This window comes from Haliotis rubra, unplaced genomic scaffold, assembly GCF_003918875.1.
Source record: "Haliotis rubra isolate DU_JTF1 unplaced genomic scaffold, ASM391887v1 Scf1254, whole genome shotgun sequence".
NCBI classification, from domain to species: domain Eukaryota; kingdom Metazoa; phylum Mollusca; class Gastropoda; order Lepetellida; family Haliotidae; genus Haliotis; species Haliotis rubra.
In genome coordinates this window covers 1,971-74,059 of record NW_025765175.1, presented here as the reverse complement: position 1 = coordinate 74,059, position 72,089 = coordinate 1,971, and the positions used below count along the sequence as shown (strand labels likewise).

At 39.9% G+C, this 72,089-nt stretch overlaps 1 protein-coding gene and 2 long non-coding RNA genes across 4 annotated transcripts in view; 1 reads left to right on the top strand and 2 right to left on the bottom strand.

Moving 5' to 3' along the window:
• The window catches only part of LOC124266403 (tenecin-1-like), a 6,897-nt gene extending 3,140 nt beyond the window's left edge, over positions 1-3,757 (bottom strand). The window contains exon 1 of the mRNA XM_046701213.1: positions 3,651-3,757. Within this exon, the coding sequence (XP_046557169.1) occupies positions 3,651-3,740 (90 nt within the window). The 5' untranslated portion in view covers positions 3,741-3,757. The remainder of the gene's footprint in view (positions 1-3,650) is intronic.
• A 42,682-nt stretch (positions 3,758-46,439) lies between these two features.
• Positions 46,440-70,367, bottom strand: LOC124266407. Of its 2 annotated transcripts, none has more exons than XR_006895760.1 (6): positions 70,300-70,367; positions 62,431-62,722; positions 55,054-55,255; positions 52,569-52,669; positions 49,004-49,166; positions 46,440-46,713 (listed from the first exon to the last, which is right to left on the bottom strand). It is a non-coding gene; the product is annotated as an uncharacterized LOC124266407 (long non-coding RNA). The 2 variants fall into 2 exon arrangements; XR_006895761.1 differs by lacking the exon at positions 70,300-70,367 and adding an exon at positions 66,274-66,340.
• LOC124266408 lies at positions 53,147-65,417 on the top strand. Its single transcript, XR_006895762.1, has 3 exons — positions 53,147-53,158; positions 54,824-54,833; positions 65,340-65,417. It is a non-coding gene; the product is annotated as an uncharacterized LOC124266408 (long non-coding RNA).
• Positions 70,368-72,089: the final 1,722 nt, after the last annotated feature.

Sequence of the window (72,089 nt, the reverse complement as noted above, 5' to 3'; positions counted from 1 at the left end):
TAAAATGTAGTATCAATCATAGTTTCACATGATATTAGGGATGATTTAATAAATTGTGCGTATTACATGTATGCCAAATTGATACGTCTCACTTCAGAACAATTTGAATTTCACATATACAGTATCAATTTATGCAATAAAATAAAATCTTTCACACCTGGTTACAACTTTAAACATTTTCATATATTTTCATATGTTAATTGTTATTAATAATATGATAAGTATTTTCTCTCCCAAATGGCCATGGTAAAGACACTAAGGATCTATCAATGCATTAGCAAAGTGTAAATAACCATTTTCAGTTATTGTCTTTCAGTGATGTGAAAAACTAACAATTTTACATAATTATTCAATACAACTATACCATAAAATATACAGATAGATGTTTCATATTATTTTGTTTCTGTACACTATCTTGCTAAAATATACCTCAAATACAGATGGGTGATGAACTATTTTTGTTTTCAACAGTAACTCTTTGTTTTGTGTATTATTTTCAATCACAAATAACTAGCGTCATTTATGCACAGTATATTTATCAGAAAATGTTATCATTTTATGAAAACAGAGATGATATACATGTAATAAATTATATGGTCTCTGATGAAAGTCAACAGGCCTCATATTCTGTTAGAAGTAAAGTAAATAGAAATTATTTTACCTTAGCATCTTTTCCTGGGTTTTGGAGCAATGAAATAATATAAAATTAGTCCTACTAAACTTTCAAGGATTGTTGCTGTTTGCTGAAGTGTCTGGTAGTGATATACATGTACACCTATTACCTACAGTATGTAAAATTGCATCTGCCATCATAAAACAAGAAATGTCAAGAACAGTCTTCTTTGATTAAAAAATGCCGAAGACATTTGATATTGTTGTTGCCACATATATATGACAATAAAAAATCCAAATTGAAATCTCAAAGAATTAGCTCCAAACAGGACAACAAAATATCATTTTTTGCAGAGCACGATTTAGGGAAAGGAAACCTATTTGCCCCTGGTGCCATCTTACATGCCACATTGACACAAGTCATCGGCTCCTGCTGCTGATCACTGGATTGTCTGGTCCACACTCGATTATTTACAGACAGCCGCCATATAGCTGGAATATTGCTGAGTGCGGCGTTAAACTAAACTCACTCACTCACTGATTCACAGCATCATTACAACAAAATTACTCTGGGTCTGGTATGATAATTATATATGACTTCATAAAATGTCATGACATGAAAAAAGGATCACACTTTCAATCACTGTCAGTGTGATCATTGCTCCAAGCCCGTTTGGGTCATCAGTCTGTTTCCCACATGAAGTCTGTTTTTGACAGCAAAATATATGAACATGCACAGTTTGCAAGTAGGTATAAATATGAGGTTACATTTTGCAGTTTTAGGTTGCACAAGTGCAATTTCTAAATGCTAAATCGAGCCATGTATTGGGTCACTTGACCAGTATCTTTTTTGTGAAAAATGGACACATTAGGTCGGTAGAAATAAGACTTTGAAAGCTCTGCTTTTTGAGGCCACAGAATTATTTCAATTTTGCTCCTACTTGGAGAACAAAAGATGTGCTATTTAGCTGTTTTTATGTCGAAAATAGATACCTTTTTTGAATGAAATGCATTCAGGCAGAGGATGACTATTTTGTTTATTCCGTCATTCCAATTTTTAAGGAAATTTACTTTACGTACATTCTTACACTAAATCTGCTTTCATCCGTTTCTGTGAAAGGAAACAGATTTCATGCATGACTTCTTCAATCATCAGAATTGTCCTTCTTCTGACGATGGACACATAACAATACTATGTTATTGTTATGACATACTGACATTTTATAATATACTTCCCGTGTCAAAACATTATTCGAAAATCATCGACCGCAAAATCCATTTCTGAAAATAAAGATCTACTGTATGCACGGGCGACAATATTTAGGGGGAAAATGTATAGCACTTGTAAGCAAAAAATTTTTCTGTTGAAAACAGCTAACAATAACTAATTGAAGGTGATAAAAAAGTTAATTCTACTATATATTTTGGATTTTACGGAAATTTGAATCAATTTAGAAAATGCATCAATGGTCGTTTTCCAACTCGTGCATATTTTACCTCGAGATCCATGTGTGCTATGCCGTACGTGCTTCCGGTTTCATCAAGGGAGGGCACAATTACAAATATTGTGATTATTTTTCATGATCTGCATTATTTAGGTATTGAATCGTTTTCTTCAATTCAGATTCTGCTTATGAACGCTTATTTTCAAACATCCTTCGTGTCTTGTCACCTAAAAATCTGAGAGTTTGGCCACGCCCTTACGCGTCACCTACGGCTGTCAACAATGTCAATGTCGGAAGGTTTATGAAACAAAATCATTATAAACTCGATAAATGTGATATATTTTTACAATAATATTTACCTATCAGACCATGTAATTAATTCCAGTTGGATACGTCATGAGTGGTCAGTTAGCCCTGAGCGAGGATTGTTAATTTAGGTCACCGACACCGTCGTTTTTCTGCCTTAGATTTATCATCGATAAGTATCAAATGTTGTATCGTAGAAAAGAAATACAGTTCGCTATCCCCCTATGTATAGTGTAATAAAGTACACATTTGCCCTGAACTATTATAGTCTGAGTGCTTAAACGTTATAATAGTTGAGGGCAAAGTGTACTTTATTACACTATGCATGGGGGCAGAGCGAACTGTATTTTTCAATATTCAACTCCATTGTTGATGAAACATATCTACGTGCTTTTGTCGAAAAATAGCAAAAGAAATATTTTCATTCCAAAATTCGTTATTCAAACATACATAGCCAAACCTCAAGAAAAAGTATTCTTCATATCGTGGTCCAAGTTGTACAGTCAATGTTTTCTGATTGGACAGCATATTGTTTGACCTCTTGGTAAAATACATTCACCCATTCCATACAACCGACACCAGTTCCTTATATAGCGAACATCTAATTGTATTTGAATGGGAATCCTTACAAATGTTATTGGCAGGTTAATGTATTTGTTCAGTGACCTCAAACCTCTGAAATATTCATACTTCGAGACAATACAAGTTCATTCGCTAAATGTGTAAGTCGAAACGTTTTAAAACAGCTTAGGTAGCACCGGTTCCAGTTAAATAATCCAGGTAGTGCTAAATATCGCTAAAAAGCGGCGTAAAACTATACTCACTCACTCACTCTGCGAACAAAAGCATCAATACTTCTGGTATATCACTATGCTCGTAATATCAGCGTATTTCCTGCATATTAGTAAAAGAGGAAGACAACAATGGGTTGTAAATACAACCTTGCTTTACACCTACAGGGAATTAAAAAATATACCTTTTATGTTCATTATATTAGTAGTTCTTGTATGCTTTAAACCTACCATAAATAATTTGCAAAATTCAGAGCAAGTTCTTGTTTTACTCGACATATGCGAGACATTCGAGACAACGACGCATCGACATCGAGACTGATCAAGGAACTGTATCATACTTCAATCATAGATATCTATTCGTCAATAAAGATTACAATTACAACTGGATTGAAAGGCATCTACAAAATCAGTTACACAACTGGTTCAAATTGTACTGTACTTTTACAATTGGTTCAGTGAGCTGGGAAAGGTTATAGCGATATATGATACTTACGTTTGTGTCGTACAGCGGCAACGATGCTTCGTGATACTCAGTGATTGTGCAGTACTCGCTTTTATACAGACAAAGTGATGAGTACATCATAGATGGTGACACAAGATATTGACACAATAACAGGAACTCTCATGATAAACGCATGCATAACCGGATGTTAACAACATAGGCATCAATCACGTCTTCAGGACGCAATGATGTTTGGAACGATGCAATGGTCCCAGAGGCGGAGAACATGATTTATCTGTGATCACCATCATATCGGCTACGCAGTCATTTTACACATCACCCAGTGAAGGGAAATATTGATAAATCAGCAAAAATAAATGCAATATTCTCACAACTCTTCACATAATTATCCATTGCATTTTAGATTTAAATTAAACAAATTCTGAGGGTTTTTTCGTGCCACACACATAGTTTATGGGGATGCGTGAATCCCCCTTTAATTTGCCCATCAAACAGCATAATTATTAAAGTTTAGGAACCAAATATAATTAAATAAATCTTTATATATTTTGTGTGAGGAAGATTTCAGGGTATGCTAGTATGTAGATTTCGGTATGCTAAGTTAAATCTAAAAACTTTAAATGCTTTCATACATTGTATACATTTTCTTAGTTCATTACACGTGTGACGGGAAGTTTTAATCAAGTTGTGGTAGAGCCTAAAATACAGTATCTTCTAATTTCAACACTGTAGCTTGTAATTTCAAGAAAAATATGTACAGAAGAACAAAATACACGTACAGGATTTCGTACTACATGTAAAAGGCTTACGTGCATAGAGGCAGTTGCCAAATAGTTTTCTTGGTAAAACCTGTTTTCCAGACCAGTTTTTAATAGGAACATCTTTTCTTAAATATACCAGCCATACCACTCTAACCGTCGACACCTCCCACTGAATATTTAGAGAATAACCAACGAGGTACGAGTGATTACGGGAAATATGTTAATTTCACTCTTGACATATTTCCCGTAATCACTCGTACCTCGATTAGCAATTTGATGCATGATTTCACTTGAACATTAATTTCACTCGGGACATAATTTCCGTAATCACTCGTACCTCGTGGGTCATTCTGTTTATTTCCCATTCTGTAACTAAACCGAGAAACCAGTACTTATGAACGCAAAGCCGCATCTTCTTATGTGTTTACAACTAAATCAGCTGATCTGTATTAATGCGCAGATGAAGCCAAACTGCTGAAGCTTAATGGAATCGCATTCGAACTATAATATAATAGAAAACGGTATGGAAAACAACACAATTCAACAGTCTCCAAATTCGTTTGATGACGACTTTATTAACCACACCACCTTGTAATGTTTAAGTTTATTTTCTACGAGTACAATCACATATTCAATATTTAGTCGCAGATCGCAAATGTGTCAATCTAGCCTACTTGTGTCAGAAGGTGGGACTTACGATCACCTTAGCTCAACGGCAACCTGTAATCCCAGCAGTTATTACAAAGCTGTATGTTTCGGCTAACATCAGTGGTGCGCACGCACAGTACGCTGGCAAAGCTGCATGTTCTCCTGGACTGCAAGAAAACAGAAACAGGACAGTTTCCTTCAATGTTTTAATAATTGATATGGCAAATCATCTGTTTTGGCTAAACATGATACCTGTTACAATTAGGAGCTTGAGTGAGGATCAGACAGCATGGCGTTAAATGTGATGAGACAAAAAATGGTTATTATGTGGAATAACTGTCTGTACCCAAAGTAGCATACCCTTTGTCAGTCGCCGTATCCGTTGCAGAGGAAACAGTCGCCGTTCTTGGCGCAAAGCTGTTTCCAACTCCCGCAGATTTTAAACAAATGGTATACATGCCTGTGTCCGTCGCATTAAGTCCCAAACGTGCTCCAGGGGTCAGGTCTGGACCCATGGTGAGTCACTGCATTATTCCTTATGAAAGTTGTCAGCCTGGGTGCCGTTGTACAAAACAACCTTAGCGTTTAGACTACCTTAAGCCTATGTTAAGGTATGGGAGTTACTGTCACCTTAGCCCTAAGATTGCTTTGTACAACGGCACCCTGGAGTTGTCATCCATGAATACAGATCTTATAGCAAGAGGATGAGTATCAAATGAGGGACAACCACTTAATCCAGCACTTCCTGGATATACTGATCACCCGTCAAAATCCCACGTATTGTCACCAAGTAAAGTTTGCAGTCATGAGAGACACATCCCCGCACCATTACGGAATCTCCACCAAAGGCAACAGTTGGTTGAATAGGTTTTTGTGCTGTAGCTGCTGTAGTTCGCTGCCTCCGTGCATCAGTCACATGAAGAAGGAATCTACCTTCATCAGACCAATGTATTCCTCAGATTCCAGCGTCAAAAGTGCTTTTTGTTGATGATCGCTCAGTAGAGGATTTTTGGTTATCCTTCTAGAGTTGTATCCTGCTCTTCAGACTTTTCTCGTAGAAGCAGTGGTGCTTCAGAACAGTGCTTGCGGCGAACGGTTGTCGTCGAGTGAGCCTCTATACTGCCTTGTCTAACGATCTGACCCAGAACGTAGGGGAATCCTTCACCTCATTGATTTCCCTGTACATTCTGACTAAACGACTGACATTCATTCCCCGAGCAATTGCTTTGAAGGATATTGGACATACTGGAGTTATGCATACACATAATCTACCATATCTGGCCATCTGATAACCTTTTCGTACCATAGTGGAAGAAAACTTATCGAACAGAGTGTGTTTAGGGGACACTTTACTCCAAGTACACTTGCAAGAATTTCGTAAATACACAGTATTATCATACACAAGCTGAATTTAAATATAGTTCTGTCAGAGGTCAACATATACTTCGTTTCAAAAGTGTAGACTCACTTAAAACAATTTACACTAGTGAGCCTAAACTTTTGAAACGAAGTATATTTAGGGGTGCTTAAAGGTCACATGCAACCAAAAAATCAAACATAATTAAAACACAATTATCACTTATTCATGACATATAATATACATTGCTGGTTATGAAAAAACATATAAACAAAATGATAAGCGCACAATCGCAAATCAAAGTGCAATATTGTGTACTTGAGTTTACTTCCCAAGAAACGAAGCAGCCGGGATACCGAACCCAGTCAGAGCGGGTGGGTGTGCACTCAAGTGTAACGGCTGGTTCATTTGCAGATGCCCTCACGGCTCATTGTGTGTGTATATATAGAGACGTTGGGTTTTGTAAATACATGCTCATTTTTTGTGTAGAACATTTTACAATCAACAGACATCATAACATGTCATGTGTACAAGTATCACACCTCTGCCTGTCTGTGTAATTACATAATGTGACAGAGACCGAACTCGGGCCATAAATCAATGCATTTTGTTTATGGTGTATAGCCTGATTGGTGTTAAGTTCAAATTGCATGTGGTCAGTGATAGCAGCTGTGTATTGAATATTGTCATTAGCAGACAGGCAGGCAGACACACAGGTGTCAATAAAACAAGACATTGAGTTTTGTCTGTGACAACGACATATCTATATCACAGTTAGAAATTCTGTCAACGCTTAATAATGACATTGCTTTCAAGTATCGAACTGAGAAAGTGACTCGGTAAGAAGAACGTGTGGTGAAATAGACAAATGAAATTATATAAACAGTTAATCTACTGTCATAACATATAAAAAGCTCGCGCCTGTGAGATATCAACAAAACATTAGAAAAATAGCTCACACCAAAGCCTTCACCGGGTATTCACCGGACAACCCGCTTCCAAGCTGCGCGAACCTATTTCACTGCGCACGTGCTATGAGTGCAGCCCAGCTGTTGAAACCAGTTAGTGAAAGGTTTGAACTCCGATTTCGCGCGGTTTTTTTCATCGCGTTATTTTTCAACTTTATAAGTTGAATTTGCATTTTTGACGATTTGTTTCGGTAAGTCCATACCGAAAGGTATCAGAATCTGCAAAGTTGTGTTTTAGGTTGTATGTGACCTTGCATGTGATTTTTCAAGGTGTATAGTTCGATGCAGCTAGTTTTTTTACTTGTGTTGAGTTTAGAACTGACACCACCGCAAATTATTTACTTCCCATGTTATAAGAACATCAGAAGAAGCGGTCATCGATCAAAAATCGATGCTCCATTTTGCTCCTTTGGTCAGTCTTTGAGTCAATGTCCATATATTAATGTCACCTCTCTGTATGTCCAAATAATTACGATATTTCAACGCGTTTCAACTTGAAGCCCTTGGTGATGCGGACAGTGTAAGTTGATCACTTAGGTGTAACGCATGTAGTATGAGGTGCTGACAATGCAAGGGTCATAGTAAATCTGGGATTCGAACACACGCGCATAACTCAGGGAGGCAACTGTTTATAACCAACCAATTACCAAAACACGGCCGACCAGTAAACAGTCAGGTCCTGGTTCCCGAGGATGTTTGAGGACTAAACTACTACTATTAACTATATATTAATAATAATATTGCATATTTATAATGCACATATCCACGCTCGTAAGCATGCTCTTGGCGCTATATTGCATTACTAAACCGGATAACCCAAGGTGTCTGTGAGGTGCTTGATGGTTATTAGTCACTTATCCCACCGGGTATATTTGAACTTATCATAGATATTATCAAACAATTCGATAGTGATGAGATTTGTTTATCTGGCGATTGGAACTTAGTTCTAAATCAAAGACAAGCCACATATAACTATAAAAACATCGGAAATTATTGAAATGTTTGATCTCAAAGACCCATGGCGGGAGATGAATTATGAAACAAAAAGATATACATGGCGCCAGCCGACTCCTTTAAAACAAGCACGACTAGATTGTTTTCTTATTTCCCGTAATCTGATGCCCTCAGTTGATACTGGCGAAATTCATCCAAGCATCAACTCTGACCACTCGCTTATTGAATTAACGCTCAGGCTTTCGACCATCGCACATGGAAAAGGTTTTTGGAAATTTAATAACTCTCTCCTAACTGATAGAAAATACATAGAACTTATAAAAGACACCATCAAATCCACCCTTGATCAATATAAGACTAGATTGTCAGGACGGCATCAGTACATATTCGATTGATGATCAGTTACTGTGGGAAAAATTATTATTAATGACGAGAGGCAAACTATTTATTACTCATCCACTAAAAAGAAAATATACAAAAAGAAGGAACAATAATAAGTTGGATGAATTTATGATCAAAAAGTTAAGGGAATTATGATTAGATCTCGTGCAAAGTGGATTGAAGAAGGTGAGAAACCTACCAAATATTTTCTAAAGTTAGAATCTAGAAATTTCCTAAATAAAGCCTTTATTGAGTTAGAAAAAAATGATGGAACAATCGTTAATGAAGCTGAGGAAATCCTAAATGAGACAAAAGCCTTTTACTTTACGTACAACAAGACCTTATTCTTATTGAATATTTTAAGGATGTCAAAATATCTAAATTATCTGATAAGGAATGTTCTATGCTAGAAGGCGATTTAACTGAGACTGAAATCTCATTAGCACTTAAAAATATGAAAAATGATAAAAGTCTAGGACCAGATGGTTGCACAACAGAATTTTTAAATTCTTCTGGAAAGACTTGGGTGATTTTTTGCTAAAATCTCTAAACCTTGGTTATAAGAATGAAAAACTATCTCTCACGCAGGGATTGATAACTTGTATTCCAAAAGGCAATAAACCTAAAAAATATCTTAAAAACTGGCGACCTATTTCCCTTTTAAATACTTCATACAAAATAGGGGCTTCAGCCATTGCATATAGAATCTAAAGAGTTCTACCAAATATTATCAGTGAGGATCAAAAAGGCTTCATTTCAGGTAGATATATTTGGAGAGGTTACAAGATTGATTTATGACTTGATGGAATATACGGAAACATTTCAAATTCCCGGCTTATTATTGCTAATTGATTTTGAAAAGGCCTTCGACTCAGTAGACAGATCATATCTCAACTTTGGCCCAAGCATTATACAATGGATTAAAACTCTGTATAATGGTATAGAACCACGTGTACTTGTGAACGGTTTCGCCTCAGATACTTTCAAATTTGGACGCGGCTGTCGCCAAGGTGACCCAATAGCCCCATACTTATTCATACTTTGTGTAGAAATAACAATACAGACATTAAGGAATAAATTTAGGAAACATGGAGTACCTACTTGCACAGTTTGCTGATGATACTACTGAAAAATGCCTTTATGCAACGCTAAATACTGTCCACATTTTCCAGCATTTTTCTGGTTTAAAGGTAAATGTAGAAAAGACCAAATTGATTTGGATCGAATCTAAGAAACGATCTATATATACTAGGCACATAAAGAAACTGTGCATACAAAAATTTAAAATCTAAATTTATCAAACCTGTGTAGACACATAAGGATTTAAACTCAGAGATTAGTGACATGTATCCAACATGCATGCACGTGCCACGTTCCGTGACGTCAGTGGGTGCGTCCTTGAGACGTGCAATACGTTGTTGCACATGCATTCCGGGAAAGAGAAACAGAGCAAATGAATGCCACACAATACTGTCACTTTGGAAAGCTCAACCCCTGCCCTTGCGATCGTTCAAAAAATTAAACGGCTATTGAAACGCAAGGCATGCCAAGGCTCACGTCTGCACAACGTCATGAGGCCATTGGGATGGTCCGTGGGGGAATGTCACAACGACAAGTGGCTGCACATTGCCACTGCCACCGGAACACCATTTCTGCACTGGTGAGACGCTACCAGAACACAAATGACGTCATCGATCGGCCACGTTCTGGACGTCCACGTGTAACAACGCCAAGACAGGACAGATGGATAAGGGTGACCCATCTTCGCCACAGGTTTCAGACTGCAGTGATGACTGCCCGAACCATCCCAGGACTTCGCCATATCCACCCCAACACAGTTCGACAACGTTTACGTCATCACGGGATCAGACCACGACGCCCCGCCATACGGCCTATCCTGACACAACGTCATCAATAAGCTCGCCGAATGTGGTGCCGAAATCATGTCCGCAGACCCTTGTTTTGGTGGAGAAATGTAGTTTTTACAGATGAGTCCAGGTTTAACATTTCCCATAGTGATGGACGTCAACGTGCCTATAGACGCGTGGGAGAACGTTATGCACAGGCCTGTGTCTTGGAGAGGAATCGCTTTGGTGGTGGTTCCGTGATGATTTGGGGTGGAATAACAGCACGCTAAAGAACTCCTTTGGTGATTGTTCAGGGCAACTTAACTAATGTGGGCTACAGAGATCAGATTCTTCGACCTGTGGCAATTCCTTTTCTGCAACGTCATGGCCCTGATTTAACATTCCAACAGGACAATGCCCGCCCTCATACGGCAAGGGTTGCTATGGATTTCTTGCAACACCGAAAGGTTGACTTACTGCCTTAGCCTGCAAATTCACCGGATCTCTCCCCGATAGAACATGTTTGGGACGAGATGGATCGACGTCTACGCCGTCTTCCTCATCCGCCAGATAACGTCCTTGACCTTGCGACAGAACTTGAGAGAATCTGGCGTGACATCCCACAAGCCTTTCTTGCACGTTTGATAGGCTCTATGCGTCGTCGATGCACTGCTGTTCTCAATGCCGATGGTGGACATACCCGTTATTGAGCTTGTGACACGGTCGTTTGACCCCTGTCCCGCTTGTGGACTCGTGACGTCATTGTGATTGACTTTTCAATTGAAATTCTCCCGACTTCTTATGGTCTCATGATCCCTCCATTAAAGTGTATATGTACCTTTGACATTGTTATCGTACTTATCAACTGGGATAATATTTTGACAATGCACAGTTTCTTTAAACTACGGTGGATAGCTGGACTACAAAATGGAGAAAAGAAATGGAGTACTATTATAAAAAAAACCCAGATTGAATGATATAAATATACTTTGGCTTTCAGATAGTAACTATATTAGAATCAAGTAATTCTAGATATGACTAACTCTTTTTGGAAGGATGTGCTTCTGTCGTACTCAGTCTTTCTTAATAAGTGTAAAACGCTCGAGATTTCAGAAGGTGAACTTCTTAGTCAAAGTTTGTGGAATAATGATGAAATAAGAATAGATAAAAAACCTATTATGTACAGATCATGGTACAAGAAAGGTGTTATATTTATCAATGATTTAATGCACCACGAAGGCAGACTGTTAAATATCGATGAATTCAAAAGAAAACATAATATCCAAACGATTTTTTTACTTATGAAGGTACAAAACGGGCTGTTTGGTTGTATATTTCTACGTTGGATGTAAAGAGAATACAAAGTGTTGTTCCAAATCCAATCTATCCTTTTAACTTATTTCACATCACTGCACTATCAGGAAGTAAATATATATATACGACATTATTGGATTCTAAATATGTACAATTACCATGTTATAATAAATGGGCCAGAATCTTAGATTGCGAATTTTCAGAAAAGGAATGGAGAGTATTTAACATGATAGCTCATAAATGCACTCGTAGTCCTGACTTAAAATGGCTGCAATATAGGATTATTCATAATATTCTTCCAACGAACTGCTTCTTATTCAGGATAAAGATATCGGAAACACTTCTTTGCCGTTTTTTGTAATAAAGAATCAGAAACTTTAGAACACCTGTTTTGGTATTGTGATCCGGTATTCAAAATTTGGAAAAGTTTAGAAAAATGGTTAGAAACAGCTCCAATTTACATTAATTTCACAATTTCAGAGATAATGCTCGGAATCAAAGGAAGACATAACAATCCTATTAACGCCGTTATCTTACTTGTTAAAGACATTATATTCAAAAACAGTCAAAAAATGAACATTCCGAATTTCGGGTATATAGTAAGTCATATTAAGCAGTACTACGACATTACAAAATATAAGCATTTAGTTTCTGGTGAAAATGATATTTTTGTTAAATTCTAGTCATCATTACATACTATGTTGAAAAGTTGATTTATGTTAAATTCTGGTCATCATTACATACTATGTTGAAAAGTTGATTTATGTAAATTTACCTCATTGACTGTACATTGTAAAGGTCACTGTATTCATATGCACATCTATATGTCAAATTGTGTGTATATACTGTTGTAAATGTTAACTGAACTGAAAAATCGTAAACATGAAAAGTATGAAATAAAAACAACAACTTATTTCACCGGGTACCCATTTTAGCTGGGTGAACAGAGACAACTTTTTATAAACTCACTTGCCCGAGGTGTGTATCACATGTGCTTCGTTGTGGGGCAGGACTGAAGCCCTAGAAACTCTCGGTAGTCAAGCTGCCAAACACGGTCACCCATCCAAGGACTCTCCGTGCCCAACGTTGCTTATCTTCAACTGAATAGCGACCTGACCTCTATGCACTTCAACTGAATAGCGACCTGACCTCTATGCACAGGACCACACACCACCATGTATTAATAAGAAATACATTTCAGATTACAGAAACAGAAAGGAAGATAAAATACTTTTACGCCCCTGAAAACAATAATATACTAGTGTGATGCAGTAACTGTGCATTATTTGATGTTATGCTATTTTCAAATGCAAAACGATAATGACATCCTTTATGGTGTCTCCCTTAATCTCTATGATCTGACACGGGGCATCGTGACACGCCCTTGAAGAGATGTGGTGTTAAAAGTCAGTTCACAGTTTCGTATGTGTCCATCACTGGAGTTGATGCAGGCTTGACAACGACGACGCATAGACGACACTAAGCGATTGAAGAAAGTTTGGGGAATGTTGTTCCATGTCTGAATCAACGCTTGTCCCAATTCAGGTAACGTCTATGGCTGATTCTGAGTTTGACGTAAACGTCTCTCCATTTCATCCCATGCGTGCTCGATAGGGGGCAGGTCCGGAGAAACAACTGGCCTGGGGAGTACTGGAATGTTTAACAACGCACACGTCAGCATACCGTTCACCTCGACGTCTGTCCAGATGAAATCTCGACTCGTCGGTGAACAAGACACCATCCCCACCTTATCTCCTGTACCGTTGTTGCTGTCTGCAAAAGGCAAGATGCTCCTGTCGGTGACGTTAGAACAAAAGTGGACGAATTGCAGGCCGTCGGTGTCGGATGTTGTGCTCCCTAAGTTTTTCCAACTGATTGAACGTAAGCCAGGAATGGTCCGAGCAGTCAAACTGGCAGTCTGGAATCGATTCCTTAGACGGGTCAGCCGATTGTGGTTGTCTTACTGACGTGACGTCTGGCGTTGACGGCCGGTCCAAGGCAAATCTCTCGTGTTCCCATTATGTTGAAAACGTATCCATAGAGATGAGATCGTGTTTCGATGGACACCAAAGTGTCTGGCCCCTTCATTTTGAGCCATTCCAGTCTCAAGCATACCCACGGCGCGGAGATGCTGTTTTTCTGAAAGCCGTGGCATAGTGTACGCGCAACTTAGGTTGAAATTAACGTGTTTTCCACAACATTCAGAGGTAAGAGAATAATCAACCATTCTTCAATGTTCAGTATCAGGTGTGTGAACTTCAGGTGTTAAAAAGCATGCAAAAAAGTGTGTAAGTTCATTATGCGCAAATTGCACGTGTCACGCGCAATACATGACATCAACTTGTATGCAAAGTGCTTTGCTATTTTAACATGTTTATTTAGGGTTATTTTATAACTTTTCAAATAACTTTTATTTTATGCAATTTTGCGTTATGCACAGTTACTGTTTTCCGTTAGTTTATAAATATCAACAATCGTAATTTAATATGAATCCTAAAAGAAAACTTCAGTAAACTGACAATATAAATGTATCCCAACAAAATTTATGCTTATGTCAAACGAGCAATTTGTTTCGCTCTGACAAGTCAATGTATGGGGAAAATGGAAAGATCCCTGTCAGATACAATGTGTGTACGTTGTAACTGTTGTTGCTGTCGCTCGTGTTAATTGTGTTGATCGATTCTGACTAGGTACTTGCCCCCAGCTGCTACAAGGACAACACCTTTTTTATGAACATGACAGATGACATTTTGTCTGATCATTAGGACATGATGTGTGTTCGTGGCAGATATCACGTGCAAGTATCAAATTCTATTCTGAAAGCACACATTAACATACATATACTGAGTCAAAAAAGAAACTTCACAAAAGGTAATTTGAAAAATAATGAATAATTTTTCTCTGATGATACATCTATGTATCCGAAATGGGATCCCTATCTTTCGACTCTAGAAAAACGTTAGCAAAACCCACTCAAACCCATCCATTCGTCGTGCAAATGACGTTAGTACCAAATCAGGTTTTGCAAGTGCAGTCGATCACGTGATCTTCGCATCGAAGTTTTCTTCATATGCACGTATTTGCATTGGCCTCAAGAATTGAAAAAAACACTTTTAAACCTCAGTTCTAACGGTACTTGAAATGCCACGATTGTCAAATGTGCAACGTGAACGTGCCGTTGGCATGTTGCAAGCGGGAAGATCAGTTATTGACGTCGCAAGAGCAATGGGATGCAGCCGTCGTACTGTGTATGACTTGCGAGGTCGTCTACAACAAACTGGTAACCACTTCTGATCGCCCGAGGTCGGGTCGTCCACGTGTGACGTCACGAGTAGAAGACCGTCAAATCGTCCTACGTCACCTACGTGACAGATTTCTGCCGGCTACACGAACCAGGGCTGAGATGTTCAGAGGTCGACTGTCCTCACAGATCATTCGAAATCGGTTGCGGGCTGCCAATTTCCATTCTCGATGTCCATATCGTGGGCCAATATTGACGCCGTTTCATCAACGTCAACGTCTGCTGTGGGCCCAACGTCACCTCCGATGGACCCAGAGAGACTGGAATGGAGTCGTCTTTAGCGATGAATCCAGGTTTACCCTCAGATTCGCGGACGGCAGGCATAGAGTCTGGAGACGACGTAGTGAACGGTATGCCCAATGTTGTGTACAGGAAGTCGACAGATTCGGGGGCGGAAGTTGCATGGTGTGGGGTACTTTCTGTGGGAACAACCGTTCCCGACTTCTGGTCATCCGTGGAAACCTCACAGCTGCTGCTTACCGCGACCAGGTGCTCACCCCTGAACTCGTTCCTTTCATGGCGGCTCATGGCCCAGGTCTACAGTTCCAGCATGATAATGCTCGGCTGCATACCGCGATGTTGACACGAAATTTCCTTCAAAACGCTGGAATCAACGTCATGGACTGGCCATCGAGGTCCCCTGACCTTAATCCAATAGAGCACGTTTGGGATGCACTTGGGAGAAGGCTTCGTGGTCTTAGGAACCAACCTCAGAATTTGCAGGAACTTGGCGCTGCCTTGCAAGAGCAATGGCGCAGAATCCCCAACCACGTGTTCACAAGCATCAGGCAGTCGATGAGGAGACGGTCTTTGGCAGTGGTGAATGCGCGGTTTTATTCTTGTGACTTGACATTCTGTATACCCATGTTTTGGAATGGCGGTGTAGCCTAATGGAACTGATTATGGCACTGTCAGTGTATCGAGTACATCACACCGATCTCAGCAATGAAATAATTACAATTTAACCATCTTACCATCTCTTGTTCTTTTATAGTGCCCTGAAGAAAGAATGTGAAGTTTCTTTATTGACTCAGTATATATATGAGAGTTACGTTTTCATTTTGCTTTATCTTATTTCCAACTGCCTTTTGCATATATGATTAGCATACATGCACTGTATGCGACATCTGGCTCCGATTTCTCGAAACAAACTTAAGTCTGTTTCGAGAAATCGGGGCCTGCACTTATTGCCACATCAAGAAGGAGATAATGCAGTAATATTTATCTCCAAGTACAGTACCGTCAGCAGAAATGCTTGCTACGACATCAACAAATGACTTCAAACGTCCATAAAGAACTACTGTCTGAAGATGTAATTGCTGTTGGCGTTGGCGTTGGCGTTGACCATCTGACCGCCTGGCTGAATGTTGAAAATTCATTTTTATACATTGATTATTTCTTTTCATGAAGACAAAATACAATACTATTAATATAAGGTTACCCTAAGCATTGACTTCCAGTCATTTTTGTAAGTAGGGTTCAACGCCGATTTGAAAGCATTCCATATATATCAAAATGTCATGTCACCTTGATCCAAAACCCTGAAGTGATGCAGAATTTCGACCGGCATGGCTGCGGTACCGACAAATCTACAAGCAAAATCGGGAAGAAATGGAATTTGAACCCACGCTCTTAGGTTTCTGATGTGACTAAACCTAGAAACATAATCGTGACGAAACGGAATTTCAACCCACGTTCTTGGGTGTCTGGCGTGATCCCACTCGTACGCGTGTTATTCCGGGACAAGCCGAAAAGCGACTCGGGCCCTCTGGAAGGATTTCATATTGGCGCATGAACATCAGAACTACTGATAACTCTATCCATGTTTGATTCCAATGTTTCTTAATATCACCGAAGCACTCGTACATTGTATTGCTGTTTTGTTTGTTTTTTATTTATTTTAAAGAATTAACTAAAAGGAGGAGAAAAATATATTTGTCAAAGGCATATTCTAACGTAATTACCATCTGTTTACCATATATTTCCAATAATATTTCTAAATAGGATTAAATAATCACAAATGGGATTTGTTTTCTTGAATATGTCAATAAAACTTTTAAAAAAACCAGCTACATTAAATCCCCAAAAAGAAACTCAAAAAAGACTAATATACTAGTATTTCTCAAACTGAACATTCGTGTAACCTTGCTGTCATACCCTAAGTGGAGTTTTAAATGAATTCGCTTGAAAAAAATATGAATGCCCAAAGAATAGTCAGACTAAAATATTCCCAGAGATGTGAAATATTTGCCCAATGTTAAAGATTAAAGTTGATTAGATACATAAAGATATAATATTCCTCATGCTCACATTCTGCTACATTTTGGGCAAATGTTTTGTTCAAGTCTCTGGTCACACTTCCAATGATGTAACTTCTTCTGTTGATTGTTTGGTTGGTATACTTGCCATGCGTTCTCTTGAGATTTTCTGTGATTAAAAGTATTATATCTTTTTGATAAAAATTGATTAGAATGAATGTATGATATTAGTGTCCATATTAGTGAACGAGTCCATGTATGATAATAGTGTAAGACATTTAAGATATAAAAGAAATTAACTTTATTTTACCAGTTCATTTACTTGTACATATTTAATCATTTCATGACAGACCTTCTTTGAGCTTATTGATATTTATCTCTTAACAACTTAGTGTGAACCAATATATGTGACATATAATACCTTTGAATTCATTATTGAGAAACTCGTTGCACTTGTCCATGGCAATGTTATGACAAGGACCACCCCTAATGTTGACAGTGCGATTCCTTGTCAGATCAGCAGCCTGGCGCTTCGATAGCCATCCGTTTATACCTGAACATGCAGTTATAACTTCATTGTTTGTAAACATCTGTAGAATTTGATTTGTCCTTAACACTATTTACAAGTATATATGTCTTTTGATAAGTTATACTTATATAACTGTAATAAATTGTTTAGATTAGGATTTAAATTGTTATTCATTCTTATCACGTACCAGAAATCATTCTATGCATGAGTATCAGATACTTATTATGGCCATCATTCCAAAAGTGAATGCCATCATCCTTCCATAATTTCAACATCATACTGCCATTGCCAGTCCGAATGGCATGACGCCTGACCTTGTCATTCAGCAACATCCAGGTTAGGCCAATAGAGTATTGATATACACTATCATCCTGGTCTTTGGATGTGCAACCTGGACAATGCCATGTCTCGCCTAAAGATAATAATTCATGGCATTAAATGCAGATTCAACTCAATGAAATAGCTATTCATGTTATTGATAATTTTATGGTTGAATTATCATGTAATGGATATATATAAATTATATATAGTTATAGGTATTCTAGAAATATAGTCAGACATATATTAACATAGGATATGATTACATTTTAGATTGATATATTCAATGAAAATATCACATAACCATCAGAACTTAATTTTTGGGTAAAAAGCTAAGTGAAATAGCTATGTTTCTTGGGGGTTCTTGACAATCCAAGACAAGTCAAATGGAACCATTGACCATGCTGACAGGCAGTTCTCATATGGCATTCCACCATAGTGGAGTCAGCAATAAACCGTTTGCATTTGCAAAATTTGCTATACGGCTCACACTCTGGTGAGCACCACCAGTCTTCTTCCTGGGATGGGCTTTCGCCAGTGATGAGCTCGATGCACTGGGCATGGAAGTGGCCACCAGATGGACAGTTTGGGTTGGAGCATGTGACAACATCCGCGGCAACACCTTAACTGACAGGCAGATCAATAGGCAAAGCACCATAAGTGTTATCATGAAATAATACAATGGCTATAATTATTTTAATCATGTTATTTTTATTCTTCATGGAAAGAAGTGATTATGCTTTTTGGAACTGAATTTGCGTACTGTCATTTTGGGTAATTTTAAGGTACCTTGGCCACAGCAGATTGAGTCAAAGCGACTCGTTGGAGGAACCACAGCCTCAACAACTTCCCTCACAGAGTCACAGGTAGGTTGAAGCCAAATAAGGTCAAGCATTCTCTGTAATATTTGATAGTATTTACTGTTATTTAACCTTAACTCACAAAGTTAAAATATCAAACAATCACAATATCATTATAAGTAATATGTTTATGAAAAAAACCTACAGCAGACGTTTCCTCTAATAGGCATTCCTGGTCCTCTTTGGTTTCAATGAAAGGCAGTTCCTCCTCATAGGTCTCCATGCCAAGAATGTTCATGGCCAAAAGACAAAGTAGCCCTTCACATGTCATTTCAAACATGTCTTCGACATGATTGAAGCAATCCATGACCTTGTGTTTGACGGAGTGTTGGTTTAGAACAACTTTGATGTTGAACAAAGTGCCTCTATCTGCCTGACTTCCCCCTTTGAAGTACCTGTCCATAATGAGCTAACAGAGAAAAGTAAATGAAGGGAAAATACAACCTGATTTTCAATTCATGAAGAATTACCCATTCTACAGCAACTACTAAACTGTCAAATGAATACAAAATCTATGCAAAAGTTTCTTTTCCTATTTACTCTAATAGTCATAATACTTCCTATATGACTGTAAAGTAGTAAATCATACAGTATAATTCTTCTTCTTTAAATTCTAACGATGCACCAACAACCATGATTATATTCAATTATTAAAACCTGTAAATCATCTTTATCTCTTATTTTACTAATGCATCATGCCTTTGATAGTGTAAACCCTAACAGCTATACTACCTGTAGCATCAAGCCACGCTTGTGGAACTCTTGAGCACTGGGCTCCACCCCCAGCAGCTGGCGCAGAGGACCCCGGTCGGATGCCCTCACTCTCCTGGCACCAACCATCCCCTCAAATGCTCCCCCATCACAGTGAGTTAACACAGTGTAGGGCCTCCCATCTGGATAGGTTGGAACAAGCCTTGTCAGATGTTCACAGATGCCAATTGCTCCATCCGTTGTGGAAGGGTTTTCATCCAACACCCAGAGATTGATCTGTCAACATGTTGTTATTTATATTAGATATGGGTATATTCATAGAAAATATGAAAGCATGTGAACACAAATAAAAAGAACAACATCCAGTGCACTCATGTGAACATAGATACTAACAGTGATTCGAAATGTCTTAACTTATAATTCATAAGGGTTATAACTTATTTGAACCTACAATTTCAGGTTTCTCGGACATCACACCAGTGTGCTCATGCAGAATGACTCTAGGAAGGTGACAGTTCTTGAATGCTGGAAGAGATAGGACTAGGGCCTTCTTAATGCCAAACAGTAACCAGTCTCTGAGGGTTGAGTTGTGGGCAGGGTCTGGGAGGTACACCTCTACAGGAATGTCGCTGGCAGAAATAGTGGGAGGTGTATCGTCAAGGTACTCTGTGGCAACACGGTTGGTAGCTGCATATCACAGTGCCCAAAGCATTTGAGACACATTTTTGTCCTTCAGCTGATGACGTGCCCTAACTTCAATTTGGGTGTTATCCCAGCAGAAAGTAAAGCCCTTTGGTTTCACTAAATAAATGAATTAACATTAACTTTTTAAATTTTCAAATTACTTTTGTTCAGATATGAATCATTGAAATTATCTTCTGACTTGCTCATTTCCAATAAATATCAAAATCTTAAAATGTTTTGTATACTATTATACTCACATTAATCACATTTAGGTCCATAAACAATTCATTTTGTGAAAGAATGATGCAAACTAAACTACTATGATAGTTACCACAAGTAGCTGTATCACCAAACAGTTGTCGCTTTGGCCGAGGAGGGTTGTTTTGACCATTAGCCAACAGTCAAAGTTCATAATGGACATTTACAATATTTAACAACTGTTCTGAACTAGTATGTTAGGTTCTCATATGATTTCATGCTGATGTATGATACCTTTTCTATTCTATGTTTTATATGGTAGAGATACATTAAAGATGTAGATTGAACAGAGAAGATGTGTTCACCACTTGGCTATCTATTTAGCGTTAAAACTTGTTTGGGTTGATAGCTAAAGTTTGACCATTGACACGTATACACATATTGCTAATGTGTTTTCTTGATAATGTGCATTGCAATTGGACTTGATCTTGGCATTTATAAAGTGTGGATTTCATTCAGAATAACCATTTTTCTTAAATTGCCTATTATCATGCAAATCAATCTTGCAAATACCAAGCAATCATCTTTATCACTGAAAAACTATCAAAATTTACCTCATATGTAATATCAATATAACATTTAAGAGTATTACATTACAAACCCCCAAAAAGTACATTTTTGAAAAATGTAACATTAATAATAATGTATAATTTTTCCTTATCCTGACTCATGCTTATTGCTTGTCTCCCTTTCCTTCCGAATGCTAGTGGAACACTTGAATCCCCTTTTGAAGCTCCCTTAAAAAAAGCGGACGTAAAATCACTTACCAGGAGTCATCTCCCTTCCCCAGGTTTTGGCGGGAAAACGGCGCCACCTGTCACCATGCTCCTCACTCTCTCCTGATTCGCCCGAGTGGGCGGTTGTGAGAGTGCCTGGCCCCCTATACGGCATTATATCCTTTTATTATTTAGGCCTTTCTTCTAAATTAGCTGTATAAGGCTTTAGTTAACATTTACCAACTATATGGTTTGAAATTACTTCTCAATTTTCTCTGTTTTATCACATTTTTACGTGATTGTTCAGATTGTTTACAATTGATGAAATCTTGCTCTTGTTGCAGGTACAGATTGTCTGCTGTTGATCCACATAACCTATGTCCTAATTGCAAGCCCGCATGTTCATCTGACCTTCGTTGTCAGTTGTGTTTTCACCTGTCTGATATTGCATTTTATAAATATTCATTTTATCTGTCTAGACGTGCAAAGGACAGTCCAGACGAGATTTACACGACATGTCTAAACCGGCTAAGCTTGCAGAGGACCGGCAGTTGGTGTCTGCGCAGATTCACCATCCCAGTGGTCTACCGGGGTCGTCAACGGAGGATGTTGCTGTCGTAGACAACTCTGGTTCGAGGAAGAGGTCATCTACATCTCATAATTCCTCATCGCAGTCCAAGAAGACTAGGGTATCATCTTCCCAGAGGAAGAAGTCAGCTGCAGCTAAGACTTCGTCGAAGTCTCCACATGGGGCAACGCAGAAAACGAGGTCTTTTCAGCTGAGATCGTCCCTCTGGAGGAATTAGATGTCTACAATGAGCCGCCCATCCTCATCCCTGAGATCACAACTAAGATGAAGACGAAGGCTTCTTCTACCGTGACCGCGCAGGACAACCTATCAACGCAGACGTTGGGCTCCAGAGAGGTACAACGCCCTTCGGAAGAAGCCTCATCCATCTCAGAGGCGTCGTCACTGCAGCAGACAATGCAGAGCTTCAACCCGGGCGCCTTTATGCAGCAATTCACCCAACAGATGTTGGATTTGATGGAACAACGGTTCGCACGCGAGAGAGCTGCGACGAAGACTACGTCTGCTACGAACCCGAGTGAAGGAAAACTGAGCTGCACATCACGTCCGTTGGGAACCAACAACCTGCGAAGCTTACATGAAGATTCCAGCAGTCCTACCAACGTAGAGCCTACACCAGTTACGTTCGGCGAACCCTCAAGGACAAGACGTTCGCCGAACCCACGCAGATCGTCATCTACCTCAGATGCGGACATTCGTCACGAACCTGCACGCAAGCATGACTACAACGTCCGCACGAAGGTCTGGCAGTCCTACCAACGTAGAGCCTACACCAGTTACGTTCGGCGAACCCTCAAGGACAAGACGTTCGCCGAACCCACGCAGATTGTCATCTACCTCAGATGCGGACATTCGTCACGAACCTGCACGCAAGGGTTCGTTACCAAGGAGAAGAGAATCTACACCCGTGCGAAGGCACAGAGATTCGTCACAAGACTCCAACCCTCGACAGAGCCGTTCACCTACACGCAGGTTCCTGCGAACGTATGGTTCGCCACGAAGGTCACCACGCAGGTCTCCATACAGATCACCACGCAGGTCACCACCTAGATCTTCATACAGATCGCCTTACAGATCTCCAGACACTAGAAGACATCAATCCTCAGAGCATGATACTGCTAAATCGGAAGATGACGGCGGAATTATTTTTTCCGACTCTGAAATCAAGTCATGGATGGCCAACGGTTTGGAACTCGCATCACCCTCTAAGGAGGCCAATGAAGCACTCTCGTACTTGATGTTGAATGATGATATAGACACACTCACGATTCCACCTATCGACTCTGTCTCACAGTTAGACACAGTAACCAGACGAACCTTCTTCGGCCTAGCCAGGTCAAGAGCTATCAACGAGACCCTCATCTCAATCATGCAGATCTTCAGGAAGGTCTTCAGGCAGATCTTCAGACTGATCTCCAGAAAGGATTCAGGATCTTCAAAAAGATATATCTACACCAGAAGAGGGTAGCGGGATTAACTGCACAAAAACTCTCCTCGACGCTGAGAACCTACACATTCACGGAGGTTAAAGATGCTTCTGAAGAATCCAGGAGGGACTCATGTCCATATACAGATCATTCACCTGCGTGCAGATCTTCAGGCAGTCACGTCGTCGCGGATCAGAGATAACGACTTGATAGATAATACCGGAGAATTTCAGCGCAACCTTGGTAAGGCTATGAAGTTCCACAGTCAACATATCCCCGACGTCCAAGCCAGGGAATTCCCGCTACATCACATGGAACCCTTCATGAAGGCTTCAAAGATTGATGTGAACTACAAGATCATCAACGACTACCGGGGTAGAACTTACACTGAAGTTGCAAGTATCAACTCTACAAAAACCTTTGTGTATTCAACACAAAGGTTTTTTTACGACACTTCATTGAGACCGATGAATACAGTCTACAAGTAACAGCGTTAAGCAAGTATGGAATTTCAACTGATCATCTGTATAAGATGACGACTGCATTATCTTCAGGAATGAAGGAACAGTCACAGCAGCCAGGGATACAGTATACCTACATCTGTATTACGCAGCGGAATCTTTCGCGCGTTTACCATTCAGCCCTCTATACACGTGGTCACTCGTGTAACTTCGGGAGGTTACGAACAAGGCCGAGTGTTGATGAAGAAATCAACGACTGCACAAGATTTTACAAGGATCTTTTTCCTGCAACACCGATGACATCATATCACGGGAATCTGAAAGGAATCAAAATGCTGCATTTTGATTGGTCCATGAGAGACAACGCCCTGCGCAAGAAGTCGGACATCGCTCACGTGTCAGGAAGTTGTCTACAGATTGTAAACAACATTTCAACGTGGGAAGAGGACTCCATTTACAGTCCAGTTAGCAGGGTACAGCGTGATTTGACTGTCTTACGGGATTTAGAAACCCTTCCCTGTCAGCAGATTGAAGACTGTTTATCCGGCGAATTGCAACAACATACGTTTGACGAATTTTGCTCGCGGCAGCCAGTCTACTATATATAGACCTCACAACGATGGCAGTCCCAGATCCGGACGTTGCTTTGCTTCCTTTACGGACATGGCAAGGGTTCCACTGTCTACTTACTTACAACATAGAACTTGAGCAGATTCTGGGAAGATGTTTCATCTCACCACAGAACGACAAGGTCGTCTCAGAGGATCGTTGGGTCTAGATACAAGTCATGGTATCTCAAGCACTACTCTCTCCATTACCACTACGAAGTTGACAGAGCCTACTCAGTCTTCTCACGTCAGCACAAGACATGACTCACAGAGGAAAACTACAATTGCGCCCACTACAGGTGTTCATAAACGCCCATTTCAATAGTCTGGACTCCTTCGGACTACCGGACGGATTGAAACCATATTTTCTATGGTGGACTCGGAAGTCGAATATTTGCGGAGGAATCTACTTATCAGAGCGGAGTGCAACACTCATCTCTACGTAGATGCATCACTTCAAGGCTGGGAAGCTCACCTCGATAACGAAGTGGCAGCCGGGAAATGGTCGAAGCAAGAAATGAATCTGCATATCAACATGCTCGAGATGAAAGCAGTAGTAAATGCCCTACTACATTGGTCCAACATACTAAGAAACGCAAAATTGATGATTCATACGGACAACTCAACAGTGGCGTTCTACATAAACAAACAAGGATCAACAAGATCTTGGAATTTTCTAGACCTCAGCTTTCAACTCTTCAACATAATAGACAAACTAAACATCTATGTAAAAGCATGCCACATTCCAGGAGCCAAGAATGTAATAGCAGATGTGCTATCTCGACCACTTCAACCATCCCCAACAGAATGGATGTTACATCCAGAAGCATTCAGATGCATCATACAGACGATAGGATCTTCACTCATAGATCTATTCGCCACAAGATTCAACAATCAACTGGCAACATTGGTCTCTCCCAATTCCCGATCCGCAAGCATGGGCGACAGACGCTTTAAGCATCCCGTGGGAAGGACTTAACGCGTATGCGTTCCCTCCTCCAGCGCTAATACCACAAGTATTACAGAAAATCAGGCAGACGAGGAACCTGCGACTGATTTTGGTCGCGCCTTACTTGCCGGCAAGAACGTGGCTTCCTATTCTCTTACAAGAACTCGGAAAACCAAAAATACAACTTCCAGTTTGGTCGAACCTATTGATTCATCCTCACACCAAGCATGTTCACAAGTATCCCAGGTCATTCCACCTACACCCATGGAGCGTATCACGACTTGCTTGTCGAAAAGAGGATACTCCGCCAGAGCAGCGAAAGCAGTTGCACTAGCTTTACGCAGATCTACTCGTAACTTGTATCATGACAAGTGGCAAAGTTTTGAGAAATATGCATCGAGGAAAGGTTTCACAGCAATGAAAGCAACACATCCTCAAGTGGTGGAATATCTTTGTCATCTCAGACAAATAAGGAGATTAAAAGGTTCTACATTATCTACATACCTAGCGGCTCTCAGCTCAGTTATCACCATGAAGACAGGTGTTAAACTGACGAAAGTGCCAGAGTTACCGGCCTTGCTACGCTCTTTTAAGCTGGAAGACCAACAAAAGAAATTTAAAGCGCCGGCTTGGGATCTCAACGTAGTGAATCTCACCAGTGATGCTACGAACCACTAAAAAGAACATCTTACGAATTTCTTACACAGAAAACGCTATTTCTGATCGCCTTTGCAACAGCGGCAAGGATGTCAGAATACGTTTTGACACACATCACAACATAGCTTATCTAGGATTGAGATGGGATTTTATAGCTAAGAATCAACTGCCAGGTCAACCGGACAGACAATTCCACATCCCAGCATTATCTACAATCCTTGGACCACAGGATATACAGGACCTATCCTTATGTCCAGTCAGAGCACTGAAAATCTATCTACAAAAGTCTAAAACCAGGAGACGAAAATTCAAACGCCTTTTCATCCCCATATCGTCGGAGACACCCACAGAGATCTCACGTACTACGATATCAGTTTGGATGAGAGCAATCATACTACGAGCCTACAAGGCAGCAGGACTTGAGCCTCCACGAGCCTCCAATCCGCATGAAGTTAGAGCATTGGCATCTACACTCGCTCTACATGGAAACTGCTCAATATCCACGATCATGGAAGGGTGTTTTTGGAAATCGGAGACAGTATTTGCTAACCACTACCTCAGAGATATCGCTACCGAGGACGTCTCCGGTATTCACCAGTTTGGGCCTCTGGTTGTAGCACAACAACTGACGGTCCCGCAAAGGCGCTGAGATGTATCTCGCCCTTTTATCGCATGTCATGCAAAGCTCATACTCCAAGGAATAGAGCTTATAGTCCATGTACACGTCTAAAACAGACTAGCATGAATATTAGACCCTGTACTTGTAAGGAATTACTGGTACACGGATAGGGTCACTGCTCCACTTGATACGAACATCAAGAGTTGGAGTTATTGAAATCCACATGTATGTCTACAGTTTGATAAATTGTGGTCCCCCCAAATCTACCAGATAAAGTTCGACATATGGGTCAACAGCAGCAGCAGTGCCATCAGAAGTTCCCATGGGGGGTAAATAGGACGTAAATTCATCACTAGGAATCCAGAAGTGGCTTGACCCACCACCAATTCCGTCGGATTCTACAAGCAATAAGCATGAGTCTGAATATAATTGATATTTTATACTTATCCTGTCTCATGAGGTGAGCCCTCCCAAACTCCCCTCAAGGCACTCTGGATTTCCCAGTAAATCCGTGTGTCGGGCTGTAAAATACGGAGAGAGTGAGGAGCATGGTGACAGGTGGCGCAGTTTTCCCGCCAAAACCTGGGGAAGGGAGATGACTCCTGGTAAGTGATTTTACGTCCGCTTTTTCTAAGGGAGCTTCAAAAGGGGATTCAAGTGTTCCACTAGCATTCGGAAGGAAAGGGAGACAAGCAATAAGCATGAGTCAGGATAAGTATAAAATATCAATTATATTCAGACTCATGCTTGTTACATTATCTTTGGTATATTGACATAATGATGTTGACTGAATTGATAGTTTCATAACACATCTTTGTTTAGACTCAACTTGGTTCAAACTACAGAAAATACATGCACTAAAAAGCTAAACATTAAGTAATTTTGAATACATGTAGGATATACTAACTTGTAATTCATCCCTTTTCTCCTCTATTTTCACCTTGTACTGCTGCACAAAGCTGTCAACCACTCTACGTGAAACTGTCTGCACTAGCTGATAGGTGCATCTTGTTGAAGGTTGTTAGGAGCTGAATGAAATAATCAATTTAGAAGGCAAATCAACAAATTATTTGTTTACCCACTTCTCGATCTTGTGATGAGATCCTTAATAAATGGCTTTTAACTCGTTACCAACTGAATTACCGGTAATTAGTGGTGAACAATTACTGAGTGGCTGATATATTGGAATCATAACTCATTAATAAAGGATAGATAGGCCAGGGACTAAAGATACAAATACCCCAAATGTTACATCAGCAGGTAAAGGGTTAAGATTAAAATCAACTCTTACTTATTTCCTTTTATTAAACCATGATATTCCAATAGTCAAAGTTTGCAAGATTAGTATATTAAATTGCTCTTCTGCTTTCCTGTAGTATGTCTAATCTTTAAATCGCAATATCTGTTGAAACTGAAGCCTGTAGATGCAGAAACAAACAACAAAGATGTTACAACAATATACCTTTTGAGGAGCACCATGTCGGTACAGTTCAAGTGCCATCATGTTCTGCAGCAAATTGAACTTTTGCCTGTTGTTTACATGAAAGGATGATGGCCAAGAGCAAGCCAATTGTTGGATGTAGACTGCCACTACCCTGATAACAATGAATTTTATTTCAGTCCAAGAAATACTTTGATTTATTCATGATAGTGTAAGGATTAATGGTAGTGTAAGGAAGGGAATCTGAAGTTTTGTTAAATGTATATAATTGGAAGTATAGATTTTATTTAACTGTAACATCAAAATATTAATCACAATTCGTTACTCACACTTTGGAAACTGAGCCATGTCTACTTGTCAGCATCGATGTGAGAAATGTAGTAACAGTGGGCATGTATGTGCTGAGCTCTTCAAGACAAGCACTCCAGTTGAAGGTATGAAGACTCTCTAGTGTAAGGGTTTGTGTCAATAATGCATCTTTACGTGATAGATAGCATCCAACCTCTCTTTCTCAGAATGTTAGTGAAGCTCAATATATTTGCTCTACAAAAATCCTTTTCTTTGAAGAAGTGATGTCACTGCATGAGTATATTTATATCTAGTAATGTTGGTAGTTGTGGCAGAGGGCTGAATAAAACAAATTATGGTGCAGATATAAAGGTAAGTACAATATTATCTTATTTTGGTACTTTATGTAAAATATATTTATTATCCTACTGTAAAAGATTGTCATCAAAGTAGTCATTGTAAATTTGGCATTGAAACATTTTTAGCTTTGTCATGCATCACCCTATTTTTATGCATGTCATATTATTATCATTATTATTATTATAGGATATTTATACAGCACACATATCCAGGCAACTAGTACATTCTCAAGGCGCTGGTATTTTTTAATATACAATGTAATTTCAAAAGCAAACAAAATTCTAACCTTTGATACAGAATGAATGCCATACTTTTTTGACGGAGTCCCTAACTTGACCTTTTTAGGTTTAGGGGATTTTCCAGGAGTAGACATGACCTGGTGTTTTCTCTCTGAATTTTTTGGATAAGTCATAATAGCAACTATCACAAAAAAAAACAGGCATGTCATCAAACACTAAGTTGCAACTATATCTCTTCCATCCCTTTGTTTTTCTTTTGAACTTGCCCTTGCAATGGGCACAGACAGTGTTATCCATGGTTTCTTCTTTCAACCTTGAATATTACAATGGTTATACCAGTCAATAAAGTGCATATAATTTTAATTATTAATTATCACTTTAATTTATCCTGAGTTTAAATTCATACCCTCAAAAGAATAGACGTAATGCACAATTTCATATCCTTATCATTGTTAATGTTCTCAATAAATATTTATTGCACCTTGAAAAGCAGACTTTCTGAACGAACACTTCATTGATAATTTGGAAAGGGCTGCTGTTTTTGCTGACAAAAGGTAAGAGGTACTGTAATGTTTGCAAATGAGTATATTTCCATATGACTTAACAAATAAAAGGCTTTGTACAATGGTGTATGCACAAGAGTTAAGATTTCAGACTTGGCATTGTACTGTAGTTTGAATGATACCCCCTTTTAACTGTTAATATTTAGAAGTATCCCCTTGTTTGAGTATGTGTTTATAATTCATGTTAGAAAAATGAAAAATTGTTTTGCAACTTGGTTGTGAAGGTTTGAAGCTGGTGCTTGAAACCTAATACAACCAGGACATACTAAAAATGATATTCAAGGAGGGAGAAATGTGAACTGAGGAATGTTCACTGGTATAAATAAACTATAAAGATAATTAATTCTTTAACTCATTAATTGATTACTAAATTCAATAAGTGTGATAAATAAACTTTGTCTTGTAAGCAAATATTCAGGACTAGTACAGAAACAAATGTCAGGGTGACAGCAATAATATCATAAGGAGCATTTAAAACTCACCTGCAATTCTTTTGAAAACAGCTGTGGAATGAGCAGGGGGTCAGTCAGTGTTGCTTTGAAACAGAAGCTCCCCATACAATCGTTTTAATTGGGTAAAAATGTATGGTAACTGACGATACTCGATGTAAACAAGCAACGAGGTACAGAACATGTGTGTTACTGTTTTAAGGGAGGGAATTCCCCGGGCGCGTCATAGGTCACGTGGTTCAAAATGGCGCCGGCCAAATGCGAGAGATCGGCTGAGATGTTTGATGGTTTGCAAATATTTATCTTTTGATATTTTGATAACGAAAATAGAGCGTACGTGTAGGTATAAGTACAAAGAAGCCATTCATATAAGTCTTTTGTGCGCCAAAATCGTAACGAGTGCGCTAAAGTGCAACAAAGGATTTCCACCATTGCGGCCTATGGAGGTGCTGCATAGCGTTCATGTCAGTGAACGCTATGTATCTTAGCTATCTTTATTCCAGCTATATGGCGGCGGTCTGTAAATAATCGAGTCTAGACCAGACAATCCAGTGATCAACAGAATGAACATCGATCTTCGCAATTGGGAACCGATGACGTGTCAACCAAGCCAGCCGACCTGACCTACCGATCCCGTTAAAGTCGCCTCTTACGACAAGCATGGGTTGCTGAAGGTTCATTCTAACCCGGACCTTCACGGCTACAAGTCAAAACATTGATTACACAACAGTCTCGTTTCCTGCTGACTGGGTTCCGTCCTATTGCTCAACTTAGTACAATAACCAGTCCAGAATTTTGAGACCAAACATTCAGCTGGAGATATAAATATTAATCAGTATTATTTGATACATCTAATCACTTGTATATTGCAACACTGCGCTCCTCCTAATCCTTGCAAACCCGTCGTGCAGCGTGCTATGTCGTACAACATGCTCATTCGTCACCACACGCCCCTTTCTGTAACCTCCAAGAAGCTATTCGGTTTGTCCCGGAATAACACGAGTTGGTCACGAATGACATGCTCTGACAAACGGAAATCTCGAAATCGTGAAAATCTCAAAACGAGGCTCGGCCGATAGAAAAGTTTGGCGGTCTGGTACGGACTTGATATGATATCAATCACATTGTACGTTACAAAAATACACTTAATTAGCGTAAAGAACACATAACAGGTGTAACATAAAATACAGAAATACGATTTTATTAAATTTTAAAATTGAAATTAATTTGTAAATACCATTTTGTTATGAAACAAGGAATTGGAATACAGTGTAACCAGAGTTGTTTATAGTGTCTCTTTTCACTTTCATACGTGGAAATTCGGATCGGCTGAAAAGTAGGTCATTGTCTGAATTGGTTAAAGGTCACATGCAACGTAAAACGCAACTTTGCAGATTCTGATACCTTTCGGTATGGACATACCGAAACAAATCATCAAAAATGCAAATTCAACTTATAAAGTTGAAAAATAACGCGATGAAAAAACCCGCGCGAAATCGTAGTTCAAACGATTCACTAATTTTCCCCCAGCGCTTGGGGGAATTCAAGTGGTTTCAACAGCTGGGCTGCGCTCATAGCACGTGCGCAGTGAAATAGGTTCGCGGAGCTTGGAAAGCGCGTTGTCCGGTGAATACTCGGTGAAGGCTTTGGTGTGAGCTATTTTGCTAATGTTTTGTTGATATTTCACAGGCGCGAGCTTTTTATATGTTATGACAGTAGATTAACTGTTTATATAATTTTATTTGTCTATTTCACCACACGTTCTTCTTACCGAGTCACTTTCTCAGTTCGATACTTAAAAGCAATGTCATTATTTAGCGTTGACAGAATTTCTAACTGTGATATAGATATGTCGTTGTCACAGACAAACTCAATGTCTGTTTTATTGACACCTATGTGTCTGCCTGCCTGTCTGCTAATGACAATATTCAGTACACAACTGCGATCACTGACCACATGCAATTTGAACCTAACACCAATCAGGCTATACACCATAAACAAAATGCATTGATTTATGGCCCGAGTTCGGTCTCTGTCACATTATGTAATTACACAGACAGGCAGGTGTGATACTTGTACACATGACATGTTATGATGTCTGTTGATTGCAAAATGTTCTACACAAAAAATGAGCATGTATTTACAAAACCCAACAGACTCATGTTTCGGTTTGAAAATATGTAACACTTTCCCGTATGCCTTTTGCACTTTATCTGTGATACAACATATGATTTTCGTTAAGCAGTGCGATAAATTTATCTCAGATAAAGCCATTGGCAACTATAGAGTTATAATATTGTTTATATAACTACTCCATGTTTAACCCATTTATGAACGATCAGGTTTGGTTGGAAGCTGTATAAACAACAAACAATTTTAATATACCGACGTTCTCCCTGGAACGATTTGATTAAACCTAGTAAAGGCTCATGGATATGCTGTGATAATTTCAAATCAAATTATAATCTTCCGAATGTGTCTCAAATGGATCGCGAAAACTAAATGGTTTGATAAATTGGACGTTTTGAAATAGAAATTTATCGAGAAAAAACCCCGACAATATGAAACATTTTTACAGAAAATAGAATGTTCTAGATGCAGACCTGTAATTTAGATTTGTCTTTCACATTCCCTGTGTTCCATTGTTTTATTCATATTTCCAGTACGATATGAATTATACTGTCCGCTGTTTCATAATATTGTGTCATTTGCACTACCCATGTATCATATATATAACTGTAAGTAAAAGGACCGCCTCCGTGGTGTAGTGGTTAGAGTGTCCGCCCGGAGAGCGGAAGGTCGCGGGTTCGATCCCCGACCGCGTCATACCCAAAGACGTTAAAATATGGTACTTGTTGGTCCCTGCCTGGCGCTCGGCATTAATGGGTACAACAAGGACTGGTCAGCTCGGAGTCAGTATAATGTGTCTGAGTGGGGTATTCATGCTTCACTGCGGCATGATATCTCAGTGGGCTAGCACTATAAAACCAGCTTCAGTCTGGGAAAGTACAAGCAGCCGCACATACACATAGACACGCATGCACGTCGTCATATGAGCGAAATATTCTCAAGCACGACGTTAAACCAAATTTCACCTCACCTCACTGTAAGTAAAAACTTTATGCTGACGTATGACTTTCTGTGAAACGCGACCAAAGTCTGCCCCACCACAAGTATCTGCGACTAACTAATATATAAGGAAACTGATCGGGAACATATGGTTCTCACAAAACCATAAAGGGAACCCATGATACTAGTACACACACACCCTTTTGAAAATGACTAAAGACCAAATTGAAGTTAATGTATTGCAATGGCGGAGCTAAGGTGGGGTTCAGGGGTTTTGAAACACACACACACATACACACACACACACACACACCTTGAAAATTTCTGGATCCCCCTATGTATAGTCAGTACTGTATCAGAGTATCGTAGGGGCGGTGGGGTAGTCTAGTGGTAAAAGCGTTGGCTCGTCACGCCGAAGACCCGTGTTCGAATCCCCACATGGGTACAATGAGTGAAGCCCATTTCTGGTGTCCCCCGCCGTGATATTGTTGGAATATTGCTAAAAGCGGCGTAAAACTCAGTCAGTCAGTCAGTCAGTCAGTCAGAGTATCGTACATTGTTTTCACAAAGTTCATGTTGCTAACGCATACACACCGGTATGAGAAGGCGATTGGGTATATATATCCATTGAAAGTGACAACGTCAAATGGAGTATGTCCAGAGGAAGGTGAAACGTATAATCGAGAAGTATATCTTCTTACGGCGTGAAGAATAGCTTACGTATAAAGTCTTGGTGCATTTCAGACACAATACCTCTTGTTAGTGAAGCGGCTACGATCAAGTTTGCATTAAATATGTGTATGTAATGATAAAAGCACAAAAGTTGGTCATCATTTTCAAGAACATTTCTGAAAATATGGAGGCACGCAATATTTTTGGTCCGTGCGGAATGTGCAGTAGTCAAGAAATGAAGTTTCCTCTCATGAGTCAGCATAACCAATCATTACAAACCAATATTTTTCACAATTAATGTTTTACAGGTACAGGAAAAGAGAAGAAATAGTTAATTTACATTAATTTAAAACATCTCCCAAAATATTAATGCTCCCCAATACTACAAAAAATATAATCTTTAAGTTATTAGACTCAAGGGCAAGTTTGGCAGATAATCTAATTGTCTTTCGCAAGGAGCAGTTATTATTGTATCATTATTTTATTCAGTAAAGCATCGTCAATCCGCACTTGTATTGTTTGTATATTTATTTTAACAGTTAAATTGTTGCAATTCAGTAACAATTTTGCTAATTCGATTTTACAAATATCAGATAAAATATTTTCTATACGTTTCCTTTAGAAAATACCATTTCAGCATAGTTAATTTGTTGGGTTTTGGTTTCCAGGATGGTTGATGACAATACACTAAATTCCATAAAATATTTTATTAGAAATTGGAAACTCATGGTGACACATTAATAGTCTTCGCTTACAGGTCTCATTGTGAGCAGTTATACTAGCAATGACAAAAGCTGCAATATTGAATTTGGACCTCATGCTCCAAGGCTATAATAAAATTTAATCATAGAGAGCACTAGTCCTCCGATAACCCACTTCTTATGATGAGTACGGAAACACATGTTGGTGCATATGCTTTGAAAAAAGCAAAATTACACGGAATAAAATGGTAACTGTAACACATTTCACTCTGATTTCAGCAAAAACAAAACTGAAATTGAAACATGGTAAAACATTACTGCAATTTTAGAAGAGAACACAGAGAAACGTGAACATCAACAATGGTGGGAAAGTATGCTCGCCATGACTACCCCCACAAATGTGACTGTCGCAATTGATTGTATGAAATCACCATAGTCCGACCACACCAGTATCATGTGTAGCTATCCCACAGACTTGCTAACATCTGCCAGTCTCCTCCGTATGCAGCCAATCAAAAGGCATCGTATTTTTTAGGAACCTGCCAAATTTCCCGATATAGTGCATGCCTCTAATTCTTCACATTGAACAGGATAAGATCCAGCCTGAACTTGGCATCTAACGTTGTCTGAAAGAATATTGAATGAGGTTTACATCGGGTGATGGCGGCATCGAATGACTTTCCATAGGCTTTGTCATCCATGAATATCTGGGCGGTTGGGGCGGGGAGTTGACGGGCTGTTTGGTGGTAAGTCCGGTGCGGTTTTCCTCGTGGGGGCGGTTGACGGCACATTTTCGTGGGTGGGATGGTGGCGATGGATCATGGGTTGGTTCAGAACGTGGATCGTCGTTGGGCGTTGGCGGGCGTGGGTGTGAGGACGGTGACGGGCAATAGGGTTTGGTTTGGACGGAACACTTGGTTGTGAGGAGTTGGTGGGGTTGAAGCGGCGTCATCGACATTGTCTCATTGTGGTGGGAGACGTGATTAGGCAATGGGCGGTAGAATGGCCGGAATTGTCGCAGAAGGTTGAGCTGGCTGGTCTGGGCAAACAAGAGGTGAAGGCTGGCGGACGGTACGGTATGAAGTGGATATTGATCGCCAACCGTGAAGGTCCGTGTTAGAATGAACTTTTCCAGTAACCGCATGCTTGTCGTAAGGAGGCGACCCTAGCAGGAATCAGGTGGTCAAGGCTAGCAATGATTGGTACAAATCGATTCCCAATTGCGCAGATCGATGCTCATGTTGTTGATGTTTATTAGTTCCCTAAAGTTAGATTACAATTCATCAGTCCCTTTTGAGCCAAACGGACTATAGTCAATATCAACATTGTCAAGATCCACGGGGAACATGTTTCAAATCTACATCCACATGCCAGAAAGTACACAACAGAGTTCAACCTCTTGCAGCAACACCCTCCTGTACATTTAGCGTTTACATGCACACATATATATTGAAGAAGGTCCAATGGCGCTGAATTCAGTCTTAACTTATTTACAACTTGCTCCAGAGGAACAGAGGAATATTTGATGAAGATCTATTACGACGACAAAACGTACTTCTTTAAATACAAAAATAAGTGCCTATACGTTTATAGACAACTCAAAGAAATTTTTGAACCAATATTCATATAAACATCTTGCTTCTGTAACGTTCATAAAATATGCATACCTCGGTTTTTAGTAATATGTAATGATATACACAAGAAACAGTTACACGCAAGCGTGCACTATGGTATCGATCTTGACAAATTAGGATACGATGCATGCATCAAACATAAGTAAATGAGAACATGACCACCCCGATCACATTAGTTCGCTCTCTTACAACATGGGTTGCGGAAGATTAATTTTGACCCAACATATTTGTGAACCTGTGATAATGGTTAATGAATAAATGCATAGTCAGTCTGATGATATCTATTGCGAATCACACTTGTAAACCTTCAATTAGGATGTCATACTATTATCCATCAGCTTTAAGGGTTTCACGGCATGTCAGTGCTGCTAGAGCGTGAAGTGACACAAACATAGACAATATTGACACTTATCAAAACATATCTCCTTCTGACATCAGCTGAATTGTTGTTTTTCATGCATGCAGTGCCAACCAACGGTATGTATGACCTTCAAGTGATATAGCTGAATTGTAAAAACATAATTTGGTGAGGTGAGGTGAGGTGAAATTGGGTTTAACGTCGTGCTTGAGAATATTTCGCTCATATGACGACGTGCATGCGTGTGTATGTGTATGTGCGGCTGCTTGTACTAGCCCAGACTGAAGCTGGTTTTAAAGTGCTAGCCCACTGAGATACCATGCTGCAGTGAAGCATGAATACCCCACTCAGACACATTATACTCACTCCGAGCCGACCAGTCCTTGTTGTACCCATTAATGCCGAGCGCCAGACAGGGACCAACAAGTTCCATATTTTAACGTCTTTTGGTATGACGCGGTCGGGGATCGAACCCGCGACCTTCCGCTCTCCGGGCGGACGCTCTAACCCTACACCACGGAGGCGGTCCACATAATTTTGGTAAAATTACCTTAAATTTGTAAAATTGATAAAGTTGCAAATAAGTTAAGACTAATTCTTTTCCGTTGATCTTCTTCAACTTCATATAGTATGACCAGAAATTATTGAGAATTTTAAGAATATGTTTAATTGGATTTCTAGAATAAACAACCTTGACCAGCTATCAATTGCTTGATTTCATTCAAGAGAGACAACTCCGTTAATCCTTTTTCATTAGTTTGTGAAGAGTTATCCCCCCTTTGTGTACATGCTAGCAGACGACATTTTCAGTGATCCTCAGTAGGGATGATTTAGAGAAGAGGAAGTTGATTTTAGAGTATTATAACAAGGACATCAGATCAGCTAAAGTGATTTCAAGTAGAACAGGCATCCCTTTGTCCACTGTTTATCGTGTTTTGAAAAATATTGCAAATGGATATGGCATTGAGCACCAGGGAGGCGCAGGTAGGCCCAGAAAATTTACTGTCGGTGACTGTAGGCGGCTTGGTATTCTTGTTTCTAAAAACAAACGAAGGAGTTAAGAAAACTTAAGGCTGGATATGATTGATAGAGGAGCTGTGGCTGTCTGTAAGGAGACAACTAGAACTGAGCTGCATGCAATGGGTTGGCAGAAAAGTCGAGGAATTCCATCACCGATCATGAAACCTGAACAAAAGTTGCGAAGGTTGAACTGGTGCTTACAGCATAGAAATTTTAACTGGGACAATGTGATTTTCTCAGATGAAAGTTCTGTGTGGCTGTTTCCTAATACACTGAAATTCTGGACCAAACAAACTGAAAAACCTTTGTATCAGCGCCCAAAGTACAGTCCGAAATTTAACGTGTGGGGTGGCATATCTGTTTTAGGGGCAACGCCCCTCTGTGTATTTGAAGGGAATATGAACAGTGAGCGGTACAAAGATATTCTCGAGGGACATTTACTTCGATCTGCTCACGTGTTCGACGGAAATGTTTGGATTTTCCAGCAGGATAACGACCCAAAACATCGTTCAAGCATTCAGCCTGGTTTCGGACCCAAAATATGACATTATTAGATTGGCCAAGCTATAGCCCTGACCTAAATCCAATAGAAAAAGTTTAGGGACTTATGAAGGAAAGTGTCAATAAGAAAAATCTGACAAATATTGCTGAAATGAAAGAAGAGGTGGTCCGATATTGGGACAGCATGGACCACGACTTTCTAACGTCTTTAATCAGTAGTATGCCCCGCCGCATTGAAGCCTGCATTGCTGCCCATGACTTGACAAAATACTAACTGTTCACCTGTCTTTGAATCTGGAGTTATGTTCTGCTAATATTCACATTTAATACGTGAGTAATGAGTGAAAAAAATAAAAAAATTACAATCTGTAAATTCTCAATAATTCCTGGCTGTACTGTAACTGTGCATGTAAAAGTCAATGTACAGGAAGGTGTCAAAGAGGTTGAACCTGTTTTGTACTTAAGCATGTGGATGTGGACTAGAACCATGTTCCCGTGATCTTGACATTGTTGACATTGACTAACATGTCAACTAGGAATACACTATGACTATTAGGAACAATAGACACGAATTGATATGAAGGAAATATTGCTTGCGTTATGATGACATGACTAACTCATCATTCTTTGATGAGCAGAGAAAGATATCAGGAATAATATCGTTGTCTATGTAAAGCATGGAGCTGTTACTGTTGAACAGACATTATATAATATTTTGCTGATGTAAATTCAAAGTACCAAATTGTGTTTCCTTGTAATGTTTTATTCATGCATACAGTGCCAACCAAGATATATATGATCTTCAAATGATATAGCTGAATTAGAAAAACATAATTTTGGAAACAATTACCTTTAATTTGTAACGTTCAACTCATATTTTCTCATCAAATGCCCTTTCTATTAAAATTGACCTTTGACCTTACCAACAATCTTTGCTGATGAGCATATATGTAATATTATTGTCCACAATTTTAAATCATGATCTGAGCATTCCAAAACTACTACTGTGATGAAAATCGGTCAATCCAAACCAGAGTGATTAAATTAAACCATCCAGTTATCGGTTAAAATATTGCCATAACTGACATGACATATTACACCTCAAAAAGGGCCCACTGCACGGTAGTCACGCACGGTAGTTGATAACAACCGGCTTTAAATCAAAGCTAAATCATTCCTGATTGTGAAAAATCACATCCCGTTTGGTCGCCTGAACTGCACCACATTTTCACAATTTTGGGGGTCAGGGCCCTGTTCCTCAAAGCGATCGTAGCGCTACGACTGTCGTAAGTCTATGTTAAAGAACAGGAGTTATGATCATCTTAGCGCTACGATCGCTTTGCGGAACGGGGCCCTGGCTTCAAGACCATTGCAGTAACGCTCAAAACATGTCTGAATGTGCAATGGCCATAGATTGAGTCATGGTGGCTTAATTGGAGTGAGTCCACGTGAATGTGAGGAGGAACTAATCTTCCGCCCGTCCTGTGAGGACAGAGTAACCTCCATATCTAGAGATGCTAATGTGTTCTTTTTTCGTTTCTAGATGAACCAGATGGTGGAAGTGCCATGATGAAAGGAATACGATTCAGCAACCCTTCTCCCCACCCACCATGGAGTGTCAACAAGGACGGTGTCAAATAGCACCGGATCTCCGAGATGCTGACACCAGGGATACAGAGGTGTTATACTCCAGAGAGAAAGACATGAAAAGCTATGAAAAACTAAAAGAATAAATGCCAGACTGGTTCGGCCGATGACATCATTCCCAAGAATCACATATTGCAGAGGTCTAATATCACCAGATTGGCCCATCAGCTACCGCCTTCTGGCATAGGTCTCTAGGCAATTTAAAGTAATAAAAAATGTATACACTGTAGATCAAAATAACCAAGACCCAATGATAATGTAATGTGTAAATATAGTCACCATGCACAGGGCTTGGCGTGACCAGCAGATTGATAGAACTCTGCACATTGCTCTGACATTGCGCAGCTTGTATAAACCTCCCTCTTCAAATATTCAACAATCAGATGTTCAAAATCTGTATGATCAACTTCCGAAGCCATGTCTCATCACGGGCGATCTCAATAACCCGCTTTTGGGAAGTGCCCATACTAATAACAAAGGTAAAATCCTTGAATTAATTTGCAATAATAATTTATGTATTTTCAATGACGATTCAGCCACTTATTTACATCCATTTACGGGAACATATTCTTCCCTAGATCTATCACTTGCTGACTCCATTCATTTTATATAATGAATTTGAATGGATGGTCCATGATGACCTATGTGGGACTGATCACTTCCCCCACCATTCTCAAAAACATCAACCCTGGTGATGATCCACCTGTATCACGAAGAAGTGAGTGAGTGAGTTAATATTTATCGTCACATCGGCAATATTTCAGCCATATCGTGACGAAAACAATTAATTACCAATTATAGATCGATATAATTTGAAATTAAAAAACCTGTTGACGAAGAACAGTAAAACTACTAGTGTATCCCAGATATTCATTTAAAACTAGTAATTAAATCTAAAACATATTAACTAGAAATGACAAAATAATGTAAAACCGGGCTATAGACCATTCTTAATGAGGCCTCATGAATATTCATATCTGTACCAAAACGAGGCTAAATTGGGCAAGGACACAATCGCATAATGGCGACAAATCTCAATGTATACTTCCTGGTTTCAAATTTCCCTTGAACGGTACATTACGAAACTGTCCAGTAGTTCATGGAAATCGCAGAGAAATGGGAAAGGGCTACAAAAATGTTTCTGTAGCATATCCACGGATTGAAGGGTGACTAATTACTGTACATCACGACACATCACGATAAATCATATGACCTAGATATCTAGGTTAACGTTTACCATGTTGCGCAGCATTTATGAAGGGAAGCTACTCTAAAGTCACAATAGTGGAAATATTACCAAGGGAAGTCAATTACGTTTACTTTATCAACATATGAACAAAGCAAAAGACTCAACGTATTTCCTGACCTGGATTCAAATCATCCACTTCCACATGGGAGTAGTGTTGTTAATTCTTGACCTGGATAATCAAGATTATAAGTAATGTGTAGATCAAGATAGCTCTCCTCGAGTGGATCTGGACCAAACACAATTGTATTATTCATGTGATGAAATTATTTGTTTGGAATTTTTTCTGTTTAAAATGTTTTGTCCTATCGACTCTGTTTTATAGATATAGGGTATTTATTCACGCATATATTGTCAGTTGGCGATGTGCGCGTAACTACATGTTACAATCGCAGAGGAACAACGAATCGCCACATCACCATATAGAAACTATTTATTTCAATCAACATGAGTGGGACACAAAGTGCAAGACAAAACTGGATGCTTTTTTTTCAAGTTCTATCTTGACTGATTTGGAGGTGAATAATTACTTTACCTAAATGGACTTATGGTACCTGCATGGGGAATATTTGAACCAATTTTCAATACTGTGTTACTAGACCATAGAATTGATTTATTGTAGATCTGGTGTATTTATTCTGTACCACTGTAACTGAAGACCTTTTTAAGGAGAACATATTATCAGATTAACATAACAGTACTTACACTACAGAAAACAATTAACCTAAATAAATATCGAACACGTGGAGTGCAGTTGATAAAAATTTATTCTGAAATGGTGTCTTAAAAGTCCAATAACAATAGACACATTCACAATAACTTCCAACTGTAACACTGATGAATAACAATACAATTTTCAGAGGCTGCAAATTGAAAATATATTAAGTGCATTATTTATGTTGATAGAAATATCTTACATTATTACAGCTGGATCAATTCATAATTTATCATAGTTTTCTCCCCTTACACATTATCATAATCTCTTACCTATGAATGATTTTTTTTTCTGATTCCCAACTAACTCTTTTCAAACAGGATGAAATACATTCTTTTACATCAATTATTAATTAAACAGCAGCAAATGAGTTACATCTACAACTATGCCATTATGAAAGACCTTTCTATTATCCATCTAAATCCATCAATGTGTATGTATTACAGCTGTCTCTTTTTTCATCCATCATTTACACAACACAAAAGCACCAAACAATTTCATTTACATTCATGTCTGTCAATTCTTGTGCTGTTTGGGCAAGGTACTTCAAAAAACCTGGGAAGATATTCAACAAATGAAAGAGTTCCAGCTAATCAGTGCCAATGTTTGAAATGATCGAATACTGTAAAATGTTCAAGCAATTTTTATCATCATACATGAATTTACAAACTCCATACTTTTCAAGTTCAAGTTTTCTGTTCAATGTTTCTATTTTGTCAACCTTTTCCTTGAGTTGCCTCTCCTGTTCATGTAATTTTTGATGGAGTTGTCCTATGTAGGACTGGGGGTCAGTGGCTGCTGTATCACTCTCTGCTTCACTGTAATATAAGCATTGTAAAGCATCACTATTATCTCTTCGACCACACAAACAATAAATATATCTCTGGAATTACAAATATACATCAAGGAGTAGAGGCTAACATCATTTCATATTGTAGACAGTATGGGCAATCAATATTTTTATATGTAAATAACATAGCATATAGGTCAAAGTTCAGTTGTATTAAATTCTTTAAAACCATGTCAGTTGGCAAAATTAACTTAATACGATCTGACATTCTTACTGTATCTGAGATGGTGACTGTGGTAGATTCCTTATGGGAGGTTCCTGAGCTGGTGACATGCTCTCTGACTCTTAATTAGCAGCATCTGAAATGGATATTTAAACACTAAATATATTTCAGTTGTTGTAACTAGATTGTCCAGTAATAGGTCCTTTATCCCTGAAGTACTGGTCAGTATGCAGTAATTTTGAAAGTACATATTTAAGATTTTTTTAACAGCCTGTGTGTGTCCTGCACATGTACTTTAAATGTTAATTTGATTTGCAGTGATACAGAATATTTGCAAATAAAATTCCCTTGCCATCATGACAAGAGTGTCTCCATATGTCCATATGCTTAAAAAAAATAATATAATGGACCGTTCATAATTTATGACTAGGGGGTGATGATGATTTTAGGTGCGGTGTTTGTGGGGGTTGGGGTGTCTCCCAGTTTGTTTTGGGAGGCAGGGGGAGGAGCCAATTGTGTGCATATGAACTAGGGGGGTGGTCACTGATTTTGAACATGACAATGTGTGGGGGTTGGGGTGGGGTTTGAATGTGTCTGTGTGTGTGTGACATTCACATTGTACATGTACCCCTAATATTAAAACCTTGCATAGTGAACAGTTTGTACATTTCACGGCAGCTCTAGACTATGCCCTGGGCCGTAAATATTTCGTACTTACTATGAATCATTTTCCAGGATCTCTCCGTATTTTCGTCAACCACTGCCTTCTTATGATCTTATTCTTGGGAATATGGTGAAAAGATACCGTAAAATCCTTACGGGCATCACTCAAACGCAAAAGCACACAGCAGTGATCTTTCCTTTTCGAGGTCGCCCTTTTCAAGGTTGGGTCAACCTATTTAAGCCTCGCTTTCGATTTGACCTCGAGGTCATGCATATTGGCTAAGAATGGTCTATAGACTGCCCACACTCCGGCACAGCGATGACTTACCATAACATCACTGCCACAGGCTAATTTGCATATCACGTGACCGGACTTTTCTCTTGTTTGTAATCAAACGCGCATATTCATAATAAGAAGAGACTGGACTCACGAAAGCTTTTCGGCGCTCTCTTCATAATGTTTTACATTGTTACATATATATTCTTCCACAACTGCGACGGTTAGGTCTATGACAGTACATATTTAGATATCAAACTGGCTGCATCGTTTGCTCTCCGTCGACTTCGATGAAAGCACGTGGTGGCGTACAACCTATGTAAACAAAGGATCGCTACGCAAATCGAAATAGTGTTACATGTTTTTGGATATTTTCTCAGTGAACTAATTCATTCTATTAAAGATGTTTAGTTATATGTGTAGACTCGTCAAAAATAAAAGAGTAAAAGAAATCTGTACATTACATTGAATGGACGGTGCAAGATGTGACGAATCGTCACATTTTTCTGGCCTGTGGCAGAGGTACTATGCTGGCTTGCCGCATGGAACTCTGGGTAGGAGAGTGTAGACTGCCGACAACTGAAGGTAGATCACCATACTAGGGACCATGGGGACTTATAGTACATTTGCTACCTGCATGGACCCTAGCTGGATTTACACCATCAAGACAGTTGCTGGTGGCCTCCAGCCCGTATATTGTACTGTCTGCACGATTTGTCTAATTTTAAAAGTTACTTACTACTTTTAATTTTCTGTGATAATCTAGTTATCTTACTGTCCTTTGTCGGCGTTTTTTTATATAATTTAATTGCGTTTATTGCTAATTTATAACTTTTGAAGTCATAATTTGGCTGAAATATTGCCCATGTGACTATATATTTTAACACATTCACTCATTCTGTACATCTCAGTCTTTTATTCCATCTCACTGGCCCCTTGTACGTACCACATATTTTGTTTGTAAGTCATATTCTGTCATATTCACCTGATGAAAGGGCAAGAAGTAGCCCTGAAACGTCATATTGTCAATAATAAAGAAGTTGTAAATCTATACCATACCTTGTTATGAATAATACTCTTATTTATGTTATTTTCACTCCTTTCAAACAGGGGCGGTGGCATAGCCTAGTGGGTAAAGTGTTTTCATCATGTGTTTTTAATTATCTAAGTACATCATGGCGTGGTCGGAAGCGCTAACGGTACCAAACATTTAAATTAGAATATAAAGCTACTCTGTTTTCAATTTTGCGGTCCTTTATCGTTGATTTAAGACCGCTAAATGTTTACTTTAGCGGTCTTAAATAAAGGACCGCAACATTCTAGCACGACTGATAAGCGTTTTAAAACCGAACTGTTTGGCGCGCAAGAACACAAGGCGCAAAGGGGCCTTTTTCCTGGAAATCGCTTGGAATCGTCCCGTTGAGGGACAGGTTGTGTAATGAACAAAATAAGACATTTTCAACAACATAAATGCTATATCTGAGGAACCAGTATGCTTGTATTTGTAACAAGTAGCATACATAAATATAAAAAAATACAGTTTATACTGTGAGCAAGTACAATTATTTGATTTTTCTCAAGCGAATTATTGATCTCCCCTACTGTATGACAATCGACTCGCCCAAATGCAAGCCGTGAACTCGCTAAGTTTAGTCGCCGCTAACTTTATTCACGAAAATAATTGTTGATAACAACCCTACTATTCCCAGTTTGGAAAAGACCTGACATGCCACGTTTCATATGGGATACATGGGCAGTAGAAGTGGAAGGACTGGGCATTACGGCCGGGACGGAAGCGGTCAGGTTAGGACGTGTGGGCCGACGTGTGTTGTCGACGTCAACACACGTAGATCTGGACCCGCGTTGAATATACTGCCGCTTTTGCGCTGCTGACGGATTTTCCAGCTTCGTAGTTTCTTCACTGGGATTAGGGTCAAGAAATTCTTCTTCAAACCATTCGCTTTTTACTTCAAAAACACCAAAGATGCTGCCGAGATAGAAATTGCCTATGTCCGACATGTTTGTTTACAAACAATAGGGTCAACGAGTTCGTTGTATTCATACGCGGTGAATCGGTCACTTTAATTAGCGGTCCTTAAACTGCCATTTAAGTACGGTTTTGACGAGCTCTTAGCCAATCAGAATCGAGTATCACACATTGTCGTGCTAGAATACATGTTACATCAACCATTTACTCCTTACCAATTATTTACGAGAGTGTAAACTATATGACAAACCTAGCTAACCCTGATCATTCGAGATTTAAAGGGTATTCAAATCCGTGCCCTACAATCACTGCATTTATGTTTGTTACACATGTTAGAAAACACATGAAAACAATGGCCAGATTTACACACTTATTAAACACATGTAAATACAGAGTTTAGTAAAAAGTATAATACTTTATGGATAACAGCTTCTTTATTTATTATGATGCGACGTTTCGGTATAGCTTCTTATACCGTTGTCAAGCAAGAGTAAAGTAGTATAGCATTATAATAAATAAAAATGTTGTTATCCATAAAGTATGATACGTTCTTATTATTCATCAACTTCTAAAATGCCAATCAGACAGATCACGGAGTTGAGTGTCTGTTTATTTTCAACACCGAGGTAAACGTGTACAACCCTGACAGCCAAATGATACGTAGATTTCAAACGTTGTTCATGTGACTGCCGTATGAAACGTTCATCTCCTAGCGTAGGTAAATTTGGGAAATACTGTTCCTTGGTGTGATGTATTAACCAATGAAAGTCAGCGTTTCTGCATCAAAATTGCCCGAAGATATGCACGATGAAGCCTGTTTATTTCGGAAATGCATGATTTCCAAGAGCACAGTTATATATCTATGCAATTAAAACAAATACGTCACAATAATCATCTTGAAATTTGACTCCTGGCACAATGTAACTAGAAACGATATTTTCCAGCATAATGGCGTTTCGTTGTAGAAGGGTGATTATTGACGGATTGAAGCCTCGATGACGTCATATACAGCTTAGATTGATGAATTGGATCTCTTCAACTTCATCGCTGATATTTTCCACTCTCTTTGACCGAACTGAAAGTAACAAAAACGACTGAGTGTATCCAGACTGAGTGCCAGCATGAAGCCAAAGTCATCCACGTCTCCTGCAATCTCTACACCGGTTGTGAAATACTACTGATACTGATCAAATTTCATGGGACCAATGAACCCCATGCCATTTCCTCAAGTTGGAGTTTGCACCCACCAGACGTTTCTGTCTGTTTCTAGTTAAGAGGAGTGAGTGAGTTAATATTTATCGTCACATCGGCAATATTTCAGCCATATCGTGACGTTAACGATAATATTTATTATTGTATTAGAGAACAATAAAAGTAGAAATTAAAAGCCTGTTGACGAAGAAAAGTAAAACCACCAGTGTGTCACAGACATTAAAGTAAAACTAGCATGTCATCATAAAACGATATTTTTTAAAGAGAACAATACAATACAAAACCAGGCTATGGATTCCCAACAACTGAAGCTAGACCATCACACAAGGGACTGGAATATTGCTGAGTGTGGCGTTAAACAACCAACCAACTCATATGCAGTGTGATTCTCCACTCAAACATGTCCATCATATTTCAGTATTATCAAGGCTAAGATGTTGATGAAAAGTAGATAAGACCCGAGAACATATACTGACACTCTAAAGGTTTCGCGACAGACGTAAAAGAGTTCGACCGAAGCACAACTACCTTACCTAATATACATACAGTCAGGAAAGAAGACCGTCATAATCTGACCTTAGGTCATGACGGTAACCTCCCCAAACCCCTACATCCCATAACCCCTACAGCTTATAACAACAAAGTTCATGGTCCAGTGCACTGCTAATCTCCTGCCTGTTACCTATTTCATACAATGGACCAGCCCAAACACTTAGCAATTGAGAGAATGATTTTAATGAGCAATAATCAAACTAAGAGTTTGAGAGTGAGTGAGTTTAGTTTTACGCCGCAATCAGCAATATTCCAGTTATATGGCGGCTGGTTAGGTGTGACGTTTATACAAGGACACCCCCATTGTACATGGTGCCAAGGGTTCAAACGAAAAACTGAATGGTCACACAAATGCCAGCTCTCAATATATTGTAAACAGTACCAGCTTGGATATTTGGACACAGTTTTTGAAAAATTAAAATAGGGGTGTCCTCGCAAAACAGCCCCCCGTCTAAATGTTAATGAAACAATAGAAATCTTTGAATGTTGATTGTGACAGGTAGTCATCCAATACTATACTGAACATATTTTATATGATATGATCTGAAGGCATACCACTATCAAGCATTATATACCATTATCAATTATTTAAAATGAATTGTCAAAACCCGAATAAGAACAGCACAATCTTATTCCCTTCTCGTCGGTATACTCTGTGTAGCTTAAGCTCACTGTATACTCCACCCTGTAATCTCTTCTTTGGGTCAGTTCATTATGCCAGACAGGTAAATGCCGTGTGTTGTTTTACTAATTGTAGGGGTACTGGGCTGTAGGGGTTTGGGAAGACAACCATCATGACTATGATGCAGCCAGCCTTGAACCTGGAATTTGATCTTATGTTTACACCAGATATTTCTCATAGGGTTCTCACCTACAGGTGTGTGAGTGAGTGAGTGAGTGAGTGAGTATGGGTTTACGCCGCTATTAGCAATGTGCCACCAATACCACGACGAGGAACACCAGAAACCCCACAGGGCCTCGTTTCACAAAGCTCTCGTAAGCCTAAGATCTCGTAACATTTCTCGTAGCATTCGTATCTCCTATACTATAACATAGGAGGTACGAATGCTACGAGAACAGTTACGAGATCTTTGTGAAACGTGGCACAGGTGTGCGAGAACAAAGAATTTTGAATGTCTGTAAAGGCAACTGCTTCCATTGCCTCCGTGATCCAATAGATGGAACGTCTGCTTGTTGTTTAACGCCGCACTCAACAATTTTCAAGTTGTATGTCTCTAAGTAATTGAGTCTGCACGAGAAAATCCAGTGATTAACATCATGAGCATTGAACTACGCAACAGGAATACACTGACATACTGATTTCACATTGTTCTTGTGTTCTTGGTTAAAATCTGCGATTCAATTAGGCTATCACCCTAACACAATCCTGTTCCTTGGTTCTCGTTTGCACCATAACCCGCCATGATATTGCTGGAACATTGTTAAAAGCTGCGTAAAACTAAACTCACTCACTCACGCCACAAACTTGCACGCGGATTCTACTTTTAAAGGATAAACGTCTACCAACTGCGTTGCTTTTGGCGTAAATATTGGCAGGCACGGCGTTAAACCAAACTCATCCATTGTCTTTTACATCTTACATTGTTTTTGAATGAGCTGATCTGCCGGAAGTCGCAGTTCTTCCACCTGGGTTGAGACATCCCGTTTTTCAGAATCACGTTCGTCTCTGGCAGCGGGATGACCACGCTTCGCGTCACGTCGCCGTGGTTGACGGCGGAACGTTCTGCTGAGGACGTTGACAATCTGGAAAAAAGAATCGCTGATCTCAATAGATAGAATGTATATTTGCCATAATATCGGTCACCCTTAGCAAGACAGAAAAAAAACCAGCTTTGTAATACTATTGACAAAGTAGAGTGATATTATTTTGGAAGTTTTATGACTTTACGTAGAATTAGAAAATGACGATTCCATTCAGCATGAATTTTGAGCAAACGCGGCAATTTCGTTTTGAATGAAAATGGTCAGTGTAAAATTCGAAATTTACAGTGAAACGTTGTGTGTGGCGCAGAACATTTCAGTAAAAAGAAGCGGATTCTTACCAAAAAAATACACAGTCAATACTTAAATGAGCGAGTGAGCTTAGTTTTTGGCCGCACTCAGCAATATTCCAGCTATATGGCGGCTGTCTGTAAATAATCGAGTCTGATCAAAAGCATGAGCATCGATCTACGCATTTGGGATCCGATGACATGTGTCAACCAAGTCAGCGAGCCTGACCACCCGATCCCGTTAGTCGCCTCTTACGACAAGCATGGATTACTGAAGATCAATTCTAACCCGGATCTTCAAGGGTCTCAATCCTTAAATCCAACATCTGTGCAAGTGGGATAACCCTCAACGGTGTAACAGCATATTGATATCATTGAAGAAGAGTATTGGATACTCAATATTAAGGTGTCACAACTGATATTTGATATCTTCAAAGGATTGGTCGAAGTTGGAAATATCAACAGTTCTGACACCTGTATATCGAGTATCCCCTACTTTTCTTTATTGATAAAGCTTTATGTATTTGGTAGCAGCACAAACTCCCGCTGTGATCCTGACATGTTAGTTTCTCCTTTACAACCATGGAAACAATGTGCAGAAATATGGACTTTCTCAACAACTAGCAGACGACCCTTGTGCAGTGTGCGAAATAGCCACTGGCTCGCAAGCCCGTGGCTAGTAAAAATCCACTTGCCCGATTGGCTAGTAAACTTTCATGGGGTCATTTTGTAAATATATCACTCCCTCTAACTTTTAAGTCATGCAAGTTTATGGTCTGATAAAAATGTTCATACTATAAGCAGCTTACTAATGACGTATTTGAGGATAAACAAAATATTTCAGAAATTCAGACATGTCTTTTCTCATTTGTTTTTTTATTGTATTTTACCTTTTTGTAATCTTTTGATTAGATTCTACATTCAAATTTCGGGCTAGTGAATTATTTTGTGGGCTAGTAACTTTCAGGCATTGCTAGCCCGACCGGCTACCAACATTTGGAAACTATTTCGCACACTGTCCTTGTGTGGCTAAACGTGTGCCATTGTCCTTCCCACAGTGCCTCTCCACAAAATCTGTGACACGTGGTTGTAAGCCGACTCATTACCAGGAGATCCATCAGGTGAGTGAGATTAGTTTTACGCCGCACTCAGCAATATTACAGCTATATGGCGGCGGTCTGTAAATAATCCAGTCTGATCAAAAGCATGAGCATCGATCTACGCATTTGGGATCCGATGACATGTGTCATCCCAGTCAGCGAGCCTGACCACCCGATCCCGTTAGTCGCCTCTTACGACAAGCACGGGTTACTGAAGATCAGTTCTAACCCGGATCTTTAGGGTCAGATCGATCAGGTGAACGGTTCAAGGACTACGTGACAACTTACTGGGTTGAAGGGGACCATAGTCGTCAGATATGTATAGCCTTTTAAGATATCTAACGACATGACATGTATATATTAAAATTACATGTATAAAAATATTTGGTCTTGTCACTATATATGTACATTATGTATATCCTTTTAACATATCAAACGACATGATATGACATGTATATATTAAAACTATGTATCAAAATATTTGATCTTGTCTCTAGTTCGGTTCACTCCCAAAAGACAGACCTCCCAAAAGACAGACCTCCCATAAGTACTCAATGAGTACACTAATTCGCTGATCCATGCTGTCCACCCCTATTTAATTGATGAGCTGACCAAGAGTCACATCAGAGTACAGTAACTTCCATCTCCTGTGCCCTTCTCAAAACATATATTACTAATCCTTTTACTGACCCATCGCTACCAGGTTGTAGGGAAAAAAATCAGTATTGATAATGTATTTATTCAACATGTCATAACAATATTATCATCAATAGCACTACATAAATTTTTAATTGTTGTTTTATGTTGTCAAATAACTGGAGAACAGGATGTTTTTATTACTGAAGATGAAAGTGAAACAGTATTTATAAAACTGAGTATACACAAAAGATATCATCATCATCCTGTTATCTCATCATCATCACTTTATCTCATCATCATCACTTTATCTCATCATCATCCTGTTATCTCATCATCACTTTATCTCATCATCATCACTTTATCTCATCATCATCCTGTTATCTCATCATCATCATTTTATCTCATCATCACTTTATCTCATCATCATCACTTTATCTCATCATCATCACTTTATCTCATCATGATCACTTTGTCTCATCTTCATCACTTTATCTCATCATCATCCTGTTATCTCATCATCACTTTATCTCATCATCATCACTTTATCTCATCATCATCACTTTATCTTATCATCATCACTTTATCTCATCATCATCCTGTTATCTCATCATCATCACTTTATCTCATCATCATCCAACTCATCAAAGTATATAACTGGAGAACAGGTTTTTTTATAATAGGTCCCATGACTTTTTTTAAAGACTTTTTTCCGATTACCCTTCAAGATGGCTACCTGTATGCCAAGAACGAGGTGAAAGGAGAAAATGATGATGTTCAACTGACTTTCTAATAAGTGTTATCTGTGCACTGACAAACGTGATGTAAAATAATATGGTGCTTGGTGTCATATGTTTGATAGGTACATGTATATAATTCATTTTTTTGATAATATTCACAAGTAAATGCGATCTGGCAAATATATGTTGATGAAATATGTCTTAATATGATAATCATAATACATTACTTGAATTTATAAAACTATAGTTAATACCTAATGTTGTCTTTTTTATCTGGGCACATACCTTTATTATCAAAGGTACAGCTTAATTAAGCCTTATGCAACCAACCATAAAATGTGTTGTTTTAAGCGGTCTGTCTTTTGGGAGGTCTGTCTTATGGGAAGATACCTCTAGTTCATGGGAATCTAGAGGTATCCAACACCCAACACCCAACACCTGTTGTTTTATGGAATTATCACGCTTGACTGGTTCATTAACATACAATAGGGCTGGGTGAATGGGAAGACCCCCAGTGAAGTCCGCTTCCTGATATTGTTGAGTAGCGCATAAAATAAGATAAGGATACCTATGGCATTTTAATCATTTTGCACATCAACTTTAGTCATTGTTGATCTCATATCTGTCTGGATATGTCCTTGTTTCTACCTTGTTTGTTATTAATGAGGAAAGCTTTACCGATCTGCCGAACTCCCGTAGACGGTCCCGACCGGCAGGCCTTTGGCTTGTCACTGCCCCCTCGCTGTGGACCACACGTCGGACATCACGTGACCTGCCACCTGGCTCACGCAAACATGGTGGTGAAATATCAGACGGATATCTTACAATGCATATTTCCTTATAAACAGGGTGCCTCTGCATTGTAGCTAAACCATAAATATATGTACTATAAACTTTAAATATAAGCAAAATTTAATATATATTACTGTTTGTTTCAGACAGTTTGTCATGTAATGGTTTACTGTCTAGTGATTGGGCTAGGTGAAGGGTTTACTGTCAAGTGATGGGGTTGTGTAAATGGTTTACTGTCAAGTGATGGGGTTGTGTAAATGGTTTACTGTCAAGTGATGGGGTTGTGTAAATGGTTTACTGTCTAGTGATGGGGTTGTGTAAATGGTTTACTGTCAAGTGATTGGGCTAGGTGAAGGGTTTACTGTCTAGTGATGGGGTTGTGTAAATGGTTTACTGTCAAGTGATGGGGTTGTGTAAATGGTTTACTGTCTAGTGATGGGGTTGTGTAAATGGTTTACTGTCAAGTGATGGGGTTTGTGTAAATGGTTTACTGTCTAGTGATTGGGCTAGGTGAAGGGTTTACTGTCTAGTGATGGGGTTGTGTAAATGGTTTACTGTCAAGTGATGGGGTTGTGTAAATGGTTTACTGTCTAGTGATGGGGTTGTGTAAATGGTTTACTGTCAAGTGATGGGGTTGTGTAAATGGTTTACTGTCAAGTGATGGGGTTGTGTAAATGGTTAACTGTCAAGTGATGGGGTTGTGTAAATGGTTTACTGTCAAGTGATTGGGCTAGGTGAAGGGTTTACTGTCAAGTGACGGGGGTTGTGTAAATGGTTTACTGTCTAGTGATTGGGCTAGGTGAAGGGTTTGCTGCCTAGTGATTGGGCTAGGTGAAGGGTTTACTGTCAAGTGATGGGGTTGTGTAAATGGTTAACTGTCAAGTGATGGGGTTGTGTAAATGGTTTACTGTCAAGTGATTGGGCTAGGTGAAGGGTTTACTGTCAAGTGATGGGGTTTGTGTAAATGGTTTACTGTCTAGTGATTGGGCTAGGTGAAGGGTTTACTGTCTAGTGATGGGGTTGTGTAAATGGTTTACTGTCAAGTGATGGGGTTGTGTAAATGGTTTACTGTCTAGTGATGGGGTTTGTGTAAATGGTTTACTGTCTAGTGATTGGGCTAGGTGAAGGGTTTACTGTCTAGTGATGGGGTAGTGTAAATGGTTAACTGTCAAGTGATGGGGTTGTGTAAATGGTTTACTGTCAAGTGATTGGGCTAGGTGAATGGTTTACTGTCTAGTGATGGGGTTGTGTAAATGGTTTACTGTCAAGTGATGGGGTTGTGTAAATGGTTTACTGTCTAGTGATGGGGTTGTGTAAATGGTTTACTGTCAAGTGATGGGTTTTGTGTAAATGGTTTACTGTCTAGTGATTGGGCTAGGTGAAGGGTTTACTGTCTAGTGATGGGGTTGTGTAAATGGTTTACTGTCAAGTGATGGGGTTGTGTAAATGGTTTACTGTCTAGTGATGGGGTTGTGTAAATGGTTTACTGTCAAGTGATGGGGTTTGTGTAAATGGTTTACTGTCAAGTGATGGGGTTTGTGTAAATGGTTTACTGTCTAGTGATTGGGCTAGGTGAAGGGTTTACTGTCTAGTGATGGGGTTGTGTAAATGGTTAACTGTCAAGTGATGGGGTTGTGTAAATGGTTTACTGTCAAGTGATGGGGTTGTGTAAATGGTTTGCTGCCTAGTGATTAGGCTAGGTGAAGGGTTTACTGTCAAGTGACGGGGGTTGTGTAAATGGTTTACTGTCAAGTGACGGGGGTTGTGTAAATGGTTTACTGTCTAGTGATTGGGTTGTGTGAAGCTTTACTGTCAAGTGACGGGGTTGTGTGAAGGCTTTACTGTCAAGTGATGGGGTTGTGTAAATGGTTTACTGTCTAGTGATTGGGTTAGGTGAAGGGTTTGCTGTCACACGACGGGGGTTGTGTAAATGGTTTACTGTCTAGTGATCGGGTTGTGTGAAGGCTTTACTGTCAAGTGACGGGGGTTGTGTAAATGGTTTACTGTCTAGTGATTGGGCTAGGTGAAGGGTTTACTGTCAAGTGATGGGGTTTTGTGAAGGGTTTACAGTCTAGTGATTGGGTTGTGTGAAGTGTTTACAGTCTAGTGATTGGGTTGTGTGAAGTGTTTACAGTCTAGAGATTTGGTTGTGTGAAGGGTTTACAGTCTAGTGATTGGGTTGTTTGAAGTGTTTACATATATATCATCAATGGTTCCATACATAAAGACAGCTAATTGCCACCGATTGTCTGAAAGGTTACAGTCAAGTGTTCTGATGGCATGAGGGTTTAGATCTACACATTTAGTTAAACAGATGCACTGGACGTATTGAGACGTATCACAACTTATAGGATGTGTCTACTGTAGGTACCTTCACGCTGGGTGACGTCACTGGTGAAGTGGACGGTCCTGTCTCGGTCGGCTGCTGCCTGTTCACGCAGGACGGCCACTGTTGGTTCAGACGCAGTTACCTCCCCCTAGATCTACTCCCGATGGTCTTGCGGACCCCAAATGTGGATCACTTTGTCTTGATTTGAAAGCCTTCATCTGGGGGAACTGGGATCCGTCTATGTCTGTTTTTATAGTGAGAAAGGTCATTAATCTCCTAATTCCACAATGTATAATCTGTCTATATTTATATTTTAAGAGGTTTCAATCTCTTTCTTCCCCATTATATATTCTATCTATATTTATACTGGGACAGAATACTCAATACAGAATTCTGATGTATTTATACTGGGAGAAGTTTATAAACTCCCTAATCTTCTGCAAGTCATTTATTCTCTATCTATTTCGGGGCGGAGGGGTAGCCGAGCGGGATTACAGCGTTCGCTCGAAGACTCAGGTTAGATTCCCCACGTGGGTACGATGTGTGAAACCCATTTCTGGTGTCCCCGCCGTGATATTGCTGGAATATTGCTAAACGTGGCGTAAAACCATACTCATCCGCTCACTCTATCTCTTTCTTCTTTGCATATTTTCTCCGTGACCTTACTAGACTAACGCTTAGTCTAGACCTGGAACCTAAGCGCGCGCGCTACGCACGCACACACGCACGCACACTATTTTCTGGATGATGAGAAACAAAACTTGCTGTAACTCTCTCACTATTCCAAAGATAGTAGAACCTTAGCTATTGTAAAACATACGATCGATTGACAAATGAAAAACAAGACAATGATTCCAATTCAGTGTTTGTTTTAATAGCGTAACCAATGTGATTTGGTCACTATTGATTTTTGATGAAAATAGTCACTGAACAGGAATGGTCGTAGCATTGTCAATGGCTGACTATTACAAGAAATGATGCACAAGGAATGTCACATGTTAACATCTGATGGGTGTGGCATCAGTATCGGGTGTATCCCCCACGTGCTTGGATGATAGCATGAATCCTCCTCCTAATGCTACTGGTAAACCTTCTGATACGATCAAGTGGCAATTGCCGCCATTCTTCATGCAAAGCAGCTCCCAGCTGTGCAAGATTCTGGAGAGGGGGTTCTCTCAACCTCACACGGCGTCCAAGAAAGTCCCAGATGTGCTCCAAAGGATTCAAATCGGGGCAATTGCACGTGAACGATGCGGCCTGGCGTTGTCGTCCATGAATATCGGGTGAGTAGCCAAAGGGCGGTTGTCAAAGTGAGGCACGACAACTGGATGGAGAATATCCCGGATGTACTGCTGACCATTAAGATTTCCTCGGACAGTCACTATTTGAAGTTTACAGTCGTGTGAAAGACAACCCAAGATCATAACCGATCCTCCACCATAAGGAACAGCAGGGTGGATATTCCTGGGCACGTAAGCAGTGTTTTTATGCCTCCACTTATTCGACCATCTGTAACGTGGAGGAGGAACCTGCTCTCATCTGACCAGTGGACCCTCCTCCATGTCCCAGGTTCCACTGCCAGACGGGCCATACACCCTCCAGACGTCGTCTCTTATGGAAAATCAGACAAGAGCAGGACGTTTGATGACTCTTCTGGGCCTCATACCAAATGCCCTAAAGGCGATTCCTGGCGGTTCAGGTGGATAATTGTCTGTAGGGTAACCACAGGCGCTTCAAAGAAAACCGAACTTGTGACAAAGGGTTCTCGCTTTACCAGACGTGTGAGGCTGCGATCATCACGGGCCGTTGTCTTCCTGGAGTTGTCCAGGCCTTGGACGATCTCTCACATCTCCTGTCATCTGATGTTTTCGGACAAGTCGGCTGATGACCGAGTGACTGTGGCCCAGTTGTCGTCCAATAGCTTTGAAGGACATGCCTGTTGCATGCATGCCGAAAATTTGCCACCTTAGTGCTTCCAGAAAGTCTTTCCTCCATGCCATTTCAGTATTCATTAATGGAGACAGTTACACATTTGTCTGCTTTTATACCCATAAACATTCTCTTCCACAGAAGTTTCTCCTGTCATATCTTCCCACGTAACCTCTGTTCTAATACGGCCATATTTCCCGGTTCTCATAAAATCCCCCAGCGGCAAAAGATCGCAACACGAATTATCTCCTTTCTTTCTAATCCAATCAGAACACGTCTTATATCGACTTAGATTCCACCGGTCCTAACACAAGCAAATATGGGGCCACAAATATCCCCATCTGCCGGGGACTAGTGTTGATGTTACACAAGACGTTTAATGGCTAGCTTGTCCGTTGTCAACGAGGGCGATGGAGACGCCACTGATCCGCCATAACATGACTGAGTTCTGTCTAGAAAAAACATTAGCGCATCGCGCAGGGGAAGAGGTTTAGTTTTCTCGAAGCATACGGAAATAACCGAGGCCTTGCGAATGATCACTTTTGAAACAACGTCGCTGATTGCACAACTAAATCTGATTGCCTCCAATCACGAGCCTTGAACGCTCACACCACGAAAGGGCCGTATTAGAACAGAGGTTACGTAGGAAGATATGACAGGAGTTACCTCTGTGGGAAGAGAATGACCCATAAATTGCATGTCAGAGAAACTGAATTTTGGGGAAAGTGTGGGTTGTATGCTTCACGTGCACAAGGGATGCGTTGTACGAGTGCAAAGGAACTGAAACACCTTTTTAGACTAGAGATGTGTTGTAATACAGAGATATCATTCATGTTTAACGATGGTTAACAGTTGCTCTACTATCATCAAATATATCAGGGGGTGCTTAATTAAGTTCCAGGTGTATATATATATGATTTTGATAGTAACAAATAAACCCATTTAAATTGGAAAGGAGCCCCAGTGAGTTGGGAGATCAGCCTGAACCTGGGAATCAGACGCTCTGTTATCTGTCTGTCCATTTTTTCAACATTGCTGTCTCTCCCGTATTTACATAACATGCAGCTGTCTTTCCCATTTTACAAACATGCGCTATTCTCCTGTATTTACAACGTGCGCTTGTCTCCCCAAATTTACAACATCGCTGTCTCTCCCCATTTTACAACATCGCGCTGTCTCTCCCTTAAATTCTACAACTTGTCGCGCTGTCTCTCCCGTATTTTAACAAATATATGCTGTCGTTCTCCAATTTACAACATGCTTGTCTCTCCCCAAATTTACAACATGTTGCCTCTATTTACAACTGTCTCTCCCCATTTACAGCATGCGGCTGTCTCTCCCTCTATGGTACAACATGCTGTCTCTATTTACAACATACCAATGGCTCACTATTTACATGTGGCTTGTCTCTCCCAATTTTACAACATAAGCTGTCTCTGGTGTGGCTCCTACAACATCGCGCTGTCTCTCCCTGTGTTTACAGCATAAGCTGTCTCTCCCCATTTACATAACATGTGCTGTCTCTCCTAATTTACAACATCGCTGTCCTCTCCCTATTTACAACAACATGCTTGTCTGTCTCCACAAATTTACAATATGCTGGTTCTCCCCAATTTACAACATCGCGGCTGTCTCTCCTTAATTTACCAATACATATACCAGTCTCTCCCTGCCCATAACAACATGCTGTCTCTTCCATATTTTACAACATCGGCTGTCTCTCCCCATTTTACAACATCGCGGCTGTCTCTCCCAATTTACAACAACATCGCTTGTCTTTCCCTATTTACAAATGTCCTTGTCTCCCCTGTCTCTCCCATAAGCAACAACACATGCTGCTGTCTCTTCTATATTTACAACATGCGCTGTCTCTCCCTAATATTTACAACATCGGCTGTCTCTCCCCAATTTACAACATCTGTCTCTCCAATTTTACAGCATGCTGTCTCTCCCCAATTTACAGCAATGCTGTCTCTTCCCTATTTACAACATGCGGCTGTCTCCTTCCTATGTTACAACATGCTTGTCTCCTCAGATTTTACAACATGCACTGTCTCTCCCCATTTTACAACATGTGCTGTCTCTCCTAATTTACAACATCGCTGTCTCCTCCCCATTTACAACATGCTTCTGTCTCTCCTCCTAATTTTATAACTGTGTGTCTCTTCCTCGCTTTACAACCATGCGCTGTCTCTTCCATGGCTACAAACATCTCTGTCTCTCCTCTATTTTACAGCATCGTGTCTCTCCTCAATTTACAACATGCTGTCTTTCCCCTATTTACAACATCGCTGTCTTCTCCCAATTTGTACAAATTATGCAAGCGCTGTCTCTTCCTATTTCCACAACATGCGCTGTCTCTTCCCTCATTTACAACTTGTCGCTGTCTCTCCCCTGTTACAACATGCTGCTGTCTCTCCCCTGACACAACATGTGCTGTCTCTCCCTATTTTACAACATCGCTGTGTCTTCCCTATTTCACAACGTAAGCTGTCTCTCTCTATTTACAACATGTGCAGCTGTCTCTCCCCTATTTACAACATGTGTCTCTTCCCCTATTTACAACATGCGCTGTCTCTCCCCCAGTTATACATAACATGCTTGTCTTTCCCTTTACATAACATGCTGCCTCCACTTACAACGTGTGCTGTCTGTCCCTATTTACAACATATGCTTGTCTCTTCCTTTTATTTGCAACATCGCTTGCTCCTCTCCTATTTTGAGCAACATGCTTTTGTCTCTCCTGTATTTATAACATGCGCTGTCTCTTCTCTATTTACAACGTCTTGTGTCTGTCTCTATTTCTTAACATGCGCTGTCTCCTAATGTCTAATACAACAATGGCTGTCGCTTGTACCTTGAGCTTTCTCCTCATGGCTTGACAACATGCTGTCTTTCCTTTTATTTACAACATGTGCTGTCTCTCCCTGTATTTACAACAATTCTCCATTTGTCCTTTATCTCTGTGCCTATTTCTTTGTCTCCCTATTTCTTTTGTGCGCTGTGTCCTGCCACCCACCCTTACCCTCTGCCAGCTCTCTTTATAACTGTCTCTCCCTCCTTTATCTCTCGCATGTCTTCTAAATTACAACATGTTGCTCTCCCAAATTTACTTTATCACGCTTGTCTCTCCCCAGGTTGCAACATGCCTTGTCTCTCTCCTATTGCTTTATCCTTTGTCTCCATTTCTTTACAACATGCTGTTCCTCCTCCCTCATTCTTTCAACATGTCTTCTCCCTATTTTACTTTACAGCGCTCGTCTTTCCCTATGTACAAATACGGTCCCCATTTTACTTTATCTTTCTGTCTCCCCTATTTACAACATGCTGTCTCTTCCATATTTACAACATGCGCTGTCTCTCCCAATTTACTTTATGCCTGTCTCTCCCCCTACATAACATGCTGTCTTTCCTTCTTATGTACAACATTGTCTCTTCCATATTTTAACATGCCTGTCTCTACCCTATTTATGTGGCTGTCTCTCCTCTATTTTACAACTTGCTTGCTCTCCCTACATTTCCCACAAGCATCTTGCTGTCTCTCCCCTATTTACAACTTCATGCTGTTCTCCCCCATTTGCATAACAACATGCTGTCTCTAACCTTATTTACAACATGCGCTGTCTCTCCCAAATTCTAACATGCGCTGTCTCTCCCCAAATTTACAACATGTGCTGTCTCTCCCCATTTTATACATGCTGTCTCTCCCCATTTGACTACAACTTCATATGCCTGTCTCTCCCCATTTTACAACATCACTTTTGTCTCCTAACCTATTTTACAACTTGTCATCTGCTCCTCTCTCTATTTACAACATGTAGCTTGTCTCTCCCCAAATTTTACAACATCTTTGTCTCTCCCCCTTAAATTCCACAACGTCTGCTGTCTCTCCCCAAATTTACAACATGCTGTCTCTCTAAATTTACAGACTTGCAAAGCGCCTGTCTCTCCCCAAATTTGCAACATCACTGTCTCTCCCCATTTACCAACATCTTGGCTCGTTCTCTCCTATTTACGAACTTATACTGTCTCTCCCCATTTACACAACATCGCTGTCTCTAACCTATTTAACATCTGGCTGTCTCTCCCTCTATTTGCCACAGCTTGTCATGTGTCTCTCCCAAATTTACAACATGCTTCTGTCTCTCTAAATTTACAACATGCGCTGTCTCCTCCCCAAATTTACAGCTTGCTTCTTTTGTCTCTCTAGGTCTACAACATGCATGTCCTCTCCTAGATTTACAACATGCTGTCGTCTCCCACTACAACATGTCTGTCTTTCCCTATTTTGAACATGCGCTGTCTCTCCCCTATTACAATACATGCACTGTCTCTTCCATATTTACAACATGGTTCTCCCCATTTCCTGATTGTTCTCTCCTATTTACAGCATAGTGCTGTCTCTCCCTATTTACAGCTTGTCTTTGTCCTTCCATTTACAATGGCTGTCTCTCCCTATTCTGTGTACATTTGTCTCCTCCCCTATTTACATAGCTTGTCTGTCTCTCCCTATTTACAACATGCTGTCTCTCCCCAAATTTACAACATGTAGCTGTCTCTCCCCTATTTTACAACTTGCGCCAGTCTCTAACCTATTTACAACTACATGCGCTGTCTCTCTCCTGATTACAACATGCTCTGTCTCTTCCATGGCCCCACAACATGCGCTGTCCTCTCCCTATTTACAACATGTACGTGTCTCCCGTATTTACAGCATGCTGTCTTTCCCTATTTACAACATGCGCTGTCTCTCCCCATTTACAACTTGCGCTGTCTCTAACCTATTTCCTAACATTACCCCTCGTAGTGGGCGCTCTCTCCCGTATTAACAACATGCGCTGTCTCCTCCCTCTTAATGAGATGCACTGTCTCTCCCATACTTAAATATCATGCTGTATCTCCCGTAATTACAACACGCGCTGTCTCTCCCACACTTTCTCGCCTATCACACACATCTTCTCTTTTGACACACCCGTTTCTCCGTTACCCACATTCCCTCCCCAGCCTCCTGTGAAAGCCCGGGTTAATATTTAATCTTCAGCAACCCAAGCTTGTATTGAGTGGTGGTCAGTTGATGTATGTTGATCCTCTGTTGCATAGATCGATGCTCATGATGTCAATCACTGTACTGCTGCACGAAACTCGATTATCTACAATGGCCGAAATATTGCTTAGCGCGGCATTAGGAGACAAACTGAAAAAATCTCCATTCCCACATATTCCTTCTCTCTCCCGAACATTCTCTCTACCGCCACACACATCCTCCTGGACTAACCCTCAGTCCAAGAAAATACATATCATTTTGATAAAAACTAACAATTCCTATTACATTGGAAAGGAGCCCCTGTGAGAAGCCAGATCTTGAACCTGGGGAAATATAGACTTGCTTCATTCAGGGCTTTTAATCTGGCTTGGCAGAGGGAAAAAAAGGTTTGGGGACTGGGGACAGACCCCAACATTCTCCCTCAGAGGCAAATCTCCCTCCAGTACCTTCATCCGCTCCCTTCTGTATCCTCCATGTCTGTTATCTGCAAGCTGCTTTCTCCTTTCCTCTCCTTATCCTTCTCGGAGTCCATGGAGCGTAGTCTCTGTCCTGCTCTTTTCCTGTGGCAGAACAATTGTGCTTGTCGGCGCCGAGACATCCGAATGCCTCCACGCTCCCTATGTACCAGAAGACCCGACATGAAATGAGGCGCCATCTTGTGGTAAATGGTTGTCACGTGACATCTGTGTTACGTCAGGGAAGGTTGTGACACTGGTTTCAAAAAACATAACCACATCCCTGTAAAAAGAAAGAAGACAAATGTGCTTAAATTAAGATATCATGTAACCCTTTTTCAGATTCAATAATAAATTATTAAACTAAATCCCCGTCGTTGAACATATTTACTGACCATGCTTCTTCCGTTCGTTTCGTTTTCAGTTTTACATAGTGTTTGTTTCTTAGTCTGTTTGTTTGTTTCTGAATCGATATATTCCAGCTTAATGGAGGCGGCCTACAAAATTTTAATAGTCGACCAGAAAATCCAGTGACTGAGCACTGATCCACGAATGTGAGATACGATGACCTGGAATCAACCAAGTCACCTGTCCTGACCATCAGATCAGATTCTTGTGACGTGCAGCATGTAGAGGAAATGGGTTTTACCCCGACCTTAGCAACGTTACTACGCCGTTTTTGAAATGCAGAAACCATACGAAACGCATCAACGAAATAAAACTTGTATATCTCCCTGATAAATGAAGAAAACAGCTAGTCCTTACTGACATTGAAATTGCAAGTCAAGATTTAAACACAAAAAGGTACACCTACAGTATACCGGATACATACCAGCCATATTGTTTAGTGTCACGCCACCCTAACCCTAACCCTTACCCTAACCCTAACCCTAACCCTTACCTTAACCCTAACCCTAAACCTAACCCTTACCTTAACCCTAACCCTAAACCTTACCCTTACCTTAACCCTAAACCTTACCCTAACCCTTACCTTAACCTTAACCTTAACCCTAACCCTAAACCTAAACCTAACCCTAAACCTTACTATTGAAAAGGCAATCATTTATCATATAGTGCAACCATAAACTAACGATAACTATGGCAGGTGTCAAGTTGAAATTTCCCAAGCGCTCAAAACCCTCATGCAGTTAATTTTAGTTACGTGTATGGTAGTGGTGGTCCGATTAATTGAAATAATCGAAGATTGGTGGCAATGCCTAAACGACCAAGCAATCGCTTGTGTTTTCTCATAATCGAACACAACCAATTTTGGAACACTTGTTTGCATCAACAATATTTTACACACAAGGTTGGTTTTGTTTGTGTCATTAAATTTACATTTCATAAGCACTACCAGGGATACTCTACAACCTTATAGAGTCTCCCTGGCACTACAAGCTCGTTCCAAGTCATGATTGAATTTATCTTAAAGAATCAAGGAAATCGGTGTTCGTAACATACTAGTCATCCTTTAAATATGCGTAATTTGCCAATGGCTTTTGTGCAATTTGCAAAAGACCCAAATTACTACATGTTTTTTCTTTATTTTGTGTGTGTGCATTAACAAAGATAACAGGAACATTTGATAAATGACGCAAACCAATTATGTTTGATGATTGATCGGTTGTAATGAACCAATCATCAATTATGAGATTTTAAACAATTCCCAACACTAGTATGGTCACCATTTGAGTTGAGCGCGCCTATACATCTTGGTGTCACCGATAAGATTACCCTCCTCATCAATGCTTGCAGTATCTTTAGCTATATTCGCTGTAAAGCGAGTTCAAACTCATGGACGTTATTCGGTTGTTTTGCTGACGAAACTTCATGCTGTGTCTAGCAGTATGGGGCTGTGCATTATGATGCCATTATCCTGCTTCAGAATGTTAAGACGTTGATATGCCGCCGTGTGAGGAACGACCAATGTTCTCAGAACCTCTGTGTAGCTACGCAAATGTGTCCTCCCATAAACCCAAATCTTTCCAACATCATAACGTTGCCATCAACCGAACGGACCACGTTTTACCAAACACTTTCTGGATAATGTTTTGGAAATTTGTAAAGTGATGATTTTACTGTATTTGAGCAATGATGTCATGTTTGAATCAGTTATACGCACTCAGTAAATAAACTCCAAAAGAACATGTTTCAATGTCAAGTTATATACTGATCGACTGACTGACTGAGTTTGGTTTTACGCCGCTTTTAGAAAATATCCCAGCTACATCACGGCGGGGGACACCAGAAATGGACTTCACACATTGTGCCCATGTGGGGATTCGAACCCGGGTCTTCGGCGTGACGAGCCAACGCTTTAACCACTAGACTACCCCACCGCCCCAACAAGTTATATACTAAGAGTACTTAGTATATAAAAATTCAAATGTCAATAGGCGTTCATAATCCCGATAAGGACACCATAAATACCGCGATAATAGAGGGTACTATGATACATCGCCTAGTGTTTATTCGTCAATGGTGAAGCCTTCACATACTGTCAAATCTACACTTCGACATGTTTCAGTTTCAAAGGACTCTGACAATGTACAATTTATCCTCATATTCTTCATATTTGTATATTTTTCTGTATGTATGTGTTTGGTGTCCGACACACCCCCCCCTTCAAAATTCCTGGACCCGCCTATGCATCACGTTATTATCATAATGTTGCTTATTGTAATCGTATACCAACTCAAATCCAAGAAGGCACACTGTACTTTAATCACACTTGAGTTTACAACAGGATTTCAATGTGAGCTCCTCCCCATACTTAGTTTAAGTACATGTCCATCCAACTGGGATGCCACCTTGGTAACTACAACGTATGATATTTATGTAGATGGTTATATCTTTCCAACTGTTTATATTCAGTGGCCAGGACTTACAATTAAAAACAGGTACACATACATTATACCGGATACCTGCCTGCCATATTTAATTAGGTCACGTGATGCGAGCGCGGAAAGGTGAAAAAATATAAAACTGAGATGAAAGTAACACTAACCCTAACCCTAATGCTAATCCCTAACCTAACCCTAACCCCCTAACCTAACCCTAACCCTAACCCTGCTAGGTATCCGGTATAATGCATTCTTACCCTAGGAAGTATGTCAGATAATGCCATGAATTAAATGTATTATTTATGAATAGAAAGTGGCAATATCATGTGTATGTTTTTAGTGGCAATATCATGTGTATGTTTTTAGTTGCAATATCATGTGTATGTTTATAGTGGCAACATCATGTATATAGTGTATTTACATGAACATTGTCATGCATAATATCTCAGTCGTTATTGAATATGTAAGTGAACTAGATGTGCTGTCATGGATTAGTTGTGCCTGTATTGCACTCATGTATGGACACATTAGATGTACTTTACATCAATATCATGCTGATAGTGAACCAATGTAAATATTTGGTTAAATGTTAATTATCATTTATATATGTTGATATAACGACATCTGAGGTATAATTGTGATATGTGTTAAAATGATTTCTATGAATGATTTCCGATTATGATCATTATTTGGTTGAAAGAAGAAATATTATATCTGTTATACATACAAGCTCTACCGTTTGAGATGCTAATTCCCCATAAAAATGTGCATATTAGATTATTGTTTGAATATGTTTTATGTATATGTATTTATGAATAACACACTTGACCTCACAATAAATGTTGAAACATCTCCCTGACTGATCACTGACTTTAAGGAATTCTACATTCTATTATAAGGATTGAAACTTGAATTGTTATCCCATAACGAGCCGGGTAACAGGACCATCGGACAAATATGTAACCACGGAGATTAAATTATGTTCACTTACTTGGAAAATGTAAGAACATGTCTCAACAGGGACGTAAAAATAATCTACCGTTTCATCTAACGTTTCGTCACAAATGTTATGACGTCATAGTACCGATGACGTCATTCAAAGAAAACACGACTGGTCAAATGTTGCACCCATAAAAAACAGACGATTGCATTCTGTCTTGAAACTGTCAAACGGCGACTGTGATTACTCGCCTGTTCAGAATAATATGATGTTACTACATTTGTAAAGGCTTACATGTTTCCCAAGAGAATACTGTCATCGTGTTATGGGTTTTGCATATTTATTTGCAGGTGTATCTTTAGACTAACGCTTAGTCACTGAATATATATAAAATTTTCATAGCAACAAAAAAAAGCCATATAAATTGAAAAGGAGCCCCAGGGAGACCAGTGATTCAGAACCAGAGGAAATCTAGACTTGCTTCATTTAGGGCTTTAGCATTGCAGATAGTGAGTGAGTGAGTTTAGTTTTACGACGCACTCAGCAATATTCCAGCTATATGGCGGCGGTTTGTAAATAATAGAGTCTGGACCAGACAATCCAGTGATCAACAGCATGAGCATCGATCGACGCAATGGGGAAACGATGACATGTGCCAACCAAGTCAGCGAGCCTGACCACCCGATCCCGTTAGTCGCCTCTTACGGCAAGCATGGGTTACTGAGGGCCATTATTCTAACCCGGACGTTCACGGGTACATTGCAGAGAGGGCTTGGCAGCAGGGAAAATAATGTGGTTCAGGGACTATGAGACAGACTAGTGTATCTTTTGCTAACCTAAATGAAAATATGAAGAAAGAGTTCACACAAGTCAAAAGTTCCCGTATGATTATATCTGATCCAGATCATCCCATCTACTATGAATATAAATTACTGCCTTCTGGGCGCCGTTATAATTTACCCCGTTTTAAATCCAGTCGTGCTATGAAATCCTTTGTTCCCATCAGTATTAATCTTTTAAGTGATTCCTAGTGTTTGTCTTACCTTGTTTGCTTGTTATATGTGTGTTATTTATTGTATAGAAATATAGGGGACAGGGGACACCAGAAATGGTCTTCACACACTGTACCCATGTGGGGAATCAAACCCGGATCTTCGGTGTTACGAGCCAACGCTTTAACCACTAGGCTACCCCACCGCCCTTTTATTTACAGATATCAAGTAAAAGTTGAAAGAAATTTTGTTTTTTAGTGATTACTCGACCTAAAATGCAGAAATGTTATAATTTCGTACTAATTCATAATTTTCAGACGCCGAATGGTACTGAAGTTTTAAAATAAACTAGTTCTCAAAAGAAACTATACACCGCAAAATTTTACATTACAAATTCACAAAAATAAAATGAAGTGAAGTGCACCCGAGCAACTGTCATCAGGCTAATGCAATGACTGAGAGAAACAGGCAATACGTTAGACAGGCCTTGGAGTGGTCGATAACGTGTGACAACGCCCGGTGATGATCGCCACTTCCCGACAATTCATTTCAAAAATCGTTTTGTAACGGCGATGCCAATGGCAGTGACGGCACTAAGACACCGTTTAAGTCGACATACAGTGTATAGGCGACTAAGCGAACATGGTATTCGAGCACGTCGACCCTGAGCACGTATCTGACTCTTCAAACAGACGTTGTCGCCGCCGCTAAATATAACGAGGCCTGTGGGTATTAATGGCAACCTGAATGCTCGAAGATACATGGATGAAGTGTTGCTACCAGTTGTGCTGCCATTTATCCAGCAACAACCACGTGGCATTGTCTACACGATAATGCAAGGCCTCATACAGCAAGACTGACAAACGACTTTCTGCATAACGCTAACGTCGTTGTTTTGTCGTGGCCAGCAATATCTCCCGACATGAATCCGATAGAACACCTATTGGACTACCTGCATCGACAAATCAGAAGATTACCAGCGCCACCTGTCACCGCTCAACAACTGGAACAATGTCTCCTACAGGAATTTCAACGGATCAAGCCTACACTCATCAATGCGTTGACATGTTTTGGCGTGTATTGAAGCCAATGAACGTCACACTCACTATTGATTCAACAGCGGATGACAATTTGCAGGACTGACTGACTGACTGAGTTTAATTTTACGCCGCTTTTAGTAATATTCCAGCAATATCACGGCGAGGGGACACCAGAAATGGGCTTCACACATTGTACCCATGTGGGGAATCGAACCTGGGTCTTCGGCGTGACGAGCCAACGCTTTAACCACTAGGCTACCCCACCGGCCCCAATTTGCAGGAAAAGACGCCATGTTGATTTGTGTAAAAATTGAAACTATGATATCCCGCATCTGTCAGTGTCCGTCAAACGGTTCTCTCGACTTGAAATTGTGTACATTTGCTGTAGAATTGAATACTCTACTCAAATTAAACAGATGTTCATTTATATATGCTTTTCTTTCTTTTCTTTTCAAGTTTGGTCTAACACTGTAAACTTTCTTTTGAGCACTAGTTTAAATAACTCGAAGACAGCATTATAATGAAACACCATGATTAGTGTGTCATCTTTGTAAAATTTATAGTGTACATGATGTTGTCAGAATCATTGAGGAATATGACTATGCAGATGCTTCTGCATTTATCACTCCACATAATAATGGCGTAGTCTGATGATGACAGAGGTGAGAATGATGGATGAACTGATAGTTGAAGTCCCTATGCTTAAATGAATTGCTGAAATCTACAAAGACCTGGCTAAAACTGAATTTATAATAATGTATAAATCTTAAAAGAGGGAATTGATCTGAATGTATAAGGAAAATGTCAGTTTTGTTTAAAAAATATACCATAAAACCTGAGGACCTTCGCCCCCATGCACCCTATTAGGGTGCAGAGACATACTTTTTCAATTTCTAAAGAAGCATACAAACAAATTAAAAACAACACTCAATTATATTCACTAAACCCGATGGGAAAAGCTATATTTGAAAATAAGCAATACTTAAAACGTTGGGGATCAATGGGTTAAATGACCAAGCATTCAGGAAGCTATTGTTTCAAACAATCCATGCCACTGTAAAACCCTCTTAGTCATAAAAATAATCCTGAACATGGCCCATTTTCAAAGTTCTCCATCCCAATCCGTGTGCCTGGATATTTCTTATCCCATTATGAGGTCCTAAACAGGCCGAAGTTACCTCCAGGACCCAATATATAGTAAAATGAGGAGTAGAATGTAATATAAAATCCCGCATGAAAAAATATTACACTGCATTTGTAAAATTAGGCCTTAGACTTGATCGAAAAAAGGTGGCGTCTTACCACGTGACCTATTTAGGCCTCGTCCCCGCGGTATGAGACGACGGCCGTGTCACGGTGAAGACGGCTTCGTAGTCTCCTAAGTAAGCTGGTTCCCGGGTCCCTAGGGGCGCGTCAACTTGCAATATGCGAGTCTCTAAATTTAAGTTCAATGTGAGTGAGTGTGTGAGCTTTTGGCAATATTCCAGCAAAAACTGTTTCAGCCATTGTACATACGTTACAGTTCCTATTTTATTGCATTTGACCGATGTCTGCGGTCGTATGAAACAATGAAAATAAAGCGTAACTTGACAAAGTAAGCAATTTAGAACACTTGTTTAATTAATTGTTGAAGGATACGTTGTTTTTCAAGCGTGGCACCGTCGTCGAATAATGGAGAAACCAGGTTTCCCATATGGATAATCGAACCCGGGGCTTTGGCGTGACGAGCGAACGCTTAAAGTTAGTGGTAGTGCTTCCGAAATTATTTTTCATTGTTACTTGTTACAAGGGCCGTAGAGGCCTTTGTCTATCATCGTAGTGTGTTCGATTTAAGTCTGTAGTTAATTAAGGGTGGTAAAGTAGACTGGACTATTTTATTCCAACATTTCAGAAGCATTTTCGGCCGCATTTCATCGAAATACTGACAGATTACTTTACTTGCTCTACAGTTTTAACAGCTGATTTCGGAAGCATTATCTCGACGTAATACTATCATATCATTCCTTTCAATCAATGCTAATTAATTCAATCAACAAGCAACATACCTGCCAGTCACGCTGGGAAAATGGTTGCCACAGAATCAGATGACCCTGACATTTATTGAGGCAGGGGCAGCTAACGTCCATTCGGTGATGAGAGTGACCTCCCTTTGGCTGCAGGAGTACAACTTCACAAAAGACTTTCTATACTCTAGCTGTCCATGTCAGAGCTCTCCAATGTGACGGGCAGCCACGTTTACTCGTAGACTTGGACTCACAAACGACCGAACTCATTTTCAGGAACAGGAGATGACTGCGCTGACGCCGAATACACTTCCACAGCTAAAGTATTTTCTTTGTTTCTCAATTCGAATTTCGGTTTCGTTTCACCTATAACGTGATTCATAATGAATCATTCGGGACAATTCCTGAGATTAACATCGTAGTGTGATTTATATGTTCCATATTGTTGAAATGCTAAGAGAAGGCACCTTACGACAGAGGTCCTTTTTGCCCAGTACTCATGACATAGAGAGTCTTTCTCTGTATGGAATAACCTTAAGACAGATCTAGGGGGATTTTATCGGTAAGGTGTCACTTAGCTAAGATACATAGCGCTCACGTTCACGTATGTGAGTGCTGTGTATCTTAGCTAAGTGCCACAGTATACTGTATACACACATTAGTGACGCTGAGTACACAAATGGTACCCATGGGATTGCACACTTCCTGCATGTCATCAACAAACATTTATAACGTAAAAGATGTTTTCTACTCAATTAAATATATCAGTTTTTTTATTCAGGAGATGCTAAAGGGTAGGTATCTGTGGAGCGACAATAACCTTTCAAATTACCAAAGAGGTTAACCACGTCAGGAAGTTAACAACGTAAGGCTGTCATCTATCAGATGACTGCACGCCCTGCTACAATCGTAACAAATAGGACTGACTGACTGACTGAGTTTGGTTTTACGCCGCTTTCAGCAATATTCCAGCAACATCACGGCGGGGGACACCAGAAATGGGCTTCACACATTGTGCCCATGTGGGGATTCGAACCCGGGTCTTCGGCGTGACGAGCCAACGCCTTAACCATTAGGCTACCCCACCGCCCCGTAACAAATAGGAAACTGTCATCACTATAATTCATTGTGTGTAAGTGCGTGCCTGCTTGAGTTCCAACGAGCACCACGTTGTTGACACGTATTGGATAAGTACATTTGTTTGGGGTTTTGTTTTGTCTACTCATATCTGCAGCCCCATGTGCCTACAAATTGACTGCTTATGATTCTTTTTGGACCTGACTCCCATCATTTTTATCAGTCCCATTATTGTTCAACGCTTTTCTTGCTTTACGATCACTCTAATCATGTGATCAGAATCTTCTTAACACGACAGGTGAAGATCTGGGTTAGAATATTGATCTTCAGTAACCCATCCTTGTCGTAAGAGGCGACTAACGGGATCGGGTTGTGGGGCTCGCCGACTGGGTTGACACATATTATCGGTTCCCAATTGCGCAGATCGATGCTCATGCTGTTGATGACTGGATTGTCTGGTCCAGACTCGATTATTTACAGACCGCCGCCATATAGCTGGAATATTGCTGAGTGCGGCGTAAAACTAAACTCACTCACTCTTCTTCACACTTCCAAATCCTCTAAAAAAACAAATGGCGATCAGGCCATTCAGACATGTGTGCCATATTTGAATGCAGTGGACTGATTTACCATCAGAACACCGATCGACAAGTGAACAAAGCTTTAGTCTTCTAAATCACTGCTGAATATTCTGTTGTTCAGCAATGCCTACAAGAACTAGTCAGTGCCCATGACTCAAAGCGCTTCTGGGAAGA